The sequence below is a fragment of the Pipistrellus hanaki genome, assembly GCF_964339955.1.
Source record: "Pipistrellus hanaki genome assembly, chromosome: 14".
Lineage (NCBI taxonomy): Eukaryota > Metazoa > Chordata > Mammalia > Chiroptera > Vespertilionidae > Pipistrellus > Pipistrellus hanaki.
The window spans coordinates 6,121,533-6,183,407 of NC_140516.1; the positions used below are offsets into that span (position 1 = coordinate 6,121,533).

The following is a 61,875-nucleotide window of genomic DNA, read 5'->3' on the forward strand; positions in this document are numbered from 1 at the left end:
GCCCCCTCCGGTCCCCGCGCGCGCGCAGCTCGCTCCCCTCCCCGCGCAGCTCGCTCCGCCCCGGGGTCCGGCGGTACTCGCCGCTCCGCCGCGGGGTCTGTCGGGCACCAGGTCGGAGGCGGGGCGAGCTCTGGCTCCTAGTTCCGGTGCCCGGGACGCCCCGGAGCTCCACGTCCGGGACGGCGGCCACGCTTCCCGCCCAAACGGCTCGGACGCGCCCCTGGCGGCCGGCGGCCTCCGCCGCGCTAACGTCCTCACGCCGGCGGTTTCAGTTTCAGGTGGCCGCCGGGAGATGCGCCCCGAGTTCCCGCGGAGCCCCCTGCGTTTCTGAGCGACTGCGGATCGCGCTCGCTGGATGAAAATCGACGTCGGCCCTGCTCCCCTCAGCGGTGAGTTTTACAGCAAAAAAGTCAGCCGTGTGGGCTGAGGGGCGGCTCCCGCGGGCTGGGATTGAGAAATAGGAGTTTCCCAGTCAGGAAGAGGTTCCCGACCACCTGGCTGTGCGAGCTGCCAGCTGCGGGTTAAATTAATTTACAGAGGAGGGCGGGAGTGCTCTGGCCTCCCTAGAACAGTGTTTTTCAACCTTTTTTTGGGCAAAGGCACACTTGTTTCATGAAAAAAATCACGAGGCACACCACCATTAGAAAATGTTAAAAAATTTAACTCTGTGCCTACATTGACTATATATAAAGTAATTCTCTTGAATAGGAATCAAATAAACACAAAGTATTTTATAATTACTTTATTATGAAATATTAAGTAAACAAAATAGTGAAAAATTAAAAAATTCTTGTCTTGTCTGCACCTACGGCACACCAGGCAACATCTCCCGGCACACTAGTGTGCCGCGGAACAGCGGTTGAAAAACGCTGCTCTAGAACACGGCGGGGAAGGCGGGCCAGTTCCCAGCCCTGAACCTTCCAGAAGGTGGGAGGTGCGGCCTGAGCGCACTGTTTACTGCGCAGATAAACCTAATCGGCCGCCCGGCCCTGCCTGCGGGGCGCACCCGGCTTATCCTGATTGGATCTACGGAATCGGAGCAAATCCTGTAGAACCCGTAGCGATGGGCTCACCTGGAAACCCCGAGGGAGGCCCGGCAGTCCGTTAGAAAGGCGAATCCCGGCCCAGAGAGACCATTTTAAACTAACAATTTATATTTGTTCAACCCCCCGCCAGGATAGTGCCTCCTGTGGCTACTACTGGAGGCTAGTAAGACAAGGCAAATGGATATTTAAGAGAAATTAGCGACGTTCCAGTCAGGCCTTCGGGCAGCCTTATCGCGTGGCTGTGGGCGGGGGCAGTGTTTTTCCTATCGAAAGCGTATTTCATTCAACATTTCCTCCCCTTGTTCTTCCTCAGTTAATCAAAAGGTTAACCTCAGGTCACAAGAAGTGAAGCTTTGGGGTAAGACTGGGAAAGAAAGTGTTTAGTGTCTCCACGCTGCCACCCAGGGGTGTTTGTGAATTACAGCCCAGGCCATCTTTCTCTGGAGCCGATTCCAGCCCAGACACGCTGCCCAGCCCTCGCCCCCCCTAGTACTCCTGCTCCACCCACCCTCAAAATTTAAATTTCTTCTGGTAGTGTTTTATATAGAAATAGAGGGAATTGAGTTGTGCCCTCCAGGCAACTGGGAGTTGCCTTGCAGTTAATCCTCCCCATTACCCTATGAAAAGGTAAGCCTTTTAAGTGCTTGAGGTCGAGGCAGGCGAGCACTTTAATTAGGGCAGACCCCAGCCCCACTTTCTTAGGCTATGAGGAAGGAGCCAGGACCACTGCTGTCAGGTTGCTCCGGTGAGTTCTCCGCACTGAGGCCATATTACTCTTTTTTTAGGACAATTCCGGACCTACCAGGAGTGTCTCCGACTGTTGACATCCCTCCTTGTTCTTTAAGGTGAGCTAATTTAAGGAATGTAATTTTTGGTTTGTTTGTGTTATATTCAAGCATAAAATTTTCTTAGGAAAGTGAAATTGAAAAACTTTTGTCCTAAGTACTGACTCAAACAATATAAGCATGTATTATGAAAGCAAAAGTGGAAATATTATAGTTTTATGTGGTTGTTTAATTGCATAATTGATTCTTATGAAATGCCTGTTCTTTTGTGTTTCCTCACGTCTTTCCCACCCTAACTGGGCTGCCATTTTGTAGAGCAGGGTGAGGGGCCTTCAGCCTACAGGCCTTTTTAAGGCCTGAGAAATCATTGGTTTGGCGACGCGCCCCCCCCCCCCCAGGCATTAGGGATGAGTTAATTATTTGACCAAATATTGTGTTTGGCAACTAAGTAATTGCGGGTTCCATTGCTTCAGTTGAATTTTTAGGTTTGCAGACGTAGTACAAATGTAAAACACATTTTGTTATTTGATAGTTGGCTATTCAGCTGTTAATCAGTAAAAAAAGTTTTTTGATCTGTTTTCTAGTTTTCGTTTGGCGTTCGTTGAGAAATGGAAAATCAAAAGGAACATTTTCGTCATGTTTTGCTTTTTTATTTCCGCAAAGGGAAAAACGCATCGCAAGCTCATAAAAAGTTATGTGCTGTTTATGGTGACGAAGCCTTAAAAGAACGGCAGTGTCAAAATTGGTTTTCCAAATTTCGTTCTGGTGATTTTTCACTCAAAGATGAAAAACGCTCTGGTCGTCCAGTTGAAGTTGATGACGCCCTAATCAAAGCAATAATCAATTCGGACTGTCACAGTACAACACGTGAGATTGCAGAGAAGCTTCATGTATCACATACATGCATTGAAAAACACTTAAAACAACTTGGCTATGTTCAAAAACTCGATACATGGGTTCCTCACGAACTGAAAGAATCACAGTTAACGCAACGCATTAGCAGCTGCGATTTGCTAAAGAAACGTAATGAAAATGATCCATTTTTAAAGCGACTGATAACTGGCGATGAAAAATGGGTTGTTTACAACAATATCAAGCGGAAAAGATCGTGGCGCAGGCCAGGTGAACCAACTCAAACAACATCAAAAGCTGATATTCATCAAAAGAAGGTTTTGTTATCAGTTTGGTGGGATTACAAAGGAATTGTCTACTTTGAACTCTTACCACCCAACCGAACGATCAATTGTGATGTCTACATTGAACAACTAACGAAATTAAACAATGCAGTTGAAGAAAAGCGGCCCGAATTGACAAATCGAAAAGGTGTTGTATTCCATCATGACAATGAAAGGCCACACACATCTTTGGTCACTCGGCAAAAATTAATGGAGCTTGGTTGGGATGTTTTGCCACATCCACCATATAGTCCTGACCTTGCACCATCTGATTACTTTTTGTTTCGATCTTTACAAAACTCCTTGAATGGTAAAAATTTCAATAATGATGATGATGTCAAATCGTACCTGATTCAGTTTTTTGCTAATAAAGACCAGGAGTTTTTTGAACGTGGGATTATGATGCTGCCTGAAAGATGGCAAAAGGTCATTGATCAAAATGGGCAATACATTACAGAATAAAGTTATTTAGTTCCATGAAAAAATTGTCTGATTTTTTTAAATCCGCAATTACTTAGTTGCCGACTAAGTACAGGCTAATTTTGTATGCCTTCAAATAATATAAATATTCAAATGGCAGGAAAAAAGGTTCCCAAACCCCTGTTCTAGAGGAAGATATTGTTATATATCCCTCCCCCCCCCCCCCCCCCCCCCATGGCTATAAATTAATCCCTTGCTGGTCTTCAGCCTGCAGTGCCTGGGGGTGGGGCGGCTGTTTCCAGAATACATGTTCTATGCTGCGGGAGCATAGAATCATAAAATGTAGTTTGTAGCAAGAGGAAGATCTTTTGGAACTGTAGCATATTTGTGCTGAGGCTTTAAGGATTAGTAGGATTTAGCTAGACAAAGGGTTGATTGGAATATATTTGGAGAGAATTACCACGTGTGTCAAATCCAAGGGAGCCTGGCACATTTCAGGCACAGGAATAAACAAGATTTTTATTTTTTTAGGAATAAAGATTTTAAATTTTGGAGGTGATACTAGCTAGTGGATAGTGTGTGGCAGGCCACAGTTTCAAGACCTTAGAAACCTTTAGCCTTCTGGTTTGTTCTAATGTTACTGGAAGGCCACCGAGACTTTGAATGGAAGAGTGACATCAAATCACCTTAACATGGAACTCTGCAGCTTTGGATTGAGTCATTATGCTTATAGAAGTTTAAGAAACAGATTCTGGTATGGGATGTTGAAGTTAAGAGTTATTGATAGGGCTTAGGGGTATGGTTACAGTGGAGAATGGGACCACCTGAGAGTAATGATGAGTTCATTGAATTTTAGTCAGAGGCCTCAAATTATTGCGTTGAATTTAAATTATGATGGATCAAAACATAACTTGTCAATAATTGGTTCTCTCTGATACTAGTGCAGTTATTGCCAGTTTGCTATTTCTTAGCTCAAATTACCTAATCATGCTTTTATTTTTTAAGTTGTGGGTTATTTGTTTTGGTTTATGAAAAACTAGGGTGTGTGTAAGTGTTGATTTCAAAGAATGAGAGATAAGTGTTAAGCGATTCATTGATTGGCTGCCTCCTCTTTGCCCCCACTGGAGATGGAGCTCACAATCCAGACATATGGTTTTTAGGTTGATGCTTAACCATTGAGCCATGTCAGCTGGGCCAGTTTAGTTCTTTTTATATATTTGTCCATATTTTGCACATACCTCAATTCTATGAGGGATGTTTTGTTACTCATTTGAGCTAAGGCTCTATTTTTCTTCTAATATGCTCCAGTTTTTGTTGTTTCTCATCTGAGGATATTTCCTCTTGGATTTTTAGAGAGAATGTAAAGGAAGAGAGACATCAGTGTGAGAGAGAGACATCAATTGATTGTCTTCCACACGCAGCCTGACCATGAGCCTGCAACCAGGGTACATGCCTTGACCAGAATTGAACCAGAGACTCTTCAGTCCCAGGGCTAGTGCTCTATCCACTAAGCCACACATGTCAAACACAAGGCCCGCGGGCCAAATCCGGCCCGCCAGGCCTTGCAATGTGGCCCGCACCGCGCTGTCATCACTGCACTCGGCTGCGTTCCATCACAATGACACGCGGTGACAGGAGGCTTGTGATCTCGCCGGCCGTACTTGCTATCTATTACGCATGCGCATAGATAACAAGTCACTATAGGCGTGACCTATAGTCCAGCATCCGATGTGGTTGTGCGGGTGGCAGAGCAGAGGAGAGAGTGAGTGTGCGGGCATAAAAAATACACAGCAGAAGCTGCCAGTTCCTGGCATAAAGTGCAGGCATAAAAATCGCAACAGAATCTGCTATCTGTACCCAGCCAGGCATTTATTGACTGACTTTTTTTTCTCCATCTGCCAGATCAAGCTATCCCTGTGCAGTTTTCAACTTTTTCCTTCTAACGCGGATTTCCAATAAACTACATCTTTTACTGCCAATATTGATCCCAAAATGTCCAGGAAAAGAAAAGTTGACAGTGAAGGCAGACAATTTAATGACAAATGGGAAAATAAATACATGTTTGTGCTTAGAGAGGGCAAACCAGTGTGTATATTGTGTTATGAGACAGTGTCGGTGATGAAAGAGTACCATATACGTCGTCATTTTGACACCAAACATAATGTTAAGTATGGCAAATATACTTTGGAAGAAAAGCATAAAATTGTTAAAGAACTAAAAGGCAAACTACAATCACAGCAGCAAATGTTTACAAAGGCTACAGCGAAAAATGATGCTGCAGTGAAAGCAAGCTTTATAGTGGCTGAAGAAATTGCCCGTACTTCAAGGTGTTTTTCAGAGGGTGCCTTTTTGAAGCAATGCATGCTAAAAGTGTGTGAGCAAGTATGCCCAGACCAGATACAGAGTTTTCAAAATGTCAGTTTGTCAAGAAACACCATTGCAGATAGAGTTCAAGAACTCTCAGGAAATCTATCATCACAGCTGGCCGAATAGGCATGCAGTTATCTCGCTTTTTCACTTGCTATCGATGAAAGCACAGACAACACTGATACAGCGCAGCTGTCCATCTTTATACGTGCTACGAAGACCGACCTCTCTGTCACTGAGGAACTTTTGGATGTAGCTGCCATGCATGGGATGACGACTGGTAGAGAAATATTTGAGGCTGTGGAGAAATCTATAAGTAATTTTAAATTACCCTGGGAAAAGTTGGTGGGGCTAACTACCGATGGCGCACCTTCAATGTGCAGAGAAAAAGGCTTGGTTGGACTAATGAAGGAAAGAATGCAAAAAAGTCACTGCCACACACCCTTGATTACTTATCATTGCATTATCCACCAAGAGGCTATGTGTGGAAAAGTTCTGGACATGAATGACATAATGACCACAGTCATTAAAACTATTAACTTTATACGGGCACGTGGCCTGAATCATCGCCAGTTCCAGCAGTTTTTACAGGAGGTGGGTGCAGAGCATGGAGACGTGCCATACCACACAGAAGTAAGATGGCTGAGCAAGAGTGCAGTCCTCAAAAGATTTTTTGAGCTCAGAGAACAAATTGCTCTTTTCATGAAAAGTAAAGGAAAGCCCTTGCCTGAACTGTCGGATCCCGCCTGGCTATGTGATTTTGCTATGATGTGTGACATATGCGAGCATCTCGCCCAACTGAATCTGAAGCTGCAGGGACGCAAACAAGTCATCACGAAGATGTCTGACATGATCACAGCATTCCAGCGTAACCTTCAACTATGGAAGTCCCAACTGGAACAGGACAATCTTGCCCACTTTCCCGTTTGTTTGAGTATCTCAACCACTATTTCTGGTAATTTTCCTTGCAGTTGGCTGGCTACCAAAGTTAGCCGTTTACTAAGTGAATTTGAGCGGCGCTTCTCTGACTTTAGAACACAGCACTCAGGCTTTGACATCTTTGCCAATCCTTTTACAGTTGATATCAACAATGTGCCCCATCACCTTCAGATGGAGATAATCGACCTTCAGTCTGACAGTGGCCTGAAATCAAGGTTTCAGGATGTTGAAATTGAGGACTTCTACCCTCTACTGCCCCCTGACTCAATGCCAGAGCTCCGACTTCATGCTGCCCGTATTCTATCCATGTTCGGGAGCACCTATCTTTGTGAACAGATGTTTTCAATAATGAATCTGAACAAAAACAAGCACAAATCACGCATTACCGATGACAACCTCCATGCTGTTCTGCGGGTTGCTACAGCCCAAGAAATAAAACCGAACATTGACTCATTGATCCGGGGAAAACGGTGTCAGACATCTAGCCAGAAAACAAAACAATGAGCATTTTAGGTACATTCCAATATTACTGTTTTGCTTGATACCAATATTACTGTTTTGCTTGATAGCATGTGAGTTGGTTAACAGCACTGTTAAGGAAAAGATTGTTCCACTCATTTTAAATTCACATTTCTGGTTAACATTGTCAGTTTATGACTGTTCAGTAAACCATTCGGCCTGCGATTTAGGCTGGATTTTAGATTTTGGCCCCTTCTCTGATTTTGGCCCCTTCTCTGATTGAGTTCGACACCCCTGCTTTAAGAGAAAAAGAACCCGCGCTGATTACCGTATTTTTTGGACCATAAGACGCACTTTTTTTCCCCCAGAAGTGGGGGGGAAAAGTCCCTGCGTCTTATGGTCCAAATATAGCCTACACATACACTGTAAAAAAAAAGTTTTTTTACTTGCCCGGCTCTGTGTGGTCTCTGTGTGCTTGCCCGGCTCTAAAATGGTTCTAAATGCTGCTGTTTACAGGGTTGATTACATGTGTTTATGACTGTGATGTTGGGTTTTAATGCACATAAAATATTTTAGGACACTGTTTGTTTCAGAATCTTTTTGTCTTCATTTCCCTTCTCTAAAAACTGGTGCGTCTTATGGTCCAGTGCGTCTTATGGTCCGAAAAATACGGTAATCGGAAGGGCGTAATTCTTCACCACGATAACGCACGACGGCATACTGCAAGAATCATTGCTGAAAAACTGCGCCAGTTGGAATGGGAAGTTCTCCCTCAACCTGCATATTCTCCTGATATTGCCCCTTCCGATTACCATTTGTTTCGTTCTTTGCAAAACTTTCTTCTTGGAAAAAAATTTAATAAGGAAGAATGCCTCAAAAATGCATCAAAATCACAAGAATTTTACAACAGAGGGATTAAAATGCTTTCTGAGCATTGGGCACAAGTAGTAGAAAACAACGGCAACTATATTGTTGATTAAATTTTGTTGTATTGTTTAAATAAATTCGATTTTAAAAAGTATTGGAAAACGACATTAATTATTACTAGACCTAATACTTCCAGTGAAATGACACTTTTCATGAAACATTTAATTTCCATATTCTTGTATGTGCCCATTTTGAGCATTGATCACTAAAAATATTGTCTCTCATGCATATATTGCCATATAATGGTTCAGTTCCTCTTTAGAAAACTGTCCTTCCAGTTGGATTTGACCTTTACTGTTTCTGCTTGTACTCTGGTTGCCAGATGCCATAATGTACTTTATAACACCTTATTAGATTTTTTCCCTCTTAGTCCTTCCAACAAAATGAAGCAGAAATAAAGATATGTGATGTTAATGTTTCTAATGTTGACAGAGAGATAGAAATATCAATAGTGAGTGTACGCCCTCTGCTGGGCATGTGCCCTCAACTGGATTCAAACTCTTGGGACTCTTCAGTCTGAATGCCAAAGCTCTCTCCACTGAGCCAAACCAACGAGGGCTAACGTTGAAACTTTTTTAAAAAATTGATTACAGGGGGAGAGGGTTGATTCTTGCATGTACCCTGGCGGGATGGAACATGCAACCTTAGCATATTGGGACAATGTTCTAACCAACAGCTACCTGGCCAGGGAGATAATTTTTATATGAACCCAAGAAGTTTGACAATCTAGAAAAAAAAAATCATCCTTAGACTCAGCAAGCCATTGCTCTTGTATCCTTGCAGCATTGTTTATAAGGAAAAAACACCTATTCCCAGTTACAAAGGAAATGTTAGCCTGTATTGTAGTTTAAACTAGACTGTGTTCATCAATTTTTTACTTAATGTCAAAGAGTCTCAGGTTTTTGGCTTTTTTTTTTAATTTAATCTTTATTGCTCATATTATAATTGTTTCTCCTTTCCCCCCCATAGCTCCCTTCCACCCTGTTCCCATCCCACACTCTGCCCTTACCTCCCCCACCCATTGTCCTCATCCATAGGTGTACGATTTTAATTCAGTCTCTTTCTGCACCCCTCACACCCTTTTCCCCCTGATAATTATCAATTCATTCCCTTTCTTTGCCCCTGATTCTATTATATTCACCAGTTTATTCTGTTCCTCAGATTTTTAATTCACTTGTTATATTTGTTGATCATAATTTTTGCCTTTACTTTTTTCTTCCTCTTAAAGAATACCTTTCAGCATTTCATATAATACTGGTTTGGTGGTGATTGACTCCTTTTCTCTTAGAAGTTTTAAATACCCCCCACTTAAAGACCTGGAATTGAATTTTAAATTCAAGTGTATTTCGTGTGTTTCAATTTCTTAGCCTTCTCTGTAAAAGGGAGAAAATTGTATTTATTTGCATGTCTTGTTATATCAAATATATACCAATGGTCAGCATCTGCTGCTCGAGAGCCGTGGTTTGCTACTCTGTTGACTAATGAGTTTGCTGACCACTGACCTAGACTCTTGATTCCAATAATTACAGGCTATTGTTCCTTGTGATTAAGCCACTATCCCAGTGGTCGGCAAACTCATTCAACAGAGCTGCAAACCGTGGCTCTCGAGCCGCATGTGGCTTGTGAGCCAGTTTGCCAAACACTGGTATATACAAAACTAAATGGAAGTTACATACAATGAGCTCTAATTGCAGCCCCGAATATCTAAATGATGGTTAATGAGTCCTTTAGCAGTGTTCTGGAGGCTGCCCAATGACCCATCCATGAGAGAGAATCATCGATCAGCTGCCTCCTGCACACCTCCTACCGGGGATGTGCCTGCAACCAAGGTACATGCCTTTGACCGGAATTGAACCTGGGACCTTTCAGTCCGCAGGCAGACACTCTATCCACTGAGCCAAACCGGTTTTGGCCACTGGTAATATTCTTAATAACTTGGGTATAAGAATTTAAAAAGGTGATGTAGGGTTTTTCCACCACATTCCTGGAGGGGGGAAAAAAAGTGAAGGTCTGCTGCTAGAGGGCTAAGAAATGTCATATCCTGCCCTAGCTGCTGTGGTTCAGTGGATAATGCCTAGGCCTGCCGATGGCAGCGTCCAGGTTGGATTCTGATCAAGGACATGTACCTAGGTTGCAGGCCCCTCCCTGGATGTGGCCCAGGTAAGGGCTCATGCAGGAGGCAACCAATCAAAGTGTTCCTCTCACTTTCGTTTTTCTCTGTCTTTCCCTTTCTCTTCCACATTCTCTAAAATTCAATGGAAACATCCTCAGGTGAGGATTAAAAAAAAAACATGTCCTGTCAAAGACACATCTTGAAAATGCTTAAAGTTGTCATTTTTTCATGGTAAAGGAACTGGAGTCCATGTTGATGAAAACACCCTGGTGGCAGTGGCTGCAGCAGCAGGCTGATGGGGCTGGTGCCTTCCCCTGATCAGCCATCAGTAGGACATCCCCTGAGGGCTCCCAGTATGTGAGAAGGGGCAGGCACCAGGCCCCTAATATATTAGAAAAAGAAACCCAGAACAATGGGATATGTCACATTTCATCAGATCTTAAGATGCCATGGATTGTGAGGAGGTTAAACTGGTTGATTTTTTTACTAGAATTGCTGAAAACTCATTTCTTTTCAGAGTTCGAGGGTTCTCCTAGTTCTTGTTTATTTTGAACAGGATCTTTGGGTAGTTTTGCTATCGGAGAAATGAGTGGATGGATTCTCTCCGCTGCTAGTGAGAATGGGGTTCTTGGGGTGCCACTGGAATAAGCATTATTGGAAGCCCCCACAGGAAGATGAGATGTGGTAGAAAGCTTTATTTGCATGGAATTACATCCCTGGGATTCAAAGTCCCGTTTTCCTTAATCCAGCCCAGAAGAGGTGCAGGTGGGGATTCAGCAGAACTAGAAGCAAAGCCGGTTCCCATTCCAGTTTAACATTAAGCTAGTTGCAGTCCATCTGTCCACTGTGTGTGGGGATCACATGGCCTGGCCATAGACCATGTGGGCAAATGCAAGAGAGTCCTGCAGTCAGCAATGCAAGACACAGGTGCATGAACCAAAAAGCAAGAGAGCAAAATCCTGTAAGAGATTATCTCAAGCCTTCCCACGCTTGCAGTGGTCATGCCTACTCTGGCCAATAACCTATACCTAGGTGTGTCTGACAGACAAGTACTTTCCCTGTGTCACCCAGACTTTACTGGGCATGCCTCTGTCCTTCCTTTGTCCAGTTCCTTCCCCCAAGATCTGTGGGGAACAGACCTGGAGAGGTTAAATTGCAGTTTCCTGGCAATATTTGGCCATAAGTTTTGGCCTTCCATTTGCTCCTTTCCAGTTATTAATAACTAGTTAATTACAATTATATCAGTCTTAGTAATTATTATGTTCAATTGGTAAATTCACCTCTTTAGCAAAGGATCCAGGTTAAAATTTGTTTATTGAGTACACAATTCTTTTTTTTTTTTTTAATATATTTTATTGATTTTCCACAGAGAGGAAAGGAAAGAGATAGAGAGATAGAAACATCAATGGGAGAGAATCATCGATCAGCAGCCTCCTGCACACCCCCTACCAGGATGTGCCCACAACCCAGGTACATGCCCTTGGCCGGAATCGAACCTGGGACCCTTCAGTCCGCAGGCCGACGCTCTATCCACTGAGCCAAACCAGTTTCGGCTATTGAGTACACAATTCTTAAAAAATTTTTAAATGTTTTATTGATTTTTTTTTTTTTTTTACAGAGAAAAAGAGGGATAGTTAGAAACATCAATGAGAAAGAAACATTGATCAGCTGTCTCCTGCACATTCCCTACTAGGGATGTGCCCACAACCAAGGTAAATGCCCTTAACCTTAATAGAACCTGGGACCCTTCAGTCTGCAGGCCAATGCTCTATCCACTGAGCCAAACCAGTTAGGGCTACAATTCTTAAAATTCTTACGTATTCAACGGCATTTGCAACCTGGGAATGTGCCCTTGACCACAAGTGAACCCAAGACTTCAGTCCACAGGCTGACCCTCTATCCACTGAGCCAAACCAGCTAGGGCTTTGCATTCTTTATGGATTGTATATATCTTCAGGTCAAGATACTGGTGATTATGTGATTACTACTTGCAATGACAATTCCAAATTAGATTCTTTTTAACTCTTACTTCCTTGTGCCCCACATTGACAGCCAGAAACATAGAAATTCACTTTTGCAGCTCCATAGCCTTCCTCGTATTTTTATTGATGAGAAGGGTTCAAAACACTGGCATTGGATTGCTGCCTGAGAGCAGGTGGTACCAAGTAGGTTTAAGAGAGAGAACTGGGGGGAAAAGTGAACTGGGAAAAGCTAATACGTACATAGGAAGCGTGTGGCAGCTGATCAGCAAGGACTACAGAAATGTCATGGTTTGGTCAGGGAAGCAAATGGTTAGCAGAGAAAAGACTAGGAAATGTGCTTTTGTTAAACATGTCTGGTCCCCTGGACCCCAATTAAAATGCTAGGGAAGCCGAAACCGATTTGGCTCAGTGGGTAGAGCGTCGGCCTACGGACTCTGGGGTCCTGGGTTCGGTCCCAGTCAAGGGCATGTACCTTGGTTGCAGGCACATCCCCAGTAGGGGGTGTGGAGGAGGCAGCTGATCGGTGATTCTCTCTCATCGATGTTTCTAACTCTGTTCTCTCTCTTCCTCTCTGTAAGAAATCAATAAAATATATTTTAAAAACATAAAAAATAAAGAAAATAAATAAAATGCTAGGGAACAATATTTTAATTTATAAAATGACAGCAATAAAGAGGAAAAAGACCATAAGCAAATGAGATCTCAACAAAAATTTGAAGACAGGAGGATAGCTACTGTATCAGAAGCAGACACCATTGATAAGTGCTTGCCTATGAAGATAAGATTAAAAGGAACCAGTTTGGTTGCAGACTCGGGAATGCCTAAGAGAATGGGAGATATAGAGGGAAAGCAGTAAAATTAATGACAATTGGAACATTTCTCTCATCCCATACAATCCCTCTTCCCCAACCCCATGCATAGTCAACCAAGGATTTACCCTCCAGCAAGAGATAGGGAGTTTATTTCCCTGCAGAAATTGGCCCCAAGGGAGAGACTTCTGTATTTTGGCATTTGATAATCCAACAGCAAAGCAAATATAAGAGGTTCAACATTCATAAAATAAAAGTGAGTAAAATTATAGGCAAATTTTCAATTATGTATTTCAACACCTATAGCACAAATGGATAGAAAATACCTATAGCAGTCCATATGTAGTATGTATTTCAATATGTATTTCAATACCTGTAGCACAAATAATCTAAAGCACAAATGGATAGAAAATCAGTAAAGATATATAAGATTTTCAATTAACTAACTGATGTTTCTAGAAACTTAACAGCACGATAAAAATTCGTTTCAAGTTGACAGTTTTGGGCTATAAAGCAAGTTCCAAAAGATTTAAGACATGCCTGGCTGGTGTTCCTCAATGGTTGAGCGTCAACCTATGAGCCAGGAGGTAAGCATTTGATTCCTGGTCAGGACGCAGGCCCAGGTTGCCAGCTCTATTCCGGTGGGGGGCGTGCAGAAGGCAGCTGACCAGTGATTCTAATTATTGATGTTTCTATCTCTCCCTCTCCCTTCCTCTCTGAAATCAATAAAAATATATTTAAAAAATAAAATTAAGATGCATGCTGATGGTAATTCTTGCTATTTTATTTACAACTTGATAGAAAGGTATTGATCAGTTTTGTTTTAAATATGGAACGCTTCACAAATTTGCATGTCATCCTTGTGCAGGGGCCATGCTAACCTTCATTCCAATTTTAGTATACTAGTAGCCCATTGTGCAATATCGTGTGCAGTAGGCTTCCTGTCACTTCCGCGGGAGCCAGCAGGAACCACAGCATGCTGCCACAAGCTGCGCTGCTTTTATGGGAGATGGAAGCGAGCATGGGCGCAAGAGGAAGCAGCGCTGCTTCTGTGGGAGGTGGGCCCGCCATCTCCTCTCTGGTCCTGCACTCAGCAGTGGAGGCCAAACCTTTGTCCTCTGGAGGCCCTCCGCAGCCAGGCATCACCACAGCGATGAAGCAAGTATTCTGCCAAGCCGCTCACACTGCCCATTCTCAGTGGCAGCCCCTCCAGGACTAGGTGACTCTGGTGAGACTGAGAGGACTGGGTGCTGCCATCTTGTGACTATGGGTGCCGCCATCTTTTGTGATGGAGTTAAAATTAATTTGCATATTACCCTCTTTTTAGATAGGATGTGCTGCCAAAGCCAACACAGGGTTCATTTTTTGCTTCCATGCTGCCAGATGTTTTGGTAGGCCACATCCAAGAACTTGTAGACAGGAGTGGAGACACCGCAAAGTGATCCAGATCATCGTCTTCAATTGAGAACTATATTTCACCACTGCTTTAGAAGTTTGCAATTCTTACTTTTCCTTGGTACATCACTATCTATGTAACATTAGTGGATAAGATGGATAAATGGGGAATTCAGAGATTCACTGGAAAGTAGTTAGTGTAACACATAAGAGGTTTATTTTTATGTCATGACTTTTTTTGTTGATAAACAGTCAATATTTGACTAGTGGTATGCAGTATACCAAATGGATTGACAAAATGGTTATATGACAAGCCATCAACATCTATTACTGTTATCAGAACTGAGTCTGGTGTATCTTTTGCAGGTTAAAAAACTGCCACTAGATGGCAGAGCTGTACAGATGGGGGAAGAACTGCCACCATTCTCAGTATAATACAGCATAGCCGAAATGGGGTGGTGAAATTGGGGTACGAATTTAATATTCTTCAAAGAATTTCTCTTAAGTTAATAAACAATAATTAATTTTATTTATTTTATTTTTTTTAAATATATATATTTTATTGATCTTTCACAGAGAGAAAGGGAGAGAGACAGACAGCCAGAAACGTCGATGAGAGAGAAACATCCACCAGCTGCCCCCTCCACACCCCCCACTGGGGACGTGCCTGCAACCAACGCACACGCCCCCGACCGGAATCGAACCCGGGACCCCTCAGTCCACAGACCGACGCTCCACCACTGAGCCAAACCGGCTTCAGCAACAATAATTAATTTTAAAAGCGAGTAAGCAAAACTTGATTTTGGTTTTGAAATATTTTTACAACACTCTTTAATCCTGATAATGATTTCAAATTTCCTATACTGTCTGTGCTTATGTTTATAAGGCATATACTCACATTTCCAGTTTTCATTCAGGATACCTGTAACTCTCCTCTTGGTAATTGCACAACTTTACCCCCAGCTCTCTCCCCATCATCTAAAATGGCTCTGTGGCACAGAGTGTCATGATGTGTGCAATATGGTTTAGTTAATAAAATTTTGCTGTAGAATATTTTTTCTCAAAGACCCCCTATCCAGCCAAAACCGGTTTGGCTCAGTGGTAGAGTGTCCGTCTGCAGACTGAAAGGTCCCAGGTTCAATTCCGGTCAAGGGCATGTACCTTGGTTGCAGGCACATCCCCGGTGAGGGGTGTGCAAGAGGTGGCTGGTCGATGTTTCTCTCTCATCGACGTTTCTGGCTCTCTATGTCTCTCCCTTCCTCTCTGTAAAAAATCACTAAAATATATTTAAAAAAATAAAATAAAATAAAAAAAAGATCCCCTATCCAAAATCAGTAAAATAAAAGGGTTCTGCTGTAATTGGAATTCAAAGTGATTACATTCCTTTTTTTATACCCCTTGGATAGAGGGTTAAAGTGTTGCAACATTGTACATTTCCCTATTATTTTAGTTTCCTTATTTACAACTTAATAAAAACCTTTGATAGTTATTCTTAGCCAGTAAAAATTTATTGATTGTCCTATTTCATATATTATTATTTACTTGGAAAGCATAATCAGAAATAACTTTTGACGTTAACTGAAACATTGGAAGTAGAATTCATATCTAAAATTCTTGTGAAAGTTAAGGGCAAGTACATTGGTTGCGGGCACATCCCCGGTGAGGGGTGTTCCGGAGGCAGCTGGTCGATGATTCTCTCTCATCTATGTTTCTAGCTATCTATCCCTCTCCCTTCCTCTTTGTGAAAAATAAATAAAATATATTTTTCAAAAATTAAAAATAATAGCCCTGCCGAAACCGGTTTGGCTCAGTGGATAGAGTGTCGGCCTGCAGACTTTACAGTCTCGAGTTCGATTCCAGTCAGGTTACATGCCCGGGTTGTGTGTTTGATCCCTGGTGGGGGTGTGCAGGAGGCAGCTGATCAATGATTCTCTCTCATAATTGATGTTTCTCTCTCTTCTTCTACCTTCCTCTCTGAAATCAATAAAAATATTTTATTTTACTTTTTTTAATATATTTTATTTTACTTTTTTTTAATATATTTTATTGATTTTTGTACAGAGTGGAAGGGAGAGAGAAAGTTCGAAACATCAATGAGAGAGAGTCATCGATCAGCTGCCTCTTGCACACCCCCTACTGGGGATATGCCTGCAACCAAGGTATCGAACCGGAATCGAACCCGGGGCCCTTCAGTCCCCAAGCCGACGCTCTATCCATTGAGCCAAACCAGTCCTGGCGAAATCAATAAAAATATTTTTAAATAAATAACAGCCAATATAACAATAGCTGTTCAACATCATATGATTGAATCAAAATTATACATAACTTTTGGTCAGATCAGTAAAAAATACATATTTGGTGCAACACAAAATTTTAATTAGTTTAAGTGTGTCATGAGAAGGAAAACGTTGAAAATTGATGACCTGCACATCTTCTCAACTGACAGTCTTAAAGACTCTGATCAGTACTTAGAGCAAATATCCTGGCCTTCGCCTGCCTTATCATTGATGTGTTTCCTGCTTGTAAATTAAGTGCCTAGAAGGCTCCATATATGGCTCAGAGACTGTGGCTGAAGAGGTTCCATGCTAAGATGGTCATGAAGGCTTCCAACCACTTCCAAGGACGGAATCACCCCAGCTCCTCTGCCCCTACACAGGCTTCTGATGGGGGACCTACAATCTGATAGAGCACCTGACTTAAGCTGAAAAGCAATAATATTATTTTAAATCTTAGAACACATACACTTATGTGACTAGGGGGTTAAGTTTCTCAGATGTGAAATAGGAGGTTGTTTTCCTTAAAGTTTCCTTTTCCAGGCCCGTGTGAAGCAATGGAGGAGGTGACTCTGTGAATCCAGCAAACAGAACCGATAAACATGATCAGGCCCACCCACCAGGAGTCAAAACATCATCTCATCGCCTGATGACTAATGACTAAGGGCAATAACTGACATCAAGGGACCCCCCAGGCCTGCACTTGCTGCATTCCTCACCCTGTTGTGGGGTCGAACCCTGGGTTCAAAAATAAGACCACCGGAGGCTGATTAAGTAATTTAAAAAAGCAGGCAAGGATTTATTGAACTGGCCAGGACAGCCGCGAGAGCACCACACGCAGGTGGTCTCCACACGACTGCCCCGTTTCAGGGGTAGGCAATTCCTTTTAAAGGTTTAAACTGCAAGAATTTTCCTTTTGTTCCTAAAGACTAAATTCTAAAGACGGGGGACAGCCCACAGGGTTGGTTCCCAGTCACATCCTGCTGGACATTGGAATGTGCCCTATCTTGCGATAGCGATGACACAGAAGCAGAGCTCGGCGGTTAGACTCTAAAGGTTTTCTACAGTTTCTATCCCCGAAGCTACTGAGTCCGTGGGAATCAATCTCCTGTGGGCCTGGTCTGCCTCAGCCTCCAGGTCTCCACCTGGAAGCTGAAGTAAGTACGGTGTTTTAATCAGATGCAGGGGCCAGACTTAACAGGGTTAAAATTCAAACAGCAGTTTTTTACCAAAGTATGGTTGCCACTATATTTCAACCCCAGCCCCTTCCCCTTAGAATCTGTCCCCCCCAATCTTGCTGGGAGGCAGGATTTGATGCTGGGAGGCACCTGTCTGCTTGGTTGGCTGGCCTTCTCAATAAATGCCTAAATGTGATTTAACTCTGCCTTCCTATGGACACAGCGACAGCCTAACCCGGCCACATTCCCAGGCACTGCCCTTCCAAACGGAGGACTACAACCCTCTCTGAGCTTCAAAGAGTTACAGAAAACGAGCCTTCGGTCTTCCACAACTCCAGAGTATGGGAATAAAATACCTGAGGGGTTAAAATAGAGGAGAGGGAGAGAACTATATGTAAGTTTGAGGCGCAGGAAACTGACCACCAAGGAGTTTTAAAGTAAAGTTTATTCCCCGGTAATGAGCGGGACTCATTATGGAGGTAGAGAAATCAGAATTGAAGGAGTTGGGGAGGGGGGATGGACCCAGCCCGGCTGCCACCTGGACATGGAGGATCAGCAGCACGTGGCTGCTCTGGGGGTCCTTTTAAGGAGAGGAACAGGAGAGGGTTGGACCCAGGGCAGAACAGGAAGGGGTGGGCTCCAGGACACTTTGGCAGGCACTGATTGATGGCTCAATGTCTTGGGGATGTCTCTGTGACAGGTGCCAGTAATGTCATAACTCCGCCCACCAGTTGGGAGGAGGGAGAACATTATACTATATAAATCAACAACAAAGGCCAGTCAGGGGCTCGGTACATGCTTCCTGATCCGCGCTTGGCCGGCCAGAGGGGCAGGCCAGCCACACTGCCTCCAGGCCGCAACAGGCGCCTTGTGGAGCTTAAAATTAATCCCAGCGTCGTTTCCCTCTCCCCACCTCCCCATACCAGCAGTTTGCCACAGAAACTACAAACATACGATGGCTGGGGTCTCCGGAGAGGAGGGTGTGCTTCGCTATGGGCGGCCTTTCTCAGTAAACCTGCTTTTCTACTTTAACTCTGGCTCAGGTCTCGAATTCTTCCCTGCAGGGAAGCCAAGAACTGTCTTGGCTCGGGGTTCGAGTTCCCATTCGGGCCTCGACAGCCCAGCACCAGCCGGCGCACTCAGGCGGCGGCGGGAGGACTTTGCGCCGTTAGCGGGGGGAGGTGGCGCGGGGGAGGCAGTGACGCCGGAAGCGCGGGGGTGGCCGGGGCGGGGCTGGGCTCCGGGGCCCGGCCGCCGCCACGTGGCGCTCCAGGCCCGCTGCTGTCGGCCCCGCGCCCCTGCCCACCCGCCTCCCCACCCCGGGAGCTGCAGCGCCCGAGCCCGCGCCCCCATCCCGCTTCTGCCCGCCGGCGCGGACTCCGCGGGGTGCCCACGGAACCCCACCTTTCCCGGGGGGACGCGACGCAGTCCTATTTCCACGACGGAACCGGAAGGACGCAGACAGCCGGGGGGCGGGGCCTCCACGGCGGGCTTCCGGGCACCAGGACCACCTGGCCGCCATTTTGTCGCGCCCTGAGCGGAGCCGGGATGGGTCTGCGGTGGGGGCGGGGCGGGGCGGGGCGGGGCGGGCGGGCCCTGTGGGCGGGAGCGGGGGAGGCGGGCGGCGGGCTGAGTCCTAGAATGCTGACAGGGGGCCCCCGGTGAGCCCAGAGGAGAGCCGTTTCCTGCCGGGAGGAAAGGGGATCAGGAGCGAATAGCGGCTCCGGCGGCGTGAGAAGTGGGCATAGGTGTGTCCCTGCCGGTGGGTCGCTACTCGGCACCGTTCAGCCGCCCCTGTCGCTCGCTGACCCTCGGAGTCCGGGCTGTGGCTCGGCTGGTCCGCGGGGACAGTGCGGGCGGAGGGGCCGCTGCTCAGCCCTCACCGCCCGGATCGCGCGCCAGTTCAGGATGCCGGTTCCCGCCGCCTCCAGGCAGGCCGCCGGTGCTTTGGCTCTAAACCAGACAGCCCGGACTTGCAGCCCTTCGTGAGGAATTATCGGAACCAAGGGCTGTCGTGTTTGCGTGGCAAAGGCTGGTAGGCGTCCCCCTTTGCTTTCCAACTCGGTTGTGATCAGATGCAGCCCCGAGAGGCACAGTGGGTACCTGATGGAGGTAAGCAATGTCATAAGACACATGGAGTAAAAAATACTGACGGATGGAAGGAGAAGAAAATGACAGTCATGCCTGAACAGCCAAAAACACCCTGTGCAGTCACAAACATACCCAGATATTCCTTCACCCGCTAACGTGGCTACTCCAATGACATGTAGGCCTTCTTTCTAAATAAAACTTATTTACTGACTGAATTGCCCCTGCTTCCTTACTCTGTTTCCTTGGATCCTCCAAAGTCACCTAACACAAGCGCAGAGGCTATACTCCCTCTTCAACACCTTCTTCCGAGACATCTAGAGCAACCAATAACCATTATTTTGTAGTCTTTGGTGGGCATCACCAGTGTGGGTGAATTTATATATTTGAATTATACCTGACCATACACAAAATCAAACATTAGAGCCCATAACCTAATCAAAACAAGTAATGTGAAAGTAAACTAGAGCAACACCTTGTGTATAAAACTTGTTTGCTGCCTTGGCCCATGTGTCTCTTCCTTGAGCATCATCCCCGGCACCATAAGCTGCAGATCAGGGCACAGTGGACCCAGGTTGTGGGTTCCTATGGGAGGCAATCAATGTTACTCTCCAACATCAATGTTCTGTCATGTTTTTTTCTCTCTCCCTCTCTAAAAAACAGTAACATGTTTTTAAAAATATTTTAAAAACTGTATGCTAAACACTGCTGAATGTGTTGGATTTTAACCAGTGGACAATAATGGTAAAATCAGATTAAAGTCTATAGTTTTAACAGTATTGTACCAATGTGAGTTTCATAGTTTAACTAACAGATATGCCATGGTTATAGAGACATTAAGTATAGAAGAAATAGGGAAGAGTATTCACAAGCTCCATGTATTTTTACAACTTTTCTGTAAATTAAAATTATTCCAAATAATTTTTTAAAATATATTTTATTGATTTTTTACAGAGAGGAAGGGAAAGAGATAGAGAGCTAGAAACGTCGATGAGAGAGAAACACCGACCAGTTGCCTCCTCCACACCCCCCACCAGGGATGTGCCCGCAACCAACGTACATGCCTCTGACCGGAATTGAACCTGGGACCCTTCAGTCCGCAGACCAACGCTCTACCACTGAGCCAAACCGGTTCTGGCCATTTTATTTTTTTAAACTTATGCACAATTTATCCGCCAGGGAGAAGGGTAATTTTTGCTTTTAGCTGAGATCGTGGTGGTTATTGCATCTTGAGTGATCCTGGAAAAAGTAACAGAAATAGTCAAAGCTCTTTTGCCTCAGTTCCAATTTCTTGCTTTTTTCCTGCCCAACATTTCAGTATCTTACCTGGGTCCCCACACACTTTAACCTCTCTGAATACGTGGCCATCAGTCACTGAAAGTGACCACATCTGCTCTAGTTCCTGCCCCACTATTTTGTTGTCAGAAAAGTGAAAGTAATTTTAGGATTTCTGAGTGCTTTCAGAGTGGAAATAAGCTATAAGCAGATGAGAACCACAAAGATACAGGAGGAGAAGTTGTCCAGGCAGCAATGTGAAATCAAAGGAGAGGGAAATTCTGCGAACACATTAACACATCTGAGCCTTCATTGATGTGGCATTGGCCCCCAGCCTTAACCCCAGGACAGGAATTAGTCAACCCTGAAATGGAAGGCATCAGACTATATGATAAACCAACAAAACCTAGAAAATAGGAAGGATATCCAATCCTGAACACAAGACAGTCAGTCACCAGGAGTATAAATATAACAGCCCAATTTTTTGCAATTGCTGTGGACAGAAATTTTCATTCGGGGAATTTTTCCAGGGTAAAAGAATGAGAGATGTAAATATTAACAGCAAGAGAGCCCGGCCAGCATTGGCTCGGTGATTGAGCATCAATCTATGAACAGGTGGTCACGGTTCAATTCCCAGCCTGGGTTGTGGGCTTGATCAAGGTAGCCGATCAGTGATTCTATCAATGTTTCTAACTCTCCCTCTCCCTTCTTTTCTGAAATCAATAAAAAATATATTTTTTTAAATATATATATCAACAGCAGAAGAGATGAAGAAGCTTTATTTGATGGACAGCAATTAGAACCCTAAGAGAAGTTTGTCTCCTGGAATCCAGTGGCTTTCATGATGTAGTAGGAGTGGAGGCTAGTAGCCATCTTTGTTTTTTTAGCTTTTTTTTTTTTTTTTAATATATATTTTTATTGATTTTTCACAGAGAGGAAGGGAGAGGGTTAGACAGTTAGAAACATCAATGGGAGAGAGACATCGATCAGCTGCTTCCTGCACACCCCCTACGAGGGATGTGCCCGCAACCAAGGTACAGCCCTTGACCGGAATCGAACCCGAGACCCTTCAGTCTGCAGGCCGACCCTCTATCCACTGAGCCAAACCGGCTTTGGCTAGCTTTTTTTTTTTTTTTTTTTTTTTCTTTTTTAATAGTATTTTATTTCATATCAACAAGTAGCAAAGCAGGAACACTTAATCTTATTCTAGCTTAATTTATATCTCCCAGGTGTGTAGACAAGCAGCTCACATTTTGCCTCTTAGAAGTATGAAAAAAATTTTAGAGATTCATTTTGATTTGTTTTAACTTCTGAATATAATTAATGGAATGGGGGGGAAAGGGGCATCTATAATATTCTCAACAATAAATATCTTTTTAAAATGAGGAGGAAAGAAAAAAATTAATGGAATAGTTTAATATTAAACCTTTGCCATGTGCAGGTTTATCATGTAGTGGTGACATAAAAGTTCCATAGGAACATGTTTGAGTAAGTAAAGCTACAGAAAATGCTTCCGGAAAAATATTTTGATTACAAATAAAATCGAAATAAAATATCTAGTTTTAAAGAACTAGGTATTTTTTCTAAATTAGAAAAAAAATCTTCCAAAATTTGAGTGTAATTTGTAAGTATTTCCAAGTGTAATGCCATAGAGTAGAAAGGCTAAATCTGACATATCCCTTAAAAAAAGAGGAGGGCCCTAGCCGGGTTTTCTCAGTGGTTAGAGCATCAGCCTGTGGACCGAAGGATTCGATTCCCAGTCAAGGGCATGTACCTGGGTTGTGGCTTGGGGGAGGAAACCAATGGATGTGTCTCTCTCACGTTGATGTTTCTCCCTCTCTATCTCCCCTCCTCCCCTTCTTTCCACTTTCTCTGAAAAGCAATGGAAAAAACATCTCAGGTGAGGATTAACACATACACACAAGAGGAGGGAAAGAGGCTGTTTTCAAGAGCGGCTCTCCTTAGTAGATGCACTTTAGAGGCAAAAAGTCATCTACATGAAGATTTACCGAGATGCAACAAGGACTATTTTCTAACTATGATGATGGGGAAGAAGCTTGCAGTCCTTTTAAAAATTTAAATAGCACAGTTCATTCACAGGCCCATTGGATAGCTTACACATACATATTAAGTATGTGATTATTATTTCTTGATTTCCACCACACATGAAATGGATTTTTTGGAAAGGACTTTACTTTTGCCGAAACCGGTTTGGCTCAGTGGATAGAGCGTCGGCCTACGATCTAAAGGTCTCAAGTTCTAGTCAAGGGTATGTACCTTGGTTGCAGGCACATATCTGGTGGGGGGTGTGCAGGAGGCAGCTGATCAATGTTTCTCTCTCAACAATGTTTCTAGCTCTCATCTCTCGCCCTTCCTCTCTGTAAAAAAAAAAAAAAAAATTAATAAAATATACGATATTTAAAAACAAACAAAAAAACACACCTGGGACCCTTTGGTCTGCAGGCCGATTGGGGGTGCGGGTGGGGAAGGACTTTACTTTCTTTGAGAGCAGTTTTAGGTTCATAGCAAAACTGAGAGAAGGTAATGTATAGAAATTCCCCACAAACTCCCTGTCGCCACACATGTATAATCTTCCCCGTCGTCTACACTGAGTGGCCAGATTGTTTTGGTCTCTAAACACGTAATAATCTGGCCACTCAGTGTATGTCCAATATAATAAACGGCTAATATGGAAATTGTCCCCTCGACCAGGAGTTCTACCAGCAGGCAGGTCGGCCAACCACCCATGTATACACACATACACACACACACACACACACACACACACACACACACACATACTGAGTGGCCAGATGCATTCAGAGATCATAATAACATAATAATCTGGCCACTCAGTGTATATCCCCCACCAAAGTGGTACATTGGTTACAATTGACGAGCCTGCATTTACACATTATAATCGCCCAAAATCCACAGCTGGCAAGCACAGTTACAGCAACACGAGCACCTCCCGCCTCCACGGCAGCCTACCCAGCAGCAGCGGCAGCAGGCGCAGCTGGGCCAGAATGAGCAGGTGTGGCACAGCACCAGGCCCGGGCTCGCACTCGGACTCCTCCCCTGCCACCTGCCACTTCACACACTACTACATCCTGGTGCTGTGCCACTCCTGCTCATTCTGGCCCAGCTGCGCCTGCTGCCGCTGCTGCTGGGTAGGCTGCCGTGGAGGCGGGAGGGGTAGAGTTGCTGCAGCTGTGCTTGCCAGCCGTGAGCCAGGCCTCTGGAGCCCATTGGTCAGCTGAGCAGCATTCCTGCTGTGAGAGCGCACTGACATTGGGTGCTCCTGCATTGAGTGTCTTCCCCCTGGTGGTCAGTGCATGTCATAGCGACTGGTCAACTGGTCTTTCAGTCCTTAGGTCACTTAGGCTTATATATATATAGACTAGAGGCTTGGTGCATGAAATTCAGCACGGGCAGGGGAGATGGTGTCCCCTCAGCCCAGCCTTCATCCTCTCACAATCTGGGACCGCTGGCTCCTAACTGCTCACCTGCCTGCCTGCCTGCCTGATCGCCCCTAACTGCCAGCCTGATCACCCCTAGCCACCTCTGATTGCTGGCCTGATCACCCCCAACTGCCCTCCCCCCACTGGATTGGTTGCTCCCAACTGCCCTCCCCCCCCCCCCCACCAGCTTGGTCACACCTCACTGCCCCACTCTGCTGGCCTGGTCGCCCCTCACTGCCAACCTGGTCACCCCATGCAGCCTGTTCAGTTGTTTGGTTGTCCCTCACTAACCCCCCTACTGGCTTGGTCACCCCACACAGACTGCTGTTCGGTTGTTACTGTGAGGGTGTCCTAACCAATTTGCATAGTACCCTTTTATTAGTATAGATATTAAAGGTGGAAGCAAACGAAGTGTTCATTGACAGTTGAATAGATAAACAAAATATGATAAAGCCCTGGCCTGTGTGGCTTAGTTGGTTGAGCGTTCTCCTGTGCACCAAAAGGTTGCTAGTTTGATTTCTGGTCAGAGTATGTGCCCAAATGGCGGACTCAATCTCCAGTAAGGGGCATGCAGGAGACAGCTGATTGATGTTTCACTCTCACATGGATGTTTTGCTCTCTCTCCCTCTCCTTTCCTTTCTCTCTAAAAATCTATTTTTTTTTTTAATAGTCTAAAAGCCGAAACCGGTTTGGCTCAGTGGATAGAGTGTTGGTCTGCGGACTGAAAGGCCCCAGGTTCGATTACAGTCAAGGGCATGTACTGATTGGGGGCACATCCCCAGTAGGGAGTGTGCAAGAGGCAGCTGATCGATGATTCTCTCTCATCGATGTTTCTAACTCTCTATCCCTCTCTCTTCCTCTCTGTAAAAAATCAATAAAAAAAAGTATTAAAAAAAAAAGAAAGCACAGCAGTAATTAAAAAAAATAGTCTAAAAGATGGTAAATTTTATGTTGTATATTTTACCACAATTAAAATAAAAACTAAGGCTCTGGCCAGTGTGGCTCCATTGATGTTTCTGTCTGAGCCAAAAACTGGCCAGTTTAATGTGTCATTTAAAATGTATTTTTTGCCGGGACAGGTTTGGCTCAATGGATAGAGCGTCGGCTTGGGGACTGGAGGGTTCCGGGTTCGATTCCGGTCAAGGGCATGTACCTTGGTTGCGGGCATATCCCCAGTAGGGGGTGTGCAAGAGGCAGCTGGTCGATGACTCTCTCTCATCGATGTTTCTGGCTCTCTCTCTCTCCCTTCCTCTCTGTACAAAATCAATAAAATATATTTTAAAAAAATAAAAATAAAAAAATAAAAAAATAAAAAAATAAATGTATTTTTATTGCCCTACCAGTCTGACTCAGTGGATAGAGTGTTGGCCTGTGGACGAAAGGGTCCCAGGTTTAATTCCAGTCAAGGGCATGTACCTTGGTTGCGGGCACATTCCCAGTAGGGGATGTGTAGGAGGCAGCTGATCAATGTTTCTAACTCTATCCCTCTCCCTTCTTCTCTATAAAAAAATCAACAAATATATTTAAAAATTTTTAAATATATATTTTTATTGATTTAAGGGAGAAAGGAAGAGGGAAAGAGATACAGAAACACCAATGATGAGAAAGAATCAATGATCAGTTGCGTTCTGCAAGCCCCATACTGGGGATCCAGCCCACAACCCGGGCATGTGCCCTGATTGGGAATGGAACCGTGACATTCTAGTTTATAAGCCAATGCTCTACCGCTGAGCCAAACCGGCCAGGCTGATTAGCACAGTTTTAAGACATAAAGAGGATATTTATGTAGCATTAAAGTGCTCATAAAACTATGATCACAGGCAATTGAAGAGGTGGAAAAACTGTTGTTGATTTGGATAAATGTAAAGCAGTTAGCCAGTGACAGCATTTCAGAGGCAGTGATATGTGAAAAAGCCAAGATGCCACACCCCTGGAGTGAGTGCTGAAAGTGATTCATTTAAGGCTAGCAGGGGGTGGTTTGATAAATTTAAGAAATGAAGTGTTTGTTTATAGGACATTAGACATGTACTTTATATAAGAAATGTTAATGAATTAATTCAATTTTCATTACTTTTAATGAAGAAAAAATGATTCGGTTTTCAAACAAATTGTTTCTCCAACAGCTTTCTGGAACTAATTAAGTTCAAGAACCAAGGTTCCACTGCACAAACAAGTGGAAGCATATACCATGTTGATAAGTTGGATGAATTAACTTCATTAATATAATTAAAATTAACATAATTTATCTGTCCATAGCAACCCCTATTTAAATATCAACAGTGCCCTGGCTGGTTTGGTTAAATGGAGAGAGCACTGGGCTGTGGACTGAAGGGCCTGGATTCAATTCTAGTAAAGGGCACATACCTCAGTTGCAGGCTCAATCTTTGCCCCTGGTCAGGACTCGGGTGGGAGGTAACCAATTGATATATCTCTCTCACATTGATGTTTCTCTCTCCCTCTTTCTTTCTCTCTCTCTTTTTCTCCCCCCTCACTTCCACTCTCTTTAAAAATCAATGGAAAAATATCCTCAAGTAGGATTAACAACAACAACAAAATACTAATGGCATATTTCACAGATCTAGAGCAAACACTCCAATTTATATGGAATCAAAAAAGATCCCAAATAGCACTAGCAATGCTGAGAAAGAATAACAAAGATGGAGGGATCACAACACCAGGTATCAAGTTATAGTACAAAGCCACTGTAATCTAAACAGCCTGGTACTGCCACAGAACAGGCATATAGACCAATGGAACAGCACAGAGACACCAGAAATCAACCCACGCCAATATTTTCAATTAATATTTATCAAAGGAGGTACAAGCATACAATTGAAAAAAGACATTCTCTTCAAGAAATGCTGCTGGGAAAATTGAACTAGACCAGTGGTTGGCAAACTCATTAGTCAACAGAGCCAATATCAACAGTACAGCCAAAACTGGTTTGGCTTTACTGTTGGATAGAGCGTCAGCCTGGGGACTGCAAGGTCCCAGGTTTGATTCCAGTCATGGGCATGTATCTTGGTTGCGGGCATATCCCCAGAAGGAGGTGTGCAGGAGGCAGTTGATTGATGTTTCTAACTCTCTATCCCTCTCCCTCTCTGTAAAAAATCAATAAAATGTATTTTTAAAAAATATCAAAAGTACAATTGAAATTTCTTTTGAGAGTCAAATTTTTTAAACCTGGACTATGTAGGTAGGTACATTGTTATTAACTTAATTAGGGTACTCCTAAGATGGCCTTTGCTAAAAACTCAAGGGGCCAAAGAGCTGTATGTGGCTCTCAAGCCCCAGTTTGCCAACCACTGAACTAGACCATCAATTTACACCCTACACAATAATAAACTCAAAATGTATAAGACTTATATGCATGCCATATATTATTTTATTGATTTTATATATTTTAATATATAAATATATTTTTATATTTTTAAATATATTTTATTGATTACATAAATATATTTAATTTAAATATCTTTTAATATCTTTTATTGATTTTTTACAGAGAGGAAGAGCGATAGAGAGTTAAATGTAAGTTATGAAACCATAAAAAATCCTAGAAGAGTTAGGCAGGCATAGTTCAGTGGCTGAGCATTAACCTATGCACCAGGAGGACATGGTTTGATTCTCAATCAGGGCATATGCTCCAGTTGTGGGCTTGATTCCCAAAGTGGAGCATGCAGGAGGCAGCCAATCAATGATTCTCTCTCAATCGTTGATATTTCTATTTCTCTCCCCCTCTCCCTTTCTAAAAGCAATAAAAATATGTTTTTAATAAAAATCCTAGAAAAAAAATATAGGCAGTAAAATCTCAGACATTTTGTAGCAAAATTTTCACTGATACATTTCCTAGGGCAAGGGAAACAAAGGAAAAATAAATAAATGGGACTACATCAAACTAAAAACCTTCTGCACAACAAAATAAATTACTAACAAAATGAAAAAGGAGCCTGCCCGTGTGGCTCAGAGGTTGAGTGTCAACCGATGAACAAGGAATTCATGGTTTGATTCCCTGTCAGGGAACATGCTCAGTTTCCCAGGTTCATCCCCATAGGAGTGGAGCAGGAGGCAGCTGATCAATGATTCTCTCTCATCATTGATACTGCAATCTCTTCCTTGCTTTCTCTCTCTCTCTGAAATCAAAAGTACAATGATTGAAATTTCTTTTGAGAGCTAACTTTATTTTATTGATTATATATATTTATTGATTTTTTTATATCAGCACAGTTAGTGGAAGAAAACAGGTACAGAATCATTAAGGTAACTTTCCTACGATCACTCAGCTTATAGGTGACAGGTCTGAGCATGGAGCTGAGTCATTCTGGTTCCAGAATCTGGACTCTTAATTGTTAACCCTTTAAAAAAATATTTTATTGATTTCAGAGAGGAAGGTAGAGGAGAGAGAGAGAAAGAAATATCAATGTGAGAGGAGAGGAACATCAATGATGAGAGAGAGTCACTGATTGGCTGCTCCTGCACGCCATATATTAGTTTATTGATTTTATATATTTTAATATATAAATATATTTTTATATTTTCAAATATATTTTATTGATTAAATAAATATATTTAATTTAATTATGTTTTAATATATTTTATTGATTTTTTACAGAGAGGAAGAGAGAGAGAGTTAGAAACATCTATCAGCTGCCTCTTGCACACCACCTATCAGGGATGTGCCCCAACCAAGGTACATGCCCTTGACCAGAATCGAACCCAGGACTTTTCAGTCCATAGGCCAATGCTCTATCCATTGAGCCAAACTGGTTTCAGCGCACCTGGGTTATCTTTTTTTTTCTTTTTCTTTTTTTAAAAATATATTTTATTGATTTTTTACAGAGAGGAAGGGAGAGAGATAGAGAGCTAGAAATGTCGATGAGAGAGAAACATCGACCAGCTGCCTCTTGCCCACAACCAATGTACATGCCCTTGACTGGAATTGAACCTGGGACCTTTCAGTCCACAGACTGACACTCTACCACTGAGCCAAACCGGTTTCAGCGAACACCTGGGTTATCTTATTCCTCATCTCTACCTACCCTGTTTCCCAAAAAATAAGACAGTGTCTTAAATTAATTTTTGCTCCCAAAGATGCACTAGGTCTTATTTTCAGGGGATGTCTTATTTTTCCATGAAGAAGAATACAGTACACATTTATTGTTAAATGAAAATAAAGGAAATTTATTACCTGTATACGGTACGGTAGTACGGTAGTTGTCAACACAAACCAGACAAACTGTGAATCCTACAGTATCAAGAATTTACTCATTTATTCACTGACAATCATGTCATCATCTTCTGGAACATCATCATAGCAATCCAATTCCTGAATTTCCTGGTGAATTTCTTGTGACTCCATTTCTTTCAGAAACAGTGGACCAAATCTCTCATGTTTAGCCTAGGGGGGGCCTTATTGTCGGGGGGATGCCTTATATTTCACTCAGAAGGAAACCTGTAAGTAGGTCTTATTTTGGGAGGATGTCTTATTTTTGGGGAAACACGGTAGTAGAGCACCTGACCTCAAGAAGATACATTATATTTGGACCGGACCTATATATACTGTAGCTGGGCACTTCAGTTTGCTTTCTCACTTCATCCTTTCCTTTTCTCAGATGGGAGAGGGTTTGAGAATCAGCCTAAAATTTCTCTCTCCCTGGGTTCAAGAGTGTAACAGTGCCAAGTTGGCATGGCTCAATAGTTGAGTATCAACCTATGAACCAGGAGGTCAAGTTCAATGCAGGGTCAGGACACAAGCCTGGCTCAATCCCCAATCTATGGCGTGCAGGAGCAGCCAATCAGTGATTCTCTCTCTCATCATTGATGTTCCTCTCCTCTCACATTGATGTTCCCCTCTCTCTCTCTCTCTCTCTCTCTCTCTCTCTCTCCTTTACCTTCCTCTCTGAAATCAATAAAATGTTTTTAAAGGGTTAACAACAGTCCAGATTCTGGAACCAGAATGACTCAGCTCCATTCTCAGACCTGTCACCTACAAGCTGAGTGATTGTAGGAAAGTTACCTTAATGATTCTCTACCTGTTTTCTTCCACTAACTGTGATGATAGTAATACCACTTGGGTTGCTATGCTTAAATGTGATTAAGTATTCACAATATTGCAAAGCACAGTGAAGGTGCAATGTTAGCTATTGTTATTGCTGTGCTAGATACTGTGATTTTAATTAAGAGCCCTCACTGGGCTATGGTGATTCTGCCTACCCATGGACACTCTCCTTGGTCAAATGTGTACAGAGTTTTTTTAGGGGTTAATTGGAAAATTTTAATAGCTCCTAGATAATACCTCTGTATCACTGTTTTAGATTAGTGGTTTCCAGAGAGGAGTTTATTTTAAAACATTTATTTTTAAAGATGTTAAATTTGTGCTAATCTACTGATATAAACAAGAGGGAATAAGCAGGCAGGTCAATATGTAAGATAATGTATCTTGGGGTGACCTTTATTTGTGCCAAGTTTAATTGTTTCTGAACCATAGACTTAAAGTTGCATCTCTGGGCAAGTACTCTCAAGAATCAGAAAATATCTCCTTACATTTCAGAGCTTAGGGGAGATACTTTTGTGGACACAAAGGTTAAAAAAAAGGGTGGAGACCCCTATGTCCCTATAGCTGAAGAGGTCCATAGACCAAGTGTGGGCCAGCATTCTCCAGTTGGAGAGATGGGCCAGACATTTGTGGAAAAGGCCAGAGATCTGTGGCACTAGTGACAGTGCTGGCACTCACCTCTAAAAACCCCCTAGTGCAGCCCAAGTGTTCATCAATAGATGAGCAGATAAAAAAGCCATAGTACATTTACATAATGGAATACTATTTGGTCATAAAAAAGAAATCTTATCTTTTGTGACAACATAGATAATCCTGGATAGCATTATGCTAAGTGAAATAAGCCAGTCAGAGAAAGACAAGTACCATTTAATTTCACTCATATGTGCAATCCAATGAACAAAATAAACTAACAAATAAAATAGAAACAGATTCATAGCCAAAATCAGTTTGGCTCAGTGGATAGAACATCAGCCTTTGGACTGAAGGGTCCCAGGTTTCATTCTGGTCAAGGGCATGTACCTTGGTTGCGGGCACACCCCCAGAGGGGGGTGTGCAGGAGGCAGCTGATCCATGTTTCTCTCTCATCGATGTTTCTGACTCTCTCTGTAAAAAAAAAATCAAGAAAATGTATAGATTTTAAAAAAGAAACAGATTCATATATACAGAATCTAATACAGGCTAATAGCTGTCAGAGGGAAGGGGGGCGTTGCAGGACTGGTGAAAAAGGTGAAGGAATTAAGAGGAAAAAAAGCTCACTGACACAGACAACAGTACAGTAATTGCCAGAGGCAAAGGGGTGTAGAAGATATAGGGAGAATAAATTATGAGGAAGGAGACTTGACTTGGTGAACACACTATATAGAGATTATGTATTATAAAACTGTATATCTGAAACCTATAAAATTTTATTAACCAACTAGAGGCCCTTTGCACGGAAAGACCTTCCTTCCCCTGGCTTCGCTCCAAGGCCCTAGCCTCACTCACAGACTACAAGGATTACTAAAGGAAATTTAGGGTCAACGATGAAAGTTAAGACCTCTACCCTGTCCTTCGTCTGCTTCATTTGCCAGTGCTACCACCAGCCCCTGAAGCTGGTTTGGTCCATGGAGACCTCAGCCTTGACCTCAGCCAAGAACTTGCAGCTTCAAAGCTCCCCGCAGCTCAGGGGCAGCCAGGAGAAACTCCAGAGGAAGGCTCTCCCTCCAGGGTGGAGAGAGATGTTGCAAAGCTGCAGGATAGTGTCCATGGCTGGACCCGCCCTGTTGATGGCAAGAAGTCCATGTACGGCCCCAGCAACTTCACCCTGCTGGGACTCTCAGTAGCATCCAGAAAGCCATGAGGGACATTTTGACATCCTTTCTGATAAAGATTTGGACCAACCCTATGGGAGGACTGTACTGACAATCTTTTGGAGCAGCTGGACGCCCAGCTCAGGATCTCAGAATCTGACAGTCAGAAAAATGCTGTTTGGAGACCAGGGATGGATTGAGGATGAGATGGAAGCACTGCAGGAGCTGAAGGTTGTGGAGCTGGAGGAAGTGAGGCAGGTCTAGAAGTTGGAGGAGGTAGAGAAGAACTGAGAAAAGGCAGCTGTGGCTCTGGAGGCAGCCCAAGCTAAGACTGAGACACTGGAAAAGCAGGAAAGGCAGTGCCATAGGGACTACAGTAAATTGCAATTAGGACTATAGGATGAGCTGAGAAACGTGGAGAACTGGCTGTGGTACTCCCAGACCCGCATAACTTGTCTAAGATCTGCGGCGATGGCCCCTGGGCCATCATCAATAACTTCAGATTGGGCTGTGTCCCCACTGTCCTGCTTGCTGGAGATCAATGCAGGCTGGGGGTGAACAGCCTTGCTGCTCGTGGCCCCGTCTAACACAATTGGTCTGCAGTTTCAGAGCAACTCATCCTCTGCAGAAACCACTCCTGAGTCATTAACAGAGGACCCCACTGAGCTGCCCTTGTGTTGTACCAAGGGGAAAAGGGCTTTCTTGGATAACAAGTTTGACCAGGCAATGGTGGCCTTCCTGGACTACATGCAGCAGTTCGAAGAGGAAGCTGAGACAGGTGAGCCGGCTCTCTACACAGGGTCCATGTGGAGAAGACCCTGGAGCCAGTAATGAATTCTACTACATCAGAACCCAGCTGAACACAAAGGAGCGGTGGAAAAGGCACTCACGTTCATGCTTACAAATTTTAAGTGGAGCCTAGCTTGGGTCTCCTTAAGGTACTGTCACAAATAACTATTTGAACATCATGCTAAGTAAAATACACCAGTCAGAGAACTATAGAAACAGACTCAGAGAGAACAGGCAGACAGCTCTGATGAGGATATGGGAGATAAATGGTGATGGAAAACAACAAAATAAAGGGGAAAATACTTTTTAAAAAAGGATTACTGCATCATTGATGAATAATAGAGAACTGTCAAATTTTATGGGATTAAATAGCCTATTGGGCTCAGAGTCCCTCCTAACGAACTGCATAAATGTCTTCTTGGGCCTGGTTTCACAGTCCCAAAATTTGGAAGCATTACTATTCTTGGTATAATTTTAATTTGTTTCAGATTAGCTATTTGCATTTTCTCTCCAGAAACATGTTTTTCTATTGCTGTGATGGAATCATTGTGGGGTTTCTTAAAAATGTCTGAGTTTTGGCCCTACCAGTTTGGCTCAGTGGATACAGCATCAGCCTGAGGACCAAAGGGTCCTGGGTTGATTCTGGGCAAGCGCACATACCTTGATTGCAGGCTCCTCCCTGGCCTGGGGCCACTGTCATGGCTCCTGCAGGAGGCAACCAATCAATGTATTTGTCTCTCCCTCTCTTTTCCACTCGCCCTAAAAATCAATAAAAAAAATATCCTCCTTCTCCGAAACCGGTTTGGCTCAGTGGATAGAGTGTCAGCCTGTGGACTGAAGGGTACCAGGTTCGATTCTGGCCAAGGGCATGTACCTGGGTTGCGGGCATCTAGGGGGTGTGCAGGAGGCAGCTGATCAATGATTCTCTCCCATCGATGTCTAGCTCTCTATCCCTCTCCTTTCTTCTCTGTGGAAAATCAATAAAAAATATATATTTTATAAATATATTTTATTGATTTTGTACAGAGAGGAAGGGAGAGAGATAGAAACATCCATGAGAGAGTCATCGATCAGCTGCCTCTTGCATATGCCCGCAACCAAGGTACATGCCCTTGACTGGAATCGAACCCGGGACCTTTCAGTCCCCAAGCTGACGCTCTATCCATTGAGCCAAACCAGTCCCGGAAAAATATATATATTTTAAAAATATCCTCCTACCCCCTGGTGGGGATTAACAAAACACACACACACACACACAACACACACACAAACAAAAAAAACCCTGAGTTTTGTCGGAGCAGTTTTCTATAATTTTGCCTTTGTCACCTTTCTGCCCTTATTCTCCAATGTTTCCTTTCTCGGAAACTTCTTTGGACATCTGTGCTCCTCTGTCCTCTCTTCTCCTTGGCCAGTCAGCATCTGACACTTCTCCAAGCACTCCCTTAATGTAACTGGTTATTTTATTTTATTTATTTATTATTTTTTTTAAATCAATCTTTATTGTTCATATTATTACAAAGGTTCCTCATTTCTTCCCCCCTCCACCAGGTTCCCACCCCACCCTCTGCCCCCTCCCCATCCCCCATTGTCCTCATCCATAGGTGCACAGTTTATGTTCAGTCTCTTCCTCCCTCCCTTTCCCCGATAGTAAATCCCTTTTCAGATAGTAAATCTGTTACTTAGCATTTTCTCATATCAATAATACCTCCACATGCCCAATGATTCACTTCACACAAAAGACATTTTCAAATAGGTCAACCAGCCTCATCCAGGCCCCACCCAAGACACTCACAGATCAACACCCCAGCGCTATACTAACTCAACACATCCAGATCTAAGCCTTCATCACTTGATTCAGCAGACCCTCAAGTTCCCGCAAAAGTTTCCAGCCATGTCTGAGAGGCAGCCGTGGGCAGGTACAGGCGAGGAGCGAGCTGTTTCGGGCCTGGCTGCTCCGGGCCTGGCCTCTGTTGCTCTGGTTCGTTCCACAACCAGCTGCTCCGGGTCTGGTCACTGCCGCTCCCGACCTAGTTGCTCTGGACTTGGCTGTTGCTGCTACAGGCCTGGCCGCACCCGACCCGGCTGCTCTGGGCCCGGTTGCTCCGGTCCCGGCCGCTCCGGGCCTGGCCGCTCCCAGCCTGTCAGCCGCTGCTCCGGGCCTGGCCGCACCAGACCCGGCTGCTCCGGGCCTGGCCGCTCCCAGCCTGGCAGCCACTGCTCCGGGCCTGGCCGCACAAGACCCGGCTGCTCTGGGCCTGGCCGCTCCCAGCCTGTCAGCCGCTGCTCCGGGCCTGGCCGCACCAGACCCGGCTGCTCCGGGCCTGGCCGCTCCCAGCCTGGCAGCTGTTGCTCTGGGCCTGGCCGCTCCCAGCCTGGCAGCCGCTGCTCCGGGCCTGGCCGCACCCAACCCAGCTGCTCCGGGCCTGGCCGCTCCCAGCCTGGCAGCCACTGCTCCGGGCCTGGCCGCACAAGACCCGGCTGCTCTGGGCCTGGCCGCTCCCAGCCTGGCAGCCGCTGCTCTGGGCCTGGCCTCACCAGACCCGGCTGCTCCGGGCCTGGCCGCTCCCAGCCTGGCAGCCGCTTCTCCAGGCCTGGCCACTCCCAGCCTGGCAGCCACTGCTCCGGGCCTGGCCGCACCAGACCCGGCTGCTCCGGGCCTGGCCGCTCCCAGCCTGGCAGATGCTGCTCCAGGCCTGGCCACTCCCAGCCTGGCAGCCGCTGCTCCTGGCCTGGCCGCACCAGACCCGGCTGCTCCGGGCCTGGCCGCTCCCAGCCTGGCAGTAACTGGTTATTTTAAATAATCTTCTGCTTAACTTGTGACGAGTGCCTTGACTTTATCCTTTATGAAGTGTCCAGGAAATGGTAATAATCACTAATTCTAGAACATATCGCGAACCATCTGTTGCGCTGCCTCAGGCGGGTCGTCCTTCCAGCCAGCTGCGGGCTCAGGTGCTCTGGGCCTGAAAAGCTCACATCCCTCCGAGGCTTCCGGGTCACCTTGGGGGGGGGGGGGGGCTTTGGGTGTGTTTAGCCCAAGAGCTAATCTCATAAGCGATCTATTAATCCCCCTTAATTCTGCCACCAGAGCAGCCTCCATCCGAGTTCTCGGCAGGAAACGGCTCTGTTCTCTCACGCTGTTTCCAACTCAGAGGTCCTTGGGGCTCCCCTGGGGCCCTGTCAGTACTTCCAGGGACTCAGCGCTGGGGCGCGCTGGCCCCCAACTCCCGCTGTCCCAACACCCCCTCCTCGCCCCGCCCCCGCCGCAGGCCCCGCCCCGTCCGGCTGACCAATCCCCGGCTCCGCTCCGGGCGCGACACAATGGCGACTAGGTGGTCCCGGTTCCCGGATGCCCGCCGTGGAGGCCCCGCCCCGCGGCTTTCTGCGTATTTCCGGTTCCGTCTTGGAAGTACGACTGCGTTGCGTCCTCCTGGAAAAGGTGGGGTTCCGTGGGGCAACCGAGCAGGGGTCGCGCCGGGGGAAAAGCAGGTGGGGGCGCAGGTTCCGGGCTGCAGCTCCGGGTGTGGGGGCGCGGTCCGAGGGCAGCGGCTCCTGAAGCTGCTGCGCACAGGCCGCTGGCTGTGGACTCGGCCTGTGGCGCTCCGGCCTCTGGAAGCCCCGCCCAGGGCGCGCAGCCAGGGTTTCCATGGTGATGGTAAACAAGCCTCAACTGCCTCCGCTACAACTGCCAAGTGTCCTGCGTTCCACCCTCCTCTAGGTGCTCGGGGGGACGACCGAGGTGCCGGATGTGAAGTAGAAAGGGAGCGTGGACGACTCCGAGCCCGAGGTGAGGGAGGACCGGGACGGGCCAGAGGTCTGAGGCTGAGGGGCACACCTAGGACCCACTGGGGATAGCGCCCCTAGGGGTGGGGTGGCAGGGCTGAGATTTGGGGTCTCACGGGGCCGGATCTGAGGTCAAGGGCCGCACACCAAACGGGACCAACCAGAGTCCGGGCCTTCTGCTGGTGGGGACCGAGGGGCCGAGGGCTAGGGCCGCACACCGAGATATCCATCTGGGGTGGGGGTGGCGAGCAGATTGGCTTTGGGAGAGGTGGGCCTGAGGTCTAGGGCCTTCTCTGGGACCAGACCTCGGGGTAGAGTTTGGGGTCCGCAGAAACGGCCTGCGGCAATGGAGGAAAGGAGGGCCTCGTGCGGACTCCCGGGTGGGGGTGTGGGGAGCGCCGGGCGGCCGCGGAGAGGGTTTAAAGTGAAGCCGCCCTTCGCGGGGCGGGAGCGCGGGGAGCGCGGGGAGGCTGGGCCTGGCTCCGCCCCTCCCACCTTCCCGCTCGGCGGGCCTGGCTTAGGGGCCCGGCGCCGGCGCTTCTTCCTCTTTGTGCGGCGCGTGTGCGGAGCGCCCGTCTGCGCGGCTCCCGCCGGACAGGTACGGTGTCTGCGTTTAGCTGGGTTTTGGTCTCGTTGTCTTTGCCTGTTTGCCACCCTTTTTCTGGGCAAGCTTGTTTAATCGGCCGCTTCTCTTTTCTTACCTTTTACTTCTTTGTATTGTTGAATATATTTGCTGATTCTTGACTGTGCCTAAGAAACTTATGGACGCTCTCGGGGCCCTTTGCCCGGGCTCCGCGTGGTTCACCGAGGCGGGCCCGGCGGCTGGTGACGCCGGACAAGTCCCTGGTTTCTTTAAACTTTGTAGAAACGGTTGGGCGCGCACAGCCCTGGAGAGGGTGTCCCCCTGCCCCTTCTCGGGGCGCCTGGGAAAGCGCCGCCCGGGGCCGGTCGGTCCGGCTCTCACGCAGGTCGGCCTCCCCCGGTTTTCCTCCCGTGAAGCCTGGGACGGGCAGACGCGCTTCCCTGTCTGTGTCTCAACTGACTGCGGCCCGAGGGCGGCGGGGGAGGCCGCGAGCAGCGCCCCGGCCCCGCGCGGGGGAGGGGGAGGGGGAGGGAGGGAAGCGGAAACGCCGAGGTTAGGGAGGCCTCTGCGCGCCGGAACCCGGCGGAGCTGGGAGAACTTTGAAAACTGCAAATGATCTTCTCATTCAAAACGCCATCGAAACGACCGATGTTCACGTAATTCTCACAATCACCTTTAGTTAACTTTTTCTAAAAGTTAAACTTGTTTCTGAATTTAGACAATGTATTAGGATGTCAGTGAAAACTGGTGTTTTCAGTGCTAATTTCTAGACAAGATTTTTTCATTTTAAAATAAGTGAATATGCCCTAGCCTATGGCTCAGTGGTTAGAGCTCGGCTTGCGGACTCAAGGGTTGCGTGCTCGATCCCAAGCGGTGGAGTATGTGGGAGAAGGTACATTCATGTTTCTCTGTGTCTCCCTCTACCGCTCTCTAAATATTAAAGGAAAAAATATCCTCGGGTGAGGATTAACGGCAACAAAAAATGTGAGCTCATTGTGTGCTCACACCCTTTCCCCCTCCCCCCGAAAGTAATTAAGTTAATATTGGGAGAGGTTGGCCATTGCTCTCTCACCAGGGTTGGGTGAGTCCATCCTTGCTTTGGGGAGCTCATGTTCTTGTATGCATTGCTGCAAATTGATTAGAGTTATTTCCATGTTATTTTAGTTTGACAAGTGATTGGTTTTCACTTGAGGCTTGCTACAAAACTCCCATTAAATGGAATATTCAAGTGAAAATACTGACTGACTTAAGGGGAAAGATTAAGTAGAAGAGTTAGTTCTTATTTATGGCCAAAATGGTAAAGAAGAATGTGGAGACAGGGTAGGTGCCTGGAGGGGCTACAGAAATGGGAGGGTGACCCCCTTCCGCAAAGGTAACTTCCTCCCGACCTCCCCTTGGTCTGAGCCTCGGCACTCACTCTTAGTAATCACGTTCATAACCAGGCTATAAGGAGATATGCCATTATCTCCATTTTACAAATGAGAAAATGGAGACCAGGAGACAAGTCACTTGTTCAGTGACATAGCTGGGACTGGGACTCAGATCTTTCTTTTTTATAATACATTTTAAAATACTAGGTATTAAGCCTGCAACTTGGTTCATGGGTCAATGCTCCACCACTGAGCCACACAAGCCAGGATTAATAAATATTATACAACTGGTAGGTTTGAATTGGTATTCAAATAAGAGTACATGGCTGATGTAATGTGCATAGTTTTCATCTGTGTCTGATAGCAGTGTCTCTCTGTGTTTTGCATTCAGATCTTGCTATCCACACATCATGCAGCCAAAGATTAAGTTGGGATCATAGTACTGGTCTAGTGTTGTCTATTGGACATAATTTACCACTGACCAGCCTCCAAATTCCCATACAGAACTTTGTGAGTAGAGATAGTGTATAGCTTTTGAAAATTTAAAATATCTGTAATAACTCAAAATAAAATAAGAGCACATCTTATATTTGGTATATTATATCTTTTTGGGAAAAAATATTTGTTTTAATCCTCACCCAAGGATATATTTTCACTGGAGAGAGAGACATCAATGTGAGAGGTAAACATCAAGTGGCTGCCTCTTCGTGTCCTCTAACAGGGATCGAGCTAAGCCCACAACCTGGGCGTGTGCCCTGACAGGACTTGGAACTATGACCTCCTGGTTCATGGGTTGATGCTCAACCACTGAACCACATCGGTCTGGCCATTGGTTGATTTTTTAAATGTATTCAGATTTTATGTTATTTTCCCCATATTATGGTGTTTGAGACATGGTCAGGAAAGTTTTCCCTGTTCTCAATTTATAGAGAAATTGTTTGATAATTCAGTGGGGGTGGGGGGAATCCTGACCAGGTAGCTCAGTTGGTTAGAACATAGTCCTAATAGGTTGTGGTTCAGGGGCACATACCTGAATCAACCAGTGAATTCGTAAATACCGTATTTTTCGGACCATAAGACGCACTTTTTTCCCCCCAGAAGTGTGGGGGGGGGAAGTCCCTGCGTCATATGGTCCAAATATAGCCTACACATATACTGTAAAAAAAAAGTTTTTTTACTTGCCCGGCTCTGTGTGGTCTCTGTGTGCTTGCCCGGCTCTAAAATGGTTCTAAATGCTGCTGTTTACACGGTTGATTACATGTGTTTATGACTGTGATGTTGGGTTTTAATGCACATAAAATATTTTAGGACACTATTTGTTTCAGAATCTTTTTTTCTTCATTTCCCTTCTCTAAAAACCGGTGCATCTTATGGTCCGAAAAATACGGTAAATGGGACAACAAGTGGATCTTTCTCTCCTCTCCCCCTCTCTAAAATCAATAGATTAAAAAAAAATTTATTTTAATGGGGGGCTAGCAATACGAAGCTGAAATGAAAAATTCTAAACTAATTTTAGGGTTCCCCTGAAAGTATATCTCCTCTTTAAAAAATTCTTACCTAGTATGATTATTACAAATTCCTATCACTCTTAATTTAGTATGTTTTAATGTATTTTTATTAACTCAATACACCCAAAATATTTCAAGTCAATTTTTAGTACTGGAAAGTTAATTCTGCATTTGGTTGTCTGAAAGTGCTCATTTTTTCTTTTAAATTGTTATGATTTAGCCTAGCACTTCTTGTGCTCTGAAAACTGCTGTTGTAAGCTGTTGTCCTGTGTGTAGTATTCGCTCCCAGTGCTGGGAGCCCCTCAGGTACATTGTCCTGTTCCTTCCCTCCTTTGGCTCTGTTCTCCACTCTCATGGATAGTGTGCTTTGTGGTCCCTGAGCAGCGAACATTGAGTCAAGGTGCTACAGTGGTCTCCACTCCTGTGGCAGCTGCATGGGACGTGACAAGCTAACAACTCTCCACGGAGTCCCGGCAGGAAGCTCTAGGCTCCCTGCAGGACACCTTCTGAGGAGGCTGTGGGCAAGCACTGCAATGTTCTTCTCCCTGGAGACAATAAGGGTGACCCACAGCCCTCCTGAGGCCTTTAGCTGGCTCCAGTGTTTATGGGCCAATCAGCTCTGCCCTCCCCAGAGCTGCTTGCTTCAGGAGATAGAACTACAAGAAAGTTAGGGAGTGGGGTAACTGGGAGATTATCTTCCTAGCAATTGTATTTTCTTGAGCAAAAATCTCCCCTCCTCACTTCATTTTTTAGACTAGAATCATCATTTCTCATTATGGGGGAGAGTACTACCAATTAATACAAGTGATTAAGTTTTCCCCTCAAGAACAGATTTTATCTTTAGCAAGGGAAGTCTAATAGTTGTTGTTTTTTATTGATTTCAGAGAGAGAGGAGTCACGGGCACTGATCACTTTTCCCTTACAGTGTCAATAAAAAATGACATCAGCCAACACAACAATAGTTGTCCTGTGTGGATAAGTCAAAATTATACCTACCGTGTTTCCCTGAAAATAAGACCTACTTACAGGTTTCCTTCTGGGTGAAATATAAGGCATCCCCCCGAAAATAAGGCACCCCCAAGGCTGTCTCAGAATGAAAATTAATTTACCGTAAACTGGTTGCTAGGGCCGCCCCAACTGGCGTCTAGCAACCAGTGACCAGTGACGTTATTCAGAGTCCTGACATCACTGCTGTGTGGAGGCAGAGCAGAGGGAGGTCAGGAGTCAGCAGTGAGCATGGGGCGGGAGAGAGGAGGAGACTTTCATAGATGCCTGTAGAAGAACAGGAGGATTAGAGCTGACACAGCGAAGGTGGTGAGTGCTGGTCCGTCTCTGGTGACACTACCTGATGTTCACGGCCCCCCTCATGATGACTGAAGGTTCTCAGTCAGAGGCAGACCCTGCTCCAGCCCAGATCCAGGCCCCAGCAAGCTCAGTGGCAGGCCCCAGGGGGTAAATGTCTGATAAAGGGATAGGGGGATGTCTGGTGAAGGTGCTCAGTGGTACATGGGTGGGGAGGGGGGGATCACTTAAAATGACACAGGAGGATCAGAGGGGGCAATCAAAATGACACAGGAGGATCAAAAGGGGTTACTAAAATGGTAATCTCCCCTCTGATTCTCCTGTGCCATTTGATTCCCTCCTCTGATCCTCCCTGTGTCATTTTAAGTGATCCCCCTCCCCCCGCCTTGGTACCCCAATTCCTTTTTATTACCCCTAGAAATGAGTGCAAAAAGAAAAAGCTACTCTGTAGAAAGGAATCATGGAAGACTCTTGGGGCCAAAATCTTACTGCTTTTTGCAAAGAGAAGATATTGAGTATCCTGTTGGTCCAAAAATGGTGAGCAGAGTATGGTAACCTCATTGAACAAGTGGACAAGGGAAATGCTAAAAGCGCAAGTGTGGGTCAGGTCGGCAACCATTATTTTCCAAGCTGGAAGACCTGATTTGTGAGTGGGTTATTGATAGGAAAGCAGAGGCTTTGGTTGTGAATAGGGCTCAGATTCAAGAATTTGCCCTTGGCAATGGCACCACAGTTTGACATAGGTGCGCGCCCCCCCCCCCCCCCCCCCCAAGACTTCAAAGCATCACAACACTGGCTGGATAATTTCCTTCAGTGAAGTGAACTGTCTTTAAGAAGAACTATCCGTACTACATTGTTTAGGTTGGAAGATACTCAAGTTATTAAGTAAGCACTTGCATTCAAGTCCTTTATTGATGATGCTGACTTCTCTAAATACAATCTTTCCAACATGATTGCTATGGATGAAACTGCAGTGTTTATGGGCCAATCATCTCAAACAATTGAACGGCAGGGTGCCTCCTTAGTGTGCATTCCCTCCACTGCTTATGAAAGTGCACGTGTTTCCTGTATTCTGGCAACTAAAACCCCACCTTTAATCATTTCTAAGGGCAAGAAGGAAAAGATTGAACGTGTTTTGGGCGTTTTTATTCTTGAAACTGAAAAAGCCTGGACCACACAAGCAGTTATAAGGAAGTGGGTCGATTTAATGCTGCCACTTGTTATGTGAGGGAGCCAAAGAGATCTGCTAGACATGAACACATTTCTTCACCAAAGAAAAATGGATCAGATAATGATTCCCGCAGGAATGACGGCCTGTCTCCAGACTCTTAATATTGAAATAAACAAGCCATTCAAAGACAATTTGCGCATGGTAATTAATGACTACATTGAAAATAGAATGGAGAGAAATCAGCGTGGAAACTGGAACCTAAACTGCAAGAAGTTGTGACTTGGGTGAAGAATTCATGGGAGAAAATCACTGACAGTTGCATTGCAAATGCACTGCGAGCAGGCTACCTTGACAAGAAGTACTCATTTGAAGACAGTACTATTGCTAAACATGAGAGATTTGGTCCACTGATTCTGAAAGAAATGAAGTCACAAGAAATTCACCAGGAAATTCAGGAATTGGATTGCTATGATGATGTTCCAGATGATGACGACATGATTGTCATTGAATAAATGAGTAAATTCTTGATACTGTAGCATTCACAGTTTGGTTTGTGACAACTACGGTACTACCGTACTGTATACAGGTAATAAATTTCCTTTATTTTCAATAACAATAAATGTGTACCGTATTCTTCTTCATGGAAAAATAAGACATCCCTTGAAAATAAGACCTAGCGTACCTTTGGAAGCAAAAATTAATATAAGACACTGTCTTATTTTCGGGGAAACGGTATTTTTTTAAAAATCAGTTTGTGAGTCATGAGATGAAAAGGGTTGAAAATCACTATATAGATCAGTGTCCACTATGGTAGGTACTACCCTGTTTCCCCGAAACTAAGACAGTGTCTTATATTAATTTTTTCTCCCAAAGTTGCGCTAGGTCTTATTTTCAGAGGATGTCTTATCTTTCCATGCACTAGGTCTTATTTTCGGAGTATGTCTTATTTTCGGGGAAACACGGTAGCTACGTGTGGTTGGCTAGTAAGTGCTTGAAATGTACTAGTTCAAATAGATAAGGGCGATAAGAGTAAATACAGGGTTTTGAGACTGTGAAAAAATGTAAATCTAATTTTTTAATATTGATTGTTTACTTAATACTCTTTGGTTATGTAAAGTTAATTGAAATTTAAACAGAGAGAGCAATGGTTACTTGTTCTGTTAGATAAAAAATCATCCCTTAAGTTAATTTCAATGCAAGCATTATAGATGTAATTTACCTGGCATCACATTGTACTATTTTGGCTTTTTAGTTAACACAGCTTTAGATAACTGTTTAGGAAAAGTAGAGTATTCTAATTTCAGATTTATTCTAAGTAAACTAAACGGTCCAATAGTTTAAAGATAATAATAGAAAACAGCTTTCCTGTTGCTTACAGATCATTACCTATCTCCTTTGATGGATAAAAATGTAGTAATAACAATAAATACTTAAAATGTTGTATCTTGAACTTGCATATTGTGCAAATTAGATAAGAATCCTCACACTTAGGGTGCATGAGCCCCTGGGAAATTTAGGTATATAATAACTGAATATTATAAAGATTAAAAAGGATTAACCACAAAATAAAAATGTTTATACAAAACAACCAACACCAAAACATCCTAGCAAAGGGTTGGATTTTTAAATTATAAAGAATTTGAACAAACATCAGGGGGAATTAGTAGGGTAATAATACAAAGGAATAAAAAACTAATATGGTCTTCTAACTTCTACTTTGAAACCTTGGGGCTATTGGGGCTGGAGGCTGTGGGGGTGAGGTGGAATGGAGTCTCACCTTCCTACCCTGCATTGCTTCTGCTCTATTTAAATGTCACTTCTTCAGAACCCCAATGTTAATCCTCATTTTCTAGAATTTTATCATTTCAGGATTTGTTAACAGACATTTATTTCTTTATTGTCTGTTTCTCTTTTTATCCTATCACCCAGTTCCGATAATTACCAGTTATGGACAGTTTTCTCTACATCCCCATCTATTTCACTCCGATAATTCTGAAGCAAATCCCAGCCATCACACTATTTCATTCACAAACACTTAAGTAGATCTCTAAAAATTCTTTTATTTTTACTGTTATGGTCATTGGCAGAAAAAAGTTCCCCACCCCTGTGGTAAGTGCACGTTACTCAAACAAATCCTTTCACTTTTTTTGTTGTAAATCCTCATCCGAGGATGTTTTTCCATTGGTTTTTAGGGAGAGTGGAGGAAAGGGAAAGACAGCGAAACATCAATGTGAGAAAAGCACATGGATGTGAGAGAATCAGACTCGGGGCCCTATCAAAGTCCAAAATAGGGAACCAGACCCCAGACCTTCAGGGCCCTGGAGGATCTCACCCTGCTTTCCTCCTCAGTGGAGCTGTTACAGGTACTTTCAGGTGCCTTCTGTCTTCCTGCACAACAGGCTAGGCTCCCTGGTGTATTCTGTACTTGTTGTTCCTTCACTGGCAGAAACTATTATCATGATTAATCAATTATTAATGCTCTTGCCGGTGTCACCAACCAGTTAAGCTAAGGAGACTCGTAAAACTAAAATGCGGCAAGTATCGATATAATAAGTTAGAAAATGCATGCCCAACCTACTAAATTACCAAAGGATATACTTTGAAGAGGACTTAAAGGGAAATAAATGCTTATGAAACAATCAAAATACCCATTTCTGTAGAGATTTTCCCCCCACAAATTTCTTCAGAATATTATTTTGGTTATCTTGGATGTGTGAATTTTTAGTGACTTAACTTTTGATGGGATGGCTAGATTTTGAATTCTATCCCCCAGCTTCAACAATTATCAATTATGGACGGTTTTTCTCTACATTCCCCATCAACCATTTCATCCACAGATACTTCAAAATACATTTCTAAATGTTAATTCCTTTGTTTTAAACGTTACAATTCTATTATATCTAAAATAACTTGTTAAAAGCAAATTTCCAGTCAATATTCAAATAAATTGTCCCAGTCCCATAAATGTTCACCAGTTTGTGTGAATCAAGATCCAAAAATGTCCCGTGCATTGTAAATCCTTGATAAGTCTCTTAAATTCCTTTTATTGAGTAAATGCCCCCTTTTTTGTTGGAGCTAATTTGCTGAAGGGTCGGCTCATTTGTCTCTATTCAGTTCTACTTTATGATTCTTGATATAAGTCGCTACTTACATTACAGCAATTGCCTTGTTTTCCAGTGTGTTCCTTTGAATTAGGATTTATAGGTTTCTAAAATGTAGCTGCTCATTGGGCATATAGTTTTGAGAATTGCGTGCTTTAAAATTAATCTTCTAAAAACTGCCAGCTATTGACTTGTGAAAGCTACAAAACGAGGTGCTGAGGTGTAGCCACTAGAAGTTCTTCCTGCGCTCGGAGATGGGTTTTTCCTTTAAATTTTACGGTTTCTCCTTCCCCTTAACCTTGCTGCCCGCACTCCCTCCCCGCCCCGGCCCTCCCCGCCGCGGCCTCTGGACTTTCCTCCCGCTGGCACCCTCCTGCGCTGCGAACGGCTTCCTCGTCGCCGCTCTCCCCGCCCACTTCCTGCCGGGCCAACCGCGGGCCGCGGGCCGCACCTGCAGGGCGCGTTTCCATTGGTGACATGTTGGCGGGCCGGCCGCGGCACTTCCTCCTTTACACCCCGTGACCTGCGTCCGCTCGCCGCCCTCCCAGTCACGCGGCCTCTGCTACGGGACGCAGACGCGCGCGCCGCCTTCCGGACTCGGACCCCAGGCCAGTCGTGGTGAGCCGCCGCGAGCGGGCGACCCCCCACCCGCCACCCTCACCCCCGCGGTTGGGGCGACTCTTCCCCGCCGCCCCCCACCCCAACGCTCCCTCCGCCGCCCCAGGAACTTTCCGCCGCCCCCACGGCCGGTCCCAGGAAGTTCCCGGCCGAGAGCTCCGCCCCGGCCCTGGAAGCCGCCGGCTGCCTGCGGGTCCCGGGACCTCTCTCGGTCCCCCTGGGCAGCCCCCCTCCCCGAGGCCCGTTGGAGCCGGCGCGAGAACTTCCTCTCGCCGCCCGGGACGTCCTCCCGGCGTCTCCGAAAGCCCTCCGACCCCGGCCTCCCCTCCCGCCACCGCTCGGGAAGCCTCGGGCCTCGGGCCCTCACCACCCCATCCCCCACCCCCGCGCGTCCGGGTGAGCCGCTCTCCCCGCCCTGCCCCCTCCGGTCCCCGCGCGCGCGCAGCTCGCTCCCCTCCCCGCGCAGCTCGCTCCGCCCCGGAAGCGGCCGTTGACCCCGCCCAGGGCTGGCTGGGCGCCCCGGGGTCCGGCGGTACTCCCCGCTCCGCCGCGGGGTCTGTCGGGCACCAGGTCGGAGGCGGGGCGAGCTCTGGCTCCTAGTTCCGGTGCCCGGGACGCCCCGGAGCTCCACGTCCGGGACGGCGGCCACGCTTCCCGCCCAAACGGCTCGGACGCGCCCCTGGCGGCCGGCGGCCTCCGCCGCGCTAACGTCCTCACGCCGGCGGTTTCAGTTTCAGGTGGCCGCCGGGAGATGCGCCCCGAGTTCCCGCGGAGCCCCCTGCGTTTCTGAGCGACTGCGGATCGCGCTCGCTGGATGAAAATCGACGTCGGCCCTGCTCCCCTCAGCGGTGAGTTTTACAGCAAAAAAGTCAGCCGTGTGGGCTGAGGGGCGGCTCCCGCGGGCTGGGATTGAGAAATAGGAGTTTCCCAGTCAGGAAGAGGTTCCCGACCACCTGGCTGTGCGAGCTGCCAGCTGCGGGTTAAATTAATTTACAGAGGAGGGCGGGGGTGCTCTGGCCTCCCTAGAACACGGCGAGGAAGTCGGGCCAGTTCCCGGCCCTGAACCTTCCAGAAGGTGGGAGGTGCGGCCTGAGCGCACTGTTTACTGCGCAGATAAACCTAATCGGCCGCCCGGCCCTGCCCGCGGGGCGCGCCCGGTTTATCCTGATTGGATCTGCGGAATCGGAGCAAATCCCGTAGAACCGGTAGGGATGGGCTCACCCGGAGAGCCTGAGGGAGCCCTGGCAGTCTGTTAGAAAGGCGAATCCCGGCCCAGAGAGACCATTTTAAACTAACAATTTATATTTGTTCAACCCCCCGCCAGGATAGTGCCTCCTGTGGCTACTACTGGAGGCTAGTAAGACAAGGCAAATGGATATTTAAGAGAAATTAGCGACGTTCCAGTCAGGCCTTCGGGCAGCCTTATCGCGTGGCTGTGGGCGGGGGCAGTGTTTTTCCTATCGAAAGCGTATTTCATTCAACATTTCCTCCCCTTGTTCTTCCTCAGTTAATCAAAAGGTTAACCTCAGGTCACAAGAAGTGAAGCTTTGGGGTAAGACTGGGAAAGAAAGTGTTTAGTGTCTCCACGCTGCCACCCAGGGGTGTTTGTGAATTACAGCCCAGGCCATCTTTCTCTGGAGCCGATTCCAGCCCAGACACGCTGCTCAGCCCTCGCCCCCCCTAGTACTCCTGCTCCACCCACCCTCAAAATTTAAATTTCTTCTGGTAGTGTTTTATATAGAAATAGAGGGATTTGAGTTGTGCCCCCCAGGCAACTGGGAGTTGCCTTGCAGTTAATCCTCCCCATTACCCTATGAAAAGGTAAGCCTTTTAAGTGCTTGAGGGCGAGGCAGGCGAGCACTTTAATTAGGGCAGACCCCAGCCCCACTTTCTTAGGCTCTGAGGAAGGAGCCGGGACCACTGCTCTCTGGTTGCTCCGGTGAGTTCTCTGCACTGAGGCCATATTACTCTTTTTTAGGACAATTCCGGACCTACCAGGAGTGTCTCCGACTGTTGACATCCCTCCTTGTTCTTTAAGGTGAGCTAATTTAAGGAATGTAATTTTTGGTTTGTTTGTGTTATATTCAAGCATAAAATTTTCTTAGGAAAGTGAAATTGAAAAACTTTTGTCCTAAGTACTGACTCAAACAATATAAGCATGTAGAGTATTATGAAAGCAAAAGTGGAAATATTATAGTTTTATGTGGTTGTTTAATTGCCTGTTCTTTTGTGTTTCCTCACGTCTTTCCCACCCTAACTGGGCTGCCATTTTGTAGAGCAGGGTGAGGGGCCTCCAGCCTACAGGCCTTTTTAAGGCCTTAAAAATCATTGGTTTGGCCCCCCCCCCCCCCCAAGGCATTAGGGATGAGTTAATTGTTTGACCAAATAGAACAGGCTAATTTTGTATGCCTTCAAATAATATAAATATTCAAATGGCAGGAAAAAAGGTTCCCAAACCCCCATTCTAGAGGAAGATATTGTTATATATCCCTCTCCCCCCCATGGCTATAAATTAATGCCTTGCTGGTCTTCAGCCTGCAGTGCCTGGGCGTGGGGCGGCTGTTTCCAGAGTACATGTTCTATGCTGCGGGAGCATAGAATCATAAAATGTAGTTTGTAGCAAGAGGAAGATCTTTTGGAACTGTAGCATATTTGTGCTGAGGCTTTAAGGATTAGTAGGATTTAGCTAGACAAAGGGTTGAGTGGAATATATTTGGAGAGAATTACCACGTGTGTCAAATCCAAGGGAGCCTGGCACATTTCAGGCACAGGAATAAACAAGATTTTTATTTTTTTAGGAATAAAGATTTTAAATTTTGGAGGTGATACTAGCTAGTGGATAGTGTGTGGCAGGCCACAGTTTCAAGACCTTAGAAACCTTTAGCCTTCTGGTTTGTTCTAATGTTACTGGAAGGCCACCGAGACTTTGAATGGAAGAGTGACATCAAATCACCTTAACATGGAACTCTGCAGCTTTGGATTGAGTCATTATGCTTATAGAAGTTTAAGAAACAGATTCTGGTATGGGATGTTGAAGTTAAGAGTTATTGATAGGGCTTAGGGGTATGGTTACAGTGGAGAATGGGACCACCTGAGAGTAATGATGAGTTCATTGAATTTTAGTCAGAGGCCTCAAATTATTGCGTTGAATTTAAATTATGATGGATCAAAACATAACTTGTCAATAATTGGTTCTCTCTGATACTAGTGCAGTTATTGCCAGTTTGCTATTTCTTAGCTCAAATTACCTAATCATGCTTTTATTTTTTAAGTTGTGGGTTATTTGTTTTGGTTTATGAAAAACTAGGGTGTGTGTAAGTGTTGATTTCAAAGAATGAGAGATAAGTGTTAAGCGATTCATTGATTGGCTGCCTCCTCTTTGCCCCCACTGGAGATGGAGCTCACAATCCAGACATATGGTTTTTAGGTTGATGCTTAACCATTGAGCCATGTCAGCTGGGCCAGTTTAGTTCTTTTTATATATTTGTCCATATTTTGCACATACCTCAATTCTATGAGGGATGTTTTGTTACTCATTTGAGCTAAGGCTCTATTTTTCTTCTAATATGCTCCAGTTTTTGTTGTTTCTCATCTGAGGATATTTCCTCTTGGATTTTTAGAGAGAATGTAAAGGAAGAGAGACATCAATTGATTGTCTTCCACACGCAGCCTGACCATTGAGCCTGCAACCAGGGTACATGCCTTGACCAGAATTGAACCAGAGACTCTTCAGTCCCAGGGCTAGTGCTCTATCCACTGAGCCAAACTGGCTAGGCCATGCCCACACTTCTTAAGGCATCTCTTGCCACTGGTTTTTTAAACTTTATTTATTGATTTCAGTGAGGAAGGGAGAAACATCAATGATGAGAGAGAATCATTGATCTGTGGAGAATCTTTGATCGGATGCCTCCTGTACATCCCCTACTGGGGATCAAATTGGCCAGAATTGAACCTGGGACCCTTCAGTATACAGGCCCACTCTATCCACTGAGCCAAGCTGGCTAGGGCACCACTGATTTTAATGGCTGAATATACTTCCAGTGAAATGACACTTTTCATGAAACATTTAATTTCTGTATTCTTTTATGTGCCCATTTTGAGCATTGATCACTAAAAATATTGTCTCTTATGCATATATTGCCCTATAATGGTTCAGTTCCTCTTTAGAAAACTGTCCTTCCAGTTGGATTTGACCTTTACTGTTTCTGCTTGAACTCTGGTTGCCAGATGCCATAATGTACTTTATAACACCTTATTAGATTTTTCCCCCCTTAGTCCTTCCAACAAAATGAAGTAGAAATAAAGATATGTGATGTTAATGTTTCTAATGTTGACAGAGAGATAGAAATATCAATAGTGAGTGTACGCCCTCTGCTGGGCATGTGCCCTCAACTGGATTCAAACTCCTGGGACTCTTCAGTCTGAATGCCAAAGCTCTCTCCACTGAGCCAAACCAACTAGGGCTAACGTTGAAACTTTTTTAAAAAATTGATTATAGAGGGGGAGAGGGTTGATTCTTGCATGTACCCTGGCGGGATGGAACATGCAACCTTAGCATATTGGGACAATGTTCTAACCAACTGAGCTACCTGGCCAGGGAGATAATTTTTATATGAACCCAAGAAGTTTGACAATCTAGAAAAAAAAAATCATCCTTAGACTCAGCAAGCCATTGCTCTTGTATCCTTGCAGCATTGTTTATAAGGAAAAAACACCTATTCCCAGTTACAAAGGAAATGTTAGCCTGTATTGTAGTTTAAACTAGACTGTTCATCAATTTTTTACTTAATGTCAAAGAGTCTCAGGTTTTTGGTGTTTTTTTTTTTTAATTTAATCTTTATTGCTCATATTATAATTGTTTCTCCTTTCCCCCCCATAGCTCCCTTCCACCCTGTCCCCATCCCACACTCTGCCCTTAACTCCCCCACCCATTGTCCTCATCCATAGGTGTACGATTTTAATTCAGTCTCTTTCTGCACCCCTCACACCCTTTTCCCCCTGATAATTATCAATTCATTTCCTTTCTTTGCCCCTGATTCTATTATATTCACCAGTTTATTCTGTTCCTCAGATTTTTTAATTCACTTGTTATATTTGTTGATCATAATTTTTGTCTTTACTTTTTTCTTCCTCTTAAAGAATACCTTTCAGCATTTCATATAATACTGGTTTGGTGGTGATTGACTCCTTTTCTCTTAGAAGTTTTAAATACCCCCCACTTAAAGACCTGGAATTGAATTTTAAATTCAAGTGTATTTCGTGTGTTTCAATTTCTTAGCCTTCTCTGTAAAAGGGAGAAAATTGTATTTATTTGCATGTTTTGTTATATAATACATATGAAAGGGAGAATTAAGTAGATTTTGCTTTCTTTTCAGCTACAAAAAGCAGCAGCTGAGTTTATTTGAAGTCTGCCCTGTCAAGTGTCCATGATGCTGGGCCCTGAGGGAGGTGAAGGCTTTGTGGTCAAGCTCCGTGGCCTGCCCTGGTCCTGCTCTATTGAGGATGTGCAGAATTTCCTCTCCGGCTGCATAATTCATGATGGGTCCGCAGGCATTCATTTCATCTACACTAGAGAAGGCAGGCAGAGTGGTGAGGCTTTTGTTGAACTTGAATCCGAAGATGACGTGAAAATGGCCCTTAAAAAGGACAGGGAAAGCATGGGACACCGGTACATTGAGGTGTTCAAGTCCCACAGAACCGAGATGGATTGGGTGTTGAAGCACAGTGGTCCCAACAGTGCTGACACTGCTAATGATGGCTTCGTGCGGCTTCGAGGACTCCCATTTGGATGCACCAAGGAGGAAATTGTTCAGTTCTTCGCAGGGTTGGAAATCGTGCCAAATGGGATCACATTGCCTGTGGACCCTGAGGGCAAGATTACAGGGGAAGCCTTTGTGCAGTTTGCCTCACAGGAGTTAGCTGAGAAGGCTCTAGGAAAGCACAAGGAGAGAATAGGGCACAGGTATATTGAAGTGTTTAAGAGCAGTCAGGAAGAGGTTAGGACCTACTCGGATCCCCCTCTGAAGTTTATGTCTGTACAGCGGCCAGGGCCCTATGACCGTCCAGGTACAGCCAGGAGATACATTGGCATTGTCAAACAGGCAGGCTTGGATAGGATGAGGTCTGGTGCTTACAGTGCAGGCTATGGGGGCTATGAGGAGTACAGCGGTCTCAGCGATGGCTATGGCTTTACCGCTGACATGTTTGGAAGAGACCTCAGTTACTGTCTCTCCGGGGTGTATGACCACAGATATGGAGATGGCGAGTTCACTGTCCAGAGCACCACTGGACACTGTGTCCATATGAGAGGGCTGCCGTACAAAGCTACAGAGAATGACATTTACAACTTCTTCTCTCCTCTCAACCCTGTAAGAGTCCATATTGAGATTGGCCCTGACGGAAGAGTTACGGGCGAAGCTGATGTTGAGTTTGCCACTCATGAAGAAGCTGTGGCAGCTATGTCCAAAGACAGGGCCAACATGCAGCATAGATACATAGAACTTTTCTTGAATTCCACAACAGGGGCTAGCAATGGGGCATATAGCAGCCAGATGATGCAAGGCATGGGGGTGTCAGCCCAGTCCACTTACAGTGGCCTTGAGAGCCCATCTGTGAGTGGCTGTTATGGAGCTGCTAGCTACAGTGGCCAGAACAGCATGACTGGATATGACTAATTTTATATTTTATAACGCATTTGAGTTATTATAATTTTTCATAGGCAACCAACAACCAGTGAAGAGCAGTTTATTACTCTAGCAGAAGCTGTGGGGACCCATTTTGCACCATGAGTTTGTGAAATCTGGATTAAAAAGTTACCTCTTCAGTGTTTTCTCATGCAAACTTTCTTCTGGCATGTGATATTGAGTAAACTAAAACTGTTTTCAGTTTTTTGGTTTTTCTTTAATATTTGGTAGCATATTTCAGGGGGTGATGTTATCTGACTTCAAGTAGTTTTAAGTACATTAAATGTGGATCTTATACACCATACCACCATGAACACATTGGGGAGATGAGATTTTTGGGAAACTCAAGGTGCTAGATCCCTATTTCAAAGAGGAACATTTCTCATGTTTGTTCATTCTAGTTTATTTTCATTTAAAATCTCTTAGGTTAAGTTTAAGCTTTTTAAAAGTTAGTTTTGAAAATTGAGACACATTACTAATACTGTAGGAATTGGTGAGGCCTTGACTTAAAGCTTTCTTTACTGTGATTTCCTTTTGGGTGTATTTTGCTAAGTGAAATTTGTTAAAAGAAATTTTTTTTGTTAACTAAACTTTTTTCTTAAAATAAAGACTTTTTCACAATGACTGGCATAGACTATCTGCTCACCAAAAAGTAGCAAAATGGCTGGGTGGTCGAAGAGAATTCATTTAAATGCTGTTTCAGTGTGAATTTAAGTTAGTATGTCAAATCTTATTTTCCTTATCTTTTTACAAGGAAGCTGAGTTAAAAGTCATCTTTTAAAAGTATTATGTATAAATGGGTGGTAGAAATGGTGACATATCCCAGAAAGTAGGAAGATAGCACACAGTCTCTGCCTTCTGTGACTTTTGTGCTCTGTTCTTCAGCCCTGCTGGTCCCACAGGTTATGTTGGAATCGCAAACAATTCTCATAGCTAGAAATCAATAGTTTGGACTAAAACTTCTTTTTTTCATGTGTAATGGCTATTTCTATAGGGTACACTCCTAGGTTAGCAATAGATCTCTCCAGAATTGTTAGGAAACTCATCTGCCTAGCAGAGTGAAGAAGCATTCAGATGCCAGGCAGCTCTACACATGTCCTATTACCATCACACTTAATTTTGACATGCACTCAATAAAGCCAAGATTGTAAAATGTGAATGGAGTTTACTTTTTTACTTTATTTTTAGGAAGATAGACATTTATTTGTTTTGTTCATTCATTGGTTGAGTCATATGCCCTGACAGCGATCAAACTCACCACCTTAGCATATCAGAACACTAACCAACAGCTACCAGCCAAGGTGAATGGAGTTTATTTTTAAAGGAAACTGCAAACTGATAGATGCTATAGGTAATTTTCCATAGTTTCTCGTCTTCAGAGAATATTTACAGAGAAAGTGTTCTGTTATGCCCCATTGTGTTTGTTAAAAATAAGTCCATAGGTAGACTGTTCTTTTCTGCAGTCTTCAACTTAGCCGGGTGTCACAGGCCCACCTTCTATCCTCCCCACCAGTATTCTGCAGACTCAAGGCTGCAGCTGCACCCAGGAATACTGCAAGTAACACAACTGATGGAATTAAGAAGATCCAAAGAAGACTGGTAGCATGAGAATTCTAGGTAGCCACAGACCATGCACCTTTTCTAGACCATGTTCACAGTATCTGCGCTCCATGGGTCCACCCCCCATAGGGAAGTGCATTGCTGGGTTGTGATAAAACCCTGACGTCACCTGGAAGCTTGAATGACGGGCTACATGCAAAACACCTTTGCTATGTTGGTTCAGATGTAAGTCTGGAGGGAATATGCTAGATGACCCCAAGTTCCAAGGTGATCAGCTCTGGGCCAGCAATAATGGCCCTTGCTGCTTACTAGGAGCAACTACCCAGAGGCATCACTTGAAGTAGGTGATTTATAAAGTATGCTCCAAGCTTGTTTTCAGAATTAGGTTGCTAAATTCTGTAAATGCACTCAGGGCACCACCTGATTTTCTACAGTCCATGAGCTGAGTCAATTTGTTGGAAGAGAGCTCCAATTAAAAGTATAACATCCCCCCAAAAAAATATTTGATGAAGTACAAAATATTGTACTTATTTTGTTAAAAAAAAAAAACCAGTTTCAAATTTGTTTCAAACTGCAAAATCTGAAATAGTCCAAGAGAAAAGTTTGTGGACTTAGGGTCTTATAAAAATGTTATGGACTGAGCATGGTACAGAAGGAAGAAAGGCCACTATAGCAGGAAGCAGATATCAGAAAAGCTGCTTGGTGTGTGTGGACTGGACCCATAGCACATGAAGGATCTTGATGCTGGACAGATGGTTAATATGTCCAGCATCTCTTGGAACTCAGGATCTAAATTGAGGATGGTCACGGCCAGTGTGAGGATACGTTTTTATTTCTGAGAGGAGAGAGACATCAATGATGAGAATCATCGGCTGCCTCCTGCATGCCGCCCACTGGGATCGAGCCCATGACCCGGGCATGCGCCCTTGACCGGAACCAAACCTAGGACCTTTGGGTTTCCAGGCCTACGCTCTATCCACTGACCCAAACTGACTAAGGTGATATTTTTTTTATTTTTAGAGAGGGAGGAGAGGTAAGAAACCAATACACACTTACTGGGAATTGAACCCATAACATTTTGATTTATGGTAGGGGTCAGCAAACTCATTAGTCAACAGAGCCAAATGTCAACAGTCCAACGATTGAAATTTCTTTTTGAGAGCCAAATTTTTTAAACTATGCCACTTCAAAATAGACTCGCCAGGCCATGGTATTTTGTGGAAGAGCCACACTCAAGGGGCCAAAGAGCCACATATGGCTCGCGAGTTTGCAGCCATGGGTTTATGGGATGAGGCTCCAACTGACTCAGCCAGCCACCAGGGCTGGAGAAATCGTATTTTATGCTTGAAAATTTGCTCCTCCACAATTATTAGACCGGAGGCTGCAGGGGTTCCACAAGCTGCCCTGCCATCTGCTGCAAAGGACAGAGCAAGCCCCATCCTGGAGGAATCTGTTCATAAATGGTTTTGTGTGGTGTCTCTGACAAATCTCAGTAAGCAGCCAGCTCAGACCCTGCGTGTTCTGAATCAGCGCATGTGTCTATTGCAGCAGAGAGCTATTCACTGCTCCCAAGCAGCTCCTGGTGCTGCTGAGCCCACTCTGCACTCAGCCCCACGCATGCTCTGGGGGTGGGCAGGTGCATCAAGCTGGAAGGCTCTCATGGCATCTCTGTTGGTTTCAGTTTTTACATAAAATTCATGCACATATTTATTTATTTATTTATTTATTTATTTTAATTGTCAGTTTTATTTATTAATTTATTTTTTTAAATCAATCTTTATTGTTCATATTATTACAAAGGTTCCTCATTTCTTCCCCCCTCCACCAGGTTCCCACCCCAACCTCTGCCCTCTCCCCATCCCCCCCATTGTCCTCATCCATAGGTGCACAGTTTATGTTCAGTCTCTTCCTCCCTCCCTTTCCCCGATAGTAAATCCCTTTTCAGATAGTAAATCTGTTACTTAGCATTTTCTCATATCAATAATACCTCCACATGCCCAATGATACACTTCACACAAAAGACATTTCCAAATAGGTCAACCAGCCTCATCCAGGCCCCACCCAAGGCACTCACAGATCAACACCCCAGCGCTATACTAACTCAACACATCCAGATCTAAGCCTTCATCACTTGATTCAGCAGACCTTCAAGTTCCCGCAAAAGTTTCCAGCCATGTCTGAGAGGCAGCCTTGGGCAGGTACAGGCGAGGAGCGAGCTGTTTCGGGCCTGGCCGCTCCGGGCCTGGCCTCTGTTGCTCTGGTTCGTTCCACAACCAGCTGCTCCGGGTCTGGTCACTGCCGCTCCCGACCTAGTTGCTCTGGACTTGGCTGTTGCTGCTACAGGCCTGGCCGCACCCGACCCAGCTGCTCTGGGACCGGTTGCTCCGGTCCCGGCCGCTCCGGGCCTGGCCGCTCCCAGCCTGACAGCCGCTGCTCCGGGCCTGGCTGCTCCCAGCCTGGCAGTCATTGCTCCTGGCCTGGCCGCACCAGACCCGGCTGCTCCGGGCCTGGCCGCTCCCAGCCTGGCAGCTGCTGCTCCGGGCCTGGCCGCTCCCAGCCTGGCAGCCGCTGCTCCGGGCCTGGCCGCACCAGACCCGGCTGCTCCGGGCCTGGCCGCTCCCAGCCTGGCAGCCGCTGCTCCGGGCCTGGCCACACCAGACCCGGCTGCTCCGGGCCTGGCCGCTCCCAGCCTGGCAGCTGCTGCTCCGGGCCTGGCCGCTCCCAGCCTGGCAGCCGCTGCTCCTGGCCTGGCCGCACCAGACCCGGCTGCTCCGGGCCTGGCCGCTCCCAGCCTGGCAGCTGCTGCTCCGGGCCTGGCCTCATGCACATATTTAATCAGACATTTCTAAGTACTTAATTTTTTAAGGGTGTGTTTTGTTTTGTTTTTTAGAATTGTGGCCCTGCTAAATTCACTTATCTGTGCCTATTTAAATGTGGATTCTTTGGATTTTTCTACATACAAAACTATGCCATTTTACAAATTGTGACAGTTCTATTAATTTGTTTCTAATTTGTGTGTACTTTGTTCTTGCCTTGTTGCCTGCTCTTGGATAACTTTATTTTTTATCATTAAAAAAGACGATGCTGAAAGAAGAAAATGTGATGCTGAACAAAGTTGGAGTCAGAGGGCATCTTACTCTTACTTTCAGGCAGATAGCTTTCAATATTTCTCCATTAAAATGAATGATTCTGGCCCAAACCGGTTTGGCTCAGTGGTAGAGCGTCGGTCTGCGGACCGGAGGGTCCCGGGTTCGATTCCGGTCAGGGGCATGTACCTTGGTTGCGGGCACATCCCCAGTGGGGGGTGTGCAGGAGGCAGCTGATGGATGTTTCTCGTTCTCTATCCCTCTCTCTTCCTCTCTCTAAAAAATCAATAAAATATATGTTTTTTTAAATGATTGATTCTGGGTTGCATACCCTTTATTGCATTAGATGAATTTCCATTTCTGGCTTAGTATAAGGCTTTTATTTATTTTTTTTAAATATCTTTTTATTTCAGAGAGAAAGGGAGAGAAGCATGAATGATGAAAGAGAGTCAGCCATTAGCCTCTTCCTGAACACCCCTTACTGGGGCTAGACCCACAATCCAGGCATGTGCCCTGACCAGGAATTGAACCATGACTTCCTGGTTCATAGACTGACACCCAACCACTGACTGAGCCACATCAGCCAAGCTAAAGTGGTTTTTTGTTTTTTTTTTTTAATCATTAATAAATTTTGAATTTTATTTAGTGCATTTTTTTCTAATATTATCTTGATATTCCTTTTTTCTTTGTCTTTAATCCTCACTTGAGGCTGTTAGGATATTTTTCCATTGATTTTTGGAGAGTGAGAGAGAATGACAGGAAAATAGATGTAGGAGAAATACATTGATTGATTGCCTCCTACATGAGCACAGACCAAGGACCCTGCCAGGAAAAATCCTGCAACTGAGGTACATGCCCATGACCAAAATCAAACCTGGGACCCTTCGATCCACAGATCAACACTATCCCTGAGCCAAACTGGCTAAGGCTTGATTATTTCTTATTATCCATCTCCTAATTTACTCATTCTCTTCAGCTGAGTCTAATTTGTTGTTAAACATCAATTATGTTCTTAACTTCAGTTAAGAACGTTTAGTTCTTGAAAAATAAAAGAACTTATAGTTCTAAATTTATTATTTAATTTTTTCTTTTTACTTAATATAAAAAAATTATTTTTCTCACAGGTCTGGTGGTGAGATATCAAAATTAAGGTGTTGGTAAGGCCCTTTTCCCTTGAACTCTCCAAGGAAGAACTCTTCCTTACCTATTTTTAACTTCGGTAGTTCCTGGCAATCTTGGTGTTGCATCACTTCCTTCTCTACCTCTGTTGCCATATGACCTCCCTGTGTGCACATTTTTCTCTTATAAGGCCACCACCAGTCATTGATTAGGGCCACCCTCATCCAGTGTCACCTCATCTAAAAATACTATATCTGCAAAGACCCTATTTCCAATAGGCCACAGTCTCAGGTACTGGGAGTTTAGGACACAATTTAACTCAACACATAGATTCAATTTTTTTAATGAAAAGTCTCCAAACATCTCATTCCTTGAACATATCAATCACAGTTGAAATCTTGGCCTAATCTTTCCATTATCTGCATCTTCTTCGTGTTTATGTTACCTGTCTGGTACTGGTTTGTCTTTTTGCCTGGATACCTATATAATTTTTAATATATTTTTATTGATTTCAGAGAGGGAGGGAAAGGGAGATAGAAACATTGATGAGAGAGAATTATCGATTGGCTGCCTCTTACTCCCCACTGGAGATCAAACTCACAACCTGGGCATATGCCCTTAACCAGAATCAAACCCCAGACTCATCAATACCCAGCTAGGGCTATGCCTGGATATTTTTGATAAGAGTACCAGATATTGTGAATATAGAGTCTAGATACAGAATAACTATAAGATCCATGAGCTATAACACCTTTCAGATCAGTGGAAAGACTATAATCATATATATATATTTTTTATACCTTGAGATCATGAAAACTCAAAATGGCCAATATGTATTCAGTGGAAATCATAAAACTGGCAATCAGAACAACCAAATCTGTGAGCCAAAACCCAGGAAATCCTGCAGGCACTAATCTGAATTACATTGGAGAACATTAAACGAGTCAGTGAAATATAAATATTACATGAATTAAGGCAATATACAAAGAGTAGAAGCAGGAAACAGATGAGGAGTGTTGGTGGTGCAGTTGTAGAATGGCCCTGGAGGCCTCTGAAAGGTCCTCCGGGAAGGGAATTGGGGGTGCAGAGATGCTGGGGAGTAGGGACAAGGCCCAGCAGAGGCAGGGGAGTGCAGTGCCCTGGGGCCTGGGTGAAGGCTGCAGCCTGTGGTGTGTCTAGGAGGCAGGCTGAGTGTGGGAGAGCACAGGTGATGTGGGAGGACTGATGGTCAGACATGGGGCTGGGGTCAGACTCAAGGGTCAATAGGCCATGTTAAGGGGATTTTTCTGGGAGATAAGTAGGGGATCTTTGGTACATTTTAAACAAAGTTGATCTGACCTTGCTTTAAGAATGTTCCTCTGATGGCAGGGTTGAGATTTGAGGAATAAATCCCTCTCCAGAGTCAGGCATAGGACCTAACCAGTAATCAACCCAGATGGATCTGGTCACAGGCTCCCGTGTTAGCGGTGAGCCCTTCTTACCCTAGGTTTTATAGTATTTGACACAAAAATTTAGGGTGAGATGCTGGTACTTTCTAGGAAACAAATATTATTGTGTTTTCAAGTCATTAGTGTAGAATAAACCTTATAACTTAATAGGACGTCATTTTACTTTATTTTTTTAAAATATATTTTATTGATTTTTTACAGAGGAAGAGAGAGGGATAGAGAGCTATAAACATGGATGAGAAAGAATCATCGATCGATCAGTTGCCTCTTGCACATCCCCTACTGAGGATGTGCCTGAAACCAAGGTACATGCCCTTGACCGGAATCAAACCCGGGACCTTTCAATCCCTAGGCTGACTGCTCTATCCACTGAGCCAAACCGGTTTCAGCTAGGCCCTCATTTTAAAAGCACTCTCTCAGTCTACTACTCAGCAATACAAAGTAATGAACTACTGATTATTAATGAACTACTGATTCTAAAAAACCTGGCAGGATCTCCAGGATTATAGAAATATATATAATAGAATTCTAGAATATTATATCAAACTTTTAACCTTGATTTATTCTGGGGTGCTGAGTTAGAAATTGGTTTATCTTCTAAGTGAGATACTTCTGTAATGTTCAAGTTTCCTCTAATAGGCATGAAAAATGTTTGCAATTAGAAAAAATAAGATTGCTTCCAGGGGAGGAGGGATATAGAGTCCCCAAACAGGCAATCTCTTTCAGATAATGATAAATATCAGAAAGGCAGCGGGGCCTAGTCCTTCAGGAATGGCTCAAAAGCAAGAAAGCCCGAGTCTCCTCTTATGCACAGAGGGGGCAATGCCAGCCTGTGTCGCATGCTGCTGGGGAAATGGAGTTAACATGTGAACTGTCTATGTGTCCATCACATACTAAGGATTCAACAGGTGAAAATTACCTTTTGTTTTCCCTGGTCCGTCCTTGGGCTGCAAAGAAATGACAGGAGGGAATTTCGACTAAAGCTACCCACTCCCCTCGGAGAGAAAGGCCCGCGAATGGGTCTCTGGAGCCCAGGAAGCCGGGCCTGAGACTCCCACACCCTGTGGCAACCTTCCCCACGCCCTCCGGAGCGGGCAGCGGAGCGCTTTCCCTTGCCAATCAGCAGCCCACCAGCAGGGCTCCGGCGGCAGCCGGCGGGGAACACTGCGCACTGCACCGCCCTCCCTCGGGGAACACTGCGCACTGCACCGCCCTCCCTC

General features: G+C 45.0%; 1 protein-coding gene and 1 pseudogene across 8 annotated transcripts; both read left to right on the forward strand.

Moving 5' to 3' along the window:
* Positions 1-19,776: 19,776 nt before the first annotated feature.
* On the forward strand, positions 19,777-33,491 carry LOC311632671 (beclin-2-like; annotated as a pseudogene). Its single transcript has 3 exons — positions 19,777-19,853; positions 24,169-24,401; positions 32,319-33,491. The product of its transcript is annotated as a beclin-2-like (transcript).
* A 3,199-nt stretch (positions 33,492-36,690) lies between these two features.
* On the forward strand, positions 36,691-54,066 carry HNRNPF (heterogeneous nuclear ribonucleoprotein F). 7 transcript variants are annotated; one of them, XM_084904790.1, is made up of 6 exons: positions 36,691-36,762; positions 37,042-37,110; positions 46,599-46,759; positions 47,491-47,607; positions 48,738-48,797; positions 52,135-54,066. In XM_084904790.1, exon 6 carries the CDS (start codon positions 52,186-52,188, stop codon positions 53,431-53,433), a length of 1,248 nt encoding a protein of 415 aa, XP_084760916.1. In that variant the 5' UTR covers positions 36,691-36,762; positions 37,042-37,110; positions 46,599-46,759; positions 47,491-47,607; positions 48,738-48,797; positions 52,135-52,185; the 3' UTR covers positions 53,434-54,066. The 7 variants fall into 7 exon arrangements, with proteins under 7 accessions (XP_084760916.1, XP_084760913.1, XP_084760915.1 ...); XM_084904787.1 differs by lacking the exon at positions 46,599-46,759; XM_084904789.1 differs by lacking the exons at positions 36,691-36,762; positions 46,599-46,759 and adding an exon at positions 36,770-36,812.
* Positions 54,067-61,875: the final 7,809 nt, after the last annotated feature.

Coding starts and splice junctions, on each gene's coding strand:
- HNRNPF (XM_084904790.1), top strand. CDS start 52,186: ATGATGCTGGGCCCTGAGGGAGGTGAAGGCTTTGTGGTCAAGCTCCGT.